The sequence below is a fragment of the Telmatherina bonti genome (assembly GCF_933228915.1).
Source record: "Telmatherina bonti genome assembly, chromosome: 15".
Classification (NCBI taxonomy): Eukaryota; Metazoa; Chordata; class Actinopteri; order Atheriniformes; family Telmatherinidae; genus Telmatherina; species Telmatherina bonti.
The window spans coordinates 11,758,926-11,823,980 of record NC_136613.1 but is presented as its reverse complement, the minus strand read 5'-3'; the positions used below and the strand labels follow the sequence as shown (position 1 = coordinate 11,823,980).

At 38.6% G+C, this 65,055-nt stretch overlaps 3 protein-coding genes across 3 annotated transcripts; 1 reads left to right on the top strand and 2 right to left on the bottom strand.

The window, feature by feature from the left end:
• Positions 1 to 11,187: 11,187 nt before the first annotated feature.
• Positions 11,188 to 41,073, bottom strand: fam124a (family with sequence similarity 124 member A; the record flags this gene model as incomplete). Its single annotated transcript, XM_079254592.1, has 4 exons — positions 11,188 to 12,000; positions 19,873 to 20,639; positions 35,223 to 35,254; positions 41,018 to 41,073. 4 exons carry the CDS (start codon positions 41,071 to 41,073, stop codon positions 11,188 to 11,190), a joined length of 1,668 nt encoding a protein of 555 aa, XP_079110718.1.
• A 2,423-nt stretch (positions 41,074 to 43,496) lies between these two features.
• On the top strand, positions 43,497 to 47,134 carry tsn (translin). The gene is made up of 6 exons (XM_079253918.1): positions 43,497 to 43,632; positions 43,963 to 44,056; positions 44,147 to 44,243; positions 44,820 to 44,935; positions 45,020 to 45,099; positions 45,865 to 47,134. The coding sequence occupies exons 1-6, from the start codon at positions 43,567 to 43,569 to the stop codon at positions 46,093 to 46,095; spliced, it is 684 nt and encodes a 227-aa protein (XP_079110044.1). The 5' UTR covers positions 43,497 to 43,566; the 3' UTR covers positions 46,096 to 47,134.
• A 2,105-nt stretch (positions 47,135 to 49,239) lies between these two features.
• On the bottom strand, positions 49,240 to 62,763 carry arhgef49 (Rho guanine nucleotide exchange factor 49; the record flags this gene model as incomplete). Its single annotated transcript, XM_079254649.1, has 6 exons — positions 49,240 to 50,074; positions 50,373 to 50,518; positions 52,108 to 52,688; positions 53,976 to 54,183; positions 55,515 to 55,716; positions 61,106 to 62,763. 6 exons carry the CDS (start codon positions 62,761 to 62,763, stop codon positions 49,240 to 49,242), a joined length of 3,630 nt encoding a protein of 1,209 aa, XP_079110775.1.
• Positions 62,764 to 65,055: the final 2,292 nt, after the last annotated feature.

The window sequence follows — 65,055 nt, the reverse complement described above, 5'->3', positions numbered from 1 at the left end:
TTTTCCAAATGTCCCCGCTGCACCACACCTGATACAAGTCAACATGTATCAAACAGACATGTGCAGAGCTTGAGTCTCACTCACTTGGAAAACCTGCAGGACACCGGTCCTCAAAGACCAGGATTGGGCATCCCTCCCATAGACTGTGAGTTGAGAACACAAGCAAAGGAGTCTGGAGAGTGTGTGAAATGGTGCATCACTCTGAAGAATCTTCTGTTCATATATTTTTTCTTGTATATTTCTGTTTGTTTAAACAGTCCTTGAAGTCTGTAACTTCTGTGGTTGTTGGAATTGATCAGATGAAAACATTTACAATGAAAATAGTTCCACCATATATCCCCCACAGAAACTGGAGAAATACCAGGGAAGAACTGAAGCTAGGAAGTGTGAAAACAGCAGAAGCACCAGTAGTCACCAGTAGAAGCACTCTGGGCCGTGTCCCCCATGCTGGACAAGTGTCTCCATCGGATACCTGGAGAAACATGAGACATCTCCATCCAGAAGAGCGCAATCCTAGAAACAGCTAAGATTCTGCGTCGGACCCTCAAACTCCTAATACTCTGGTGGAGGACATTTTTCTAGGTAAAAGAACGATGGAAATAAAGGAGATTAATGTACTCCATCTCTCTCATTTTATGTAGGCTACATTACATACATACATACCAACCATACATACCATACATACATACAAAAAAAAAAAAAAAAAAGCTATTCCCACACCCACCCTCTCGTCTATTCCGTTGATCTCAAGCTTGTGATTTCCTCTTAACTCTGTTCAAACTCTTGTTTGTTCTGTTAAAATATTTATTGAACTCAAGAACTGTTAACTATGTTGTTTTTTGCATTGTGGTCTTGGTTTATAATCTTTTTTTTTTTTTTTTTTTTTTTTTGCTGCCTGGTTTCCTGTTTTATTTTCTAGCTTTTTCCCCTTTTGGTTTGCTTTCTGCTTCCTGTTCATTAGTACACCTGGACTGATTTGCTTATTTGCTTGACCTGCTCCTTGTTAGATCTTCTGCATCTGTTTGGACACCTTTTGGCGTCACCAATCCATTGCCAATTAATTGTCATGTTATTTTGTTACCTTGCTTTCATCATATGTCTGGTGATACACCCGTGTCCTCAGTTGATTAGAAGCTTATCTTAGTCGAAATAAACCTGCCCCCTTACTTATCAGCCTTCATGTGGGTCCTCATATTCTGCAAACCCTGAAAAGAACTTAATGTTTTATTATAATTTTAGTGAAGAATCTATTTTAGGTGAAGTAGACATATATGTATGTATATATATGTATGTGTATATATATATATATATATATATATATATATGTATACATATATATATATATATATATATATATATATATATATATATATATATATATATATATATATATATATATATATATATAAGCTGTTATTGAATAATGGCTTAATTCGGCATCCCTAAGGTGAATATATTCTATATAGAAATCAGTGGTCAACAAAACTTTTTTTTCTTATGTATCACAAAGGGAAGACATCAGTTTGTTGTAATTAGTATTCAATATATATTACCTGTATATTTTAAGCTGACCGGGTGCAGCCATGGTCTCTAAGTAAGTCATGTGACATAACCTACATAAATACTGGATCTCAAATGCACATTTTTAAAGTGATGTTTTCCTTTTAAGATGTAGTCAAGAACTTGTATGATTGTTTTGTAAAGGTCACACTGTTACTGTGACATCCACTGAGCTATACAAGTCATTTGGCCTATTGTTGAAATGATCAAAAGACATTTCTGCTTAGATCATCAGCCCTCTGCGTCAGCGTTTCTAATTGGTTTCACTCTGTGGAATGTGGATTCTCTGTCCTGGCATTTCACTGCTCCAACATCTTATGAATAGCAGCATCCCAGTCACCAGGAAACACAGTGAGAGCTGTGAGTTCGGGGCAAAAAGAGGCATTGAGATAAAAACAAATATATTAGTAAAATATAATACTGTAAATCTTTCTTGGGTTCCCTGTAAAGTTTAATAGTTGTAAGCAGAGTTGAACAAAATGATGAAACCGAAATGCTTTCTTGTTGATACCATTTTATTAGAGCTAGCTTACAATAGCTTTGCAAAAAAGCAGTTAAGGCTCATGGGGTATGTAATCAACTTTGCAGGAATTTAATCATAAAACAAAGTAGAGGACAAATATACTCATCAAAGGTACATCAATATGTATCTCACTTAATGGTGATCTATTCTCTACTTGAAGGTTATTACACATTAAATCGCATAATCTACTTGCATATCCTTAAGTAAATTCAATATATTCCTATATTCCCATAAAATAAATGTCCATATTTGTGCCCCTCAAGGCATTTTATAACATAGAAAACATGACAAAACAGAGCTTTTCTTTTTGATCGATGAAGGAATCTCTGTATGTCTCTGTATTTATGCTTTTCAAATTTTTCAACAATACCTCCAATCTACTTCAAATTTTTTTAGGTGGATGATTTGAAACTTCTTTATTCTGTGATAGCTTTACAACATAATCTCATCAAACAATTTGTCATTAGTAGGTAGTCAAGGTTGACACAATTCCAAGATTTTTCGGTTTTCTTCTGTTAAATTAATTACATTTTTGTTGACATTTTTCAAATGACTAATCATATACCATTTCTTGTATAAAAAGAGTTCAAAGACCAAAGTAATAAGCTTATCAGTATGACAGTTATTATGATTTTTTTTGTATAATTTTAATTAATCGGAAATAAGAATCAGCAGTGAAATGTATAACTGGAAGATCAGAGCCATGGTGTAACTGAAATTCAATATAAGGAAAAACACTACATTATTTGTGCTTAAGATCCAAAATGTTTGTGGCACCGCAGGAGAATACAATACAAAATAAAATTCTAAAACATATTCTGTATTTTAATTTTATATTTAATTTCCTCATATGGCCCTTTTTAACACCCAAAACACCAGTAGCAATGGATATGTGCAGAAAATACCCATGTAGATAGAAGTGTTAGTTTACTTCAAATAGTCATAGTCAGGACTCAGTTTGTTTGAGTTTTTTTGTGTAAAGCAGACACTAATCCTAACACTAAACTTCAGCAAAGCAAACTCAGCTTCCCTAGCACAGTTTTCTTCAGACACTTTGAACGATAAAACTTTAAACATTTTGAAATATTGTTAATTGAGAAGGAAGAGTAGTTTCAACAATTCCAACTTATTATTTAGACAAACAAATCTGGAAAGTGTAGCAATAGTTTTTGTTCCTGTCATTTCTGTTCTATTTTTTTCATTTTGTGCAATGAGAATGACTAAAATTAAGTCTTTGGATGTCATTACATTATAAAGTAATTAATGAATTAAAGACTAACTGAGTCTTCCACAAAAGCTGATATTTTTTTAACTTGTGTTGTACATGTTTTACTACATGATCATACAGCATGATTAAATTTTGGGTCAAATATAGCAGCTCCCGTGTTAGCTCTCCACAAATATAATGCTATTCAGACTGAAATTATCAGAGCACAACATAAATAATATCCTTAACAATAAAAGATAAGAAGATTTGTAAGTAGTTAATTGTTTATTTAATCTAAAATCAAACTGCTGTGGAGTGATTTGCCCCTGAACTGTCCCTCCTAATTGAGGCTGTGACAGTCAGCAAAATAAATTGCGGGTATTTTTCCCATGAAGAAGAGAGCATGATTGGTAGCCATCAGGTATTTGGCTGCTTTGTCTAATGGAGGATTCCAGCCATTACTGGACTTGACTAATTAGAGAAGCCATGGCTTGGCTTCATTAAACAGAGTTGCCACATTCTTTAAAGCCCAAAGCTCTAACTCTGAAGGCAGGAATTTGGAATTTTAAGGACTTTGTTTGAGGAGATGAGAAGTCACGGTAACTGACCAAAAACAATTATTTGAAAAGACGCCACCATAAACAGCAGCTTTCATCTTTGTGGGGCCTTTGAAGGAACACAGTGTCGCAGTTCACATTTGTGAAGAAGAAGAAGAAATAATCATTTGTGCTTTCTGTTTCTGATCTCTGGACTCGCTGCAAAGAAGTTTGCCGCTGCACTGCGAGGTCAAAACAGAGGTCAGCTTACTCGATAGTATCTCTCTGCAGTGTGGAGTGGCGCTCATAGGAAGCCTCAGGAGCTCATCACTAAACATTACAATTATTCACATATCTATGCAAGTGATTATAAATGTTGCTTGTAGAGCTTTCTTATTAAACATTATCAACCCAGCTATTATGCAATGCAGCCAGTGCTGCACTACATTTCAGATGCCCTGTCAAGTCAAATCTACGGTCCTTATAAACAAACAGATAATCTGGATGAAAGTATTTAGGGATGCAAACCATGAAAGTAAAAAAATATGAACATTTTTATTGTTATTTCAGCGGATACGATGAGTCATCTACTTATAGGTAAGAGTGGATGCAAATTTGGCTGAACTACTTGTGTAACTCTAACAGGAGCAATTTTAACTTTTAACCTGAATTAACAGTCAGGATTTTTGGTGCAGACAGTGATGGTATCGGCCAGACTGTACCCTGCCTCTCGCCCAATCATTGCCGGGATTGGCTCCAGCTTTTCTTCAACCCTTAACTGGAACAAACAGTGAAGAAAATGGATGGACAGTGATGATTCCCTGATAATTCATTTTAATTATTTTCCCTGAAATCTAGGATTGTCTTCCTCCTTTTTTTGCCATCTTGTAACATCTAATTGCTTTTTTTCAGCAGGGCAAATTTATACGTAAATGTTTGAAATGTTTGAAACAATATCTCCTTCTAAGAGTGTATTTCTGCCTGTATCTGTATTTAGTATTGTAACCAAAGAAGCCGTACAACAATGGTACACACTGATTAGCCTCAACGTTAAAATTTCAAGCAGCTGAAGTACACTGATTTTTTTGTACAATGGTCCCTGTAGTGAGGTGGCAGCAGGTGAACAGTTGGTTCACTGATGTGGAAGTGTTGAAAGCAGGATGAATGGGTAAGCATTTGAACCTGAGCAGCCTTGACAAGGACCTAATTGTAGCGGTGAGACAGATGGGTCAGAGCTTCTTCGAAACAACATGTCTTGTGAAGTGTTCCTGGTTTGTACCTAACAAAAATGGTCCAGAGAAACAAAAGCAGAGAACCACTTGAAGCGGTTTTAGATCTTGGGAACTTTGGGAGAAAAGGATGTCCTTGTGGCTCGGTCCCACAGAGGATCCACTCAATGCCAAACTGTTGATCATGACAGCTTAACTATGATAAGAAGGTGGAAGAACACAAAGGTACATAAAAGACATGTCTGCTGAAACAGATCAGTTGTCCTTGTCCTTTGAAGGATGAATCTAAGCTAAGTGTACAGGCGTAAAAACCTTGACAATGGAGCAATGGAAGACAATCTGACTGACCAAGCAGCCAGGTTTATGTGCATTTACCTGGAAGAAGATGGAAGTCAGAGGGACTAAACAGCAAGCAGAAACAGAGGGATGCTATAAAAATATGCTCTGATGTTAAACTTTCAGTCTTATTATAGACTTGGGCAGTATATTCAACTTTCCTAAACAAAGAGTCAGAGTCAACATGGCTTCTGAATTCCTCAAATCTCCATTTGACCAAACATATGTGTGGTGTTCTGGATAAATAGGTCTGATCCATAGATACTCCCTTTGCAACTGATGTGATTTATATAATTCCCAAAGTAACCCACAGATATCTACCTAATAACGAATCACTAAGTGGGTGATTTAAACATCAAATAACTATCTTTACATTTGCAGGGAGTACCAAACATTGGTGCAGAGTTAGTTTGTAAACCTATTATGTAGAAAAGCACAGCAACACATACATTCACACACAAACCCACACACACCTCCACAACTTGAAGTGTTGGCATAAGAATCTGGACAGACTTGCAATTTGGGACATTTTGAGATGTCAGCTAACAATAGGTTAATTTTTTTACTCATAAAAACATGATTACATTTAGTCAATAATACATCACTGTTAATAATTTATTTAAAAATAGTTAAAGACAGGATTCCCCTGTGCTCTTGTATCTTCTTTTTATTGCTCTGTTTTTTTAACTTTGATATTAATCATTTAAAACACTTTCAGAAAATATTCACTTTCAAGGTCATACATGTGTTTGAAATGGTCTTGTCTTGTGTAAATAATTTGGTTATATAGTTGTATTGCATTGGATTGCATAAGCAAAAAAGAATATACTGTTTTTATAAGACAAACACATCTTCTCATATATGCCATGAGCAACAAATTTATTGATAAAATGATCACGTTACCCCCTTTTTTTTAGCAACCTGAGATTAACTCACAGTATTACTTGCAACTAACCTCAGAAATAATGGCAACAACTTACAGTACAAGTAATCTAAAATTATTTGAAAATCCCTTATGCATATCTGCGCTTATTTAAAATCTATTTGTGGTCCCTTCAGTAATCCGTCAGTGTTGCTGAAATGAACATCAATACTAACGCTGCATGTACATGTGCTTGTTTGTCCAGCAGCTTAAACGAGTGTTTTTCTTCCACAACAAGTATGTTCATTGATGATTGTCTGTGTGACTCTGCGATGCCTCCACTTTTCTCCACACGGCAGCAACTTAATCCCTAACTAGCAGGGACTATTCCCAGGCTCACCGTTTAGACCCCACTGCAAAGTTCCTGCTCCTCCCCCTCCCAACAAGCAACAAAAATCTAAGAAATAAAATAACGACAAAATATGAAAAAGAAACACATGAAAAATACAGACAACCAACCATAGATAAGACAAAAATGAAAAGGCAAATAAACATAAGAAATTTACAAAGCAAAATAAAAGCAATATTAGAAGGTACTAAAAGTTAGCAAAACAATGAAGACATAAAAAAACACAAAGGAAGGAAGAGGACAAATAATAACAAAACAATATGGAATACTGTGAGGAGTGAGCACAGTTTGCTGGGATTGCTTGTTTCATTCTGCTTCACCTCCAATGCCCTACTTCCCCTCAGGCTCCAGGGGCTGATAGGTAGTTCAGGCAGGGAGGGATTAGAGTGCATGCTGGTGTGAAGGGCCGAGCCAGGCTGCAACAACGCCGGTGTCGCCAGAATGATCTGCCAGGTACGCCACAGAGGATTAGAGCCAGTAGTGCTGGCACTGGGAGAAGGCGACGTGAGGGGACGTGTCCCTCGTAGGCATTACCTCACAGGGACCACATGGCTCTGGAGAACCATGGGAAAAATGTTGCTGCTTGGTATTTTGAGCACAAGAAAGTGGAGGCTAATGACACCACATGATATAGAACAGTGGATACATGGAGAAACATCTCAAATGTTTGGGATCAAACATGCATGATGTGGTTTTTGATTGTGTGAGGCTTGTCAGAATCTGCAAAACTATTGCAGTGTCACTCTTTTCAGTTTCTCTCTGTTCTCTTGTAACAAGAGCACCATCTACTGTCACCTGAAACCTCCACCTTGCAAAGTCAGCAGTTCCACTGAGACCAAAGTTAAGAAAAGTGTGTTAGAAATTCAGAAACACATCTAAAACAAGACCAGAGAAAGGTCATTTATTTTTCTGCCAAATCTAAAGAGTATACTAGAGACAAATAAGTGTTTCTGGTGTTCAGGTGTTCTGGACTTAAATTTTATTCAGCTGATCTGAATTTACACCATATGTTTTTGAAGTGTTGGTTCAATAAATCTGTAGATTCACGAGCAATCAAGTAGTTGTTGTAATAATAATAAAAGTAATTATAATAATAATTATTATATATTAATGTTTCCAAATTGCTCATACTAACTAATAAAATTATTCCTTGATCTTTCTTTCTTATGCGTTTGCCAAAGTTTTCCAATTTTATAATCACCAATCAGACAACTTAATAAGACCTCTACAGTTTCATGCAGATTTAAAATCTAGTGTCCCCTTTTAACTAAATATATTTAAGATGTTTATCCATTTCTGAGCTGAGAATTGAAGGATGTTTCAATTATATGTATACAGTATACAGACAAGAAAGAACACTGAGAGAGCAACATCACTGTCTGCAAATCAGAAAAATACCCTTATCAAGTATTCTACTTGAATTCTGCAAAGAGTTCTTTGTAGAAACTCTGCCTTTAAATCATTTAAATGTTCTTTTTGTTTATCCCTTTCTGCCTTTATGTAACACAGTAGTAGATCAAACCTACATCTTTTTATAAAGAAAACTGTTTCTTGTTTTTACTGTTAAATACAAAAACATGGATACTGACTTGATTTGTAACAGTCAATAAAGTTTTCTAACTTTAAAACCTCTTTTATTCACCTCCCAGGTAGCTGCACACACAATGTGTTTGAAAAATAGCCAAAAAATAAAACAAAAAAAAACAAACACTCCAAATAACTTCATAACATAGTGAACATTATTATGGAAATAGTGATGTTATTCAAAAACTTGTTATACTCAGTGAATAATATGAATAATTTATTTGCATCTCAAACTAATATACTTTTAATCAGCCAGATGTTTAGAAATGAATGTTGGAAGAGTTTATTTCATAGTATTAAAGACAGAAAATAAAGAAAAGTTTTTACCAATCAATTTAAGTTCCTTTAAAAAAATAGATTGCCTTAGCCTGAGTCACATTTTTTTTTTTTTTTTTTTTTAAAGTATACAAATATGATTTAAACAGTTTAACAAACCTTGTCAAGGATCATAGATCTCAGCTTTCAGACTGATCTCTTTTCCAGACTTTTCCATGTAGTGTAGCAGAAATACATAATACCACTCTCTGCGCTCATTGGTCAATGATGACATCACCTCTGCAGGACTGCAAGCAGGCTTTGCCATGACAACCAGTGTGCACTATTTTTTGCATGTCCCTCCCCAGATTGTTTGTAGACCACACAGAAAGACTCACACCTGCTTAAGTGTTCAAACTCCACAGTGAAGCTTTACAAGTGAAGCTGAAACAAGAAGTCTGCAGACCTCCCTAGAGGCTGATGAGTTAAATTCCACAGGGTGGCAGCACTGACTCACGCTACCTCTACAAGTGCCAACCAACTTCAGGATGGATTTTTTTTTTTTATACTGTTCATGCTTACATACATCTGAAGTCAAGCTACCTCCTTTTATGGAAGTAAAAATATGGAATGTGACATCTTGAATTTACATTTCATCTTTAAGCTGAAAGTTCAACACAAGATGGCAGCATTGTGCTGCGCTAATAAGTGTTGGAGTTTCTATACGGCTCCTTTCATTTCAGGGTCACAGGTATTCTGACAATATTATTAGTCAATATTGTTTCTCCAATTTAAAATAGTGTTTGAATGAGACCATTTGAAATTTATGATGAGATCCTTGAACTTTCATCAGTCTTACATTTCCACTTGTTGGCTCTGGTATAAAAGTTAAGCAGGGCTGGAAGTCTGGAGATGACGGACTGTGGCTTGGTCAGTATTGTTGGAGGATGTTGCATAAGAATCTAAACACCCAGTAAAGATTGGGTAGCCCTCCATCTGAAGACATCTGCTCCAGTCTAAAGGCAACAGTTGGTACAAGAACAAATGTATTTATGGCCTTGAATGTGTTCGGAATAGGACAATTTGTTCATCGAGGTCATCAATTTATGGCTGTATCAACTTTCAAGTAACACCTCTGAAATTTCATTGGTCACTCATGTGGCCTCCTGAATTCTGATTCGTAGCTTGTTAAATTTGCTGACATGGAAAACTAGGTCAATTTGCATGGAATTGGGATTTGGTGGCTAACCCTAAACTTAAAATCTTAACACCAACAAGAACAGCTGTATTTATTCTAAGTTATATGTAAAGTCTGTTTGTCCTCCGTGAGATGAAGAACTTTCACATTTTGCATAATATTCTTTAAAATCTGTAAACAGTTTTATTTTTGACACTAGAAAAGGATCAAGGCTGTCATTTATGAGTTTTCAGACACCCAAGAATCCCTCTATTTCACACACTACTTCTTACCAAAGCATACAATAATCCTGGTGGACATTACAGTTAGCTGAATGTATTGACTGTCCATCATGTTCTTCTGTCTTATCTTTACCACCCCACTAAAAATTTCCTCAAAACACAGCTGGCTACGAACAAAATTAAAAAGTCACCTTTTCTTGTTTGTAAAGATCAAACCAAGCAGAGACAGAACCCTTAATTCTGTTCCAGTGTCCAGAACAACTTGCATCATACTCAGCAGCCACTTTATTAGATTTGTGAAATACCTCAATTTTTCATTGTATAGTTAAAAAGGTGTTGGAAAAATGTATAACATAGATTTTGAGATGAGATGATAACATCTCACAGGTGCTCCAGATTCGTCATATCCATGATGATCTCCCATTCCACCACATCCCAAAGGTGCTTGGATTGAGCTCTACTGACTGTGATGACCATTGGAGGACAGTGAACTCATTGTCACAATTAGAACCTGAATACTATATTACTACCAGCGCTAAATTGCTGAAGAAACCAGTTTGAGATGATTTGAGTTTTGTGACATTGTGATATTCTGCAAGAGGCAGCCATCAGAAGATGGGTACACTGTGGTCATGTAGGGACTGACATGGTCAGCAAAAATACTGTTGCAGATTGTGGTATTCAAGCAATTCTTAATTGCTACTAAGGAGACCAAAGTGTGCAAAGAGAATATTCAATGCCCATTCACAATTATTTTTGTCCAGACAATAGCCACTAAAAGCATCTTGTTTATGTCTACATACCTAAATGCACCCAGTTGCTGCCATGTGATAACAGAAATGAACACAAATAGCTATTTGTGCTAAAAAGCAATTGAACAGTTGTAGAGAATAAAGTGGCCACTGGTGTAAATATATAGATGGAACCAAATATGTCACATAAATTTCAAACTAACATTGGCGTTTAAATAAACCATTTAAAAAAATCAAAACTCAAAATTGCTGGAATTTCACACTTGAAAGAGAATTCATTTTGTTTTATTGAATAGTGTTTCTGTATAACAGCTGTGATTGATCCATTAAATGCTTATATATCACTTGACATTTACAAGACGTCTATCTACTCAAAAGAAAACGCAACATTCACAAAAAATTACATTGCTCCAGTTTCTGTCCTGCAGTTTTACTGTCAAACACCAGGGGGCAGAGTAGAGCTGTGATAACTAACAGTGTAGTTCATTTCCAGAGCCTTATTGATTAACAAGATATCAAATGTAGAATTCTTGATCTTCTTCTACCTTGTCTGCTTCCTCAGCTGGAACACTAATAATGCTGCAACTGTCTGACTGGTTTATTGAAATGTCACTTGAGGACGGCGCAGCACTCATGCTCAAACTGGTGCTTTGGGTATCTAGTTCCAGCAAGGCAGAGGGAGTACCTTTGATGAACAAGCTGTGTGGAGTTCGGCCCAGTGTGGCTGATTTGTAGGCGTTTTCTGGGATGACAGGAGAGAGTGGGGGTCCTACGTCTTCTGGCGGAGCAGATAATGGTCGTGGAGTTTGAGGCAGGCTTGATTTGATGTATGCAGATACCACCGAAAGGTCCACACTGCTGCCAGGAGTCACCTTGATTCCTGTGTCCACATCTGTCTCCTCTGCTCCAATCAGAGTGTCCACGTTGAGCCGGAATGCCGGGATAAGGGAGGGGCTCCTTTTAAGAGAGTGGCTCCTGTTATGAGGGGCAGAAGGAGGACCAGGAGAGGAGCAGGTAGAATGGGAGCTCCCTGATCCCAGGTTGGGTAACGAGAAGATGGAGCCTGACCGGTTGCCGCTCCACTGGGACCTCCAGTTTTCAGGGTGGTCAGACCACGGTTCCTGCTCTTCCAGTTCCTCGGAGGCCAGAGGGAGAGAGTTGTAGGAGGCCTGGTGGGCTCTGGAACGAGATGTCACCCTCTGATGGTGACGGCGGTTTCTGTGGGAGGCAGTGCCGCGTGTAAAGGTGGATGGAGCGGAAGCAGATTCAGCAGTAGTGGATGATATGTGGCAGGGATCCTGTCTGTGTCTGAAGTATGCACCTTGGACCTGAGCAGACAAGAAAACCAGTGAGAGTATGCTATTAAACAATTAATAGAAAGTGTATAATCTATTTATTTTTTCCCATTTTTTTGTATAAACAGTACATTTCCTATTTTGGGGTTATTAACGGATCTCATTAAAAATCAAGAAATCTTGCAAATGACCAGTTGGAGTACATTTAAAGGTACATATTACTCACAGTGAAAGTTAAGTTTTGCATGTTATTTATACGTAAAGACAAAACTGAATGGCTTTGTGTACAAAGAAAATCTAATAAAATTTTAAATCTACATGCACCAAAAACACAACAGGCCATATTTTTTTGGCAAAACTTTTGGAAAGGTTAAGGAGGAACTTTTAACATTAACAGTGGCTCATTGCCATAAAGGGCTGAAGTGAGGTCTGACAGCATAAGAAATAGCTGAGGCTTGGAACTGATTCATCTTAATGGATTGCAGTTGTTAATATGTTTTATTATTTACATATGTGCTGCGCTCCTCTGTTAAAAAGCCTCCTGATAAAGAACTCTGCAGTCTTACATTAAAAGCATAGTGGACTTGAGCAGAAGCTTTGCAGAGGTCTGCAAATTAATGTTCTGTATCTTCTTTTCCAGATTTTTTTTTAGAAGTTTAGACAAAGCAGGATGAGACTTGGGTTGAAGTTGTTGCAGAAAGGAGAATAAAAGAGCGGAGTAAGCTGTAAAGCTCTGTATGCACTTAAATTTTCAGTTGAATCTCATTGCTCTCGTGTGTGTAAATGAGTAAAAATACTTCTCCTTACACTCCATCTTATTTCGGCTGTCTAATATATTCTACTAACAAAGGCCAACAACATCTACTTCAAGCACCAATGATGCACGGGGCCTCTTAAGTTATTTTGAGACCTTTAAACAAAAGATTTCTCAGACTAACTGATGAAATTACACCATGGTTCAGAGAGCCTGTGTTAGCGTTTCCCAGTATCCATTGTTATTTGAAAAGGATTTTGTGTTTTCTTTCTCACAGAGTCTACATGGGAGGAGATGTTCAGCGCTTCCAATTCTCAAACCAAAATACAGAATAATTTTTCAGAAGATATCTCAAAATGTAACTAAAGTAATGCATACTTCACTGCTTTCTAAGAACCTGTACAAGATTTGGGAAATGATTTTCTTAAGGATCACATTCATGAGTTCACACTCACATTTGCTGTCATGCTTTCATTTCTAAGAGTGAAAACATAAAAGCTCTGACAGACCAGACAGTCATACAGTGCAGCAACTGTTTGTTTCTCAGACCGCTTGAATGGAAGGCAAGAAAAATCTAAAAAAGATGTTCTCATTGTCCCCATGCAAGCTTCAGTTGCAGTGCTCTTGCAGCACTTCAGTCTCAGAAAGTTGTGAGACGGAAATGCTCTCTTTATACTGAGTCTCTGTCTTAGTCAAGTAACTTTATTGTGTCATTTATTACATGTTTAAGCAGCTTGTAGCCGACAGTTAAACTTTAAAGATGGCTAAATATGGAAATTCTTTGCATGATTTCAATCTAAATCAGCTATTTTCAGTTTCCTCCATCAAAACTACAGCTCAGGTGGCACAGTACAGTACATATTGTAATAAACTCTCACCCCAAATGGATTTTAGCATAATACTTGATGCATTTGACATACCTATACACAGAGCAAATAAATCATTTTATCTTCTGCTGCTGCCATCAAGAGTGCATATTACATATATAAAGCTGTGAATAACATTAATGTAAATCTTATCAATGGCTTAAGGACACTATGATACTTGTGAAAGCTGTTAATATGCATTTAGTTGCTGAATTGGGATACAATGTTGTCCTTGTGTTCGGTCTCAGATTGCACGCCTGCGATGGTGTTTTCTGATAAACCAAGATATCCTATCACAGACATCAACTATCCTGAGAGGAACTCCACATTTTCACACAGTAGACATACATAATTAGACCATATGCTTATTTTTCACCTCCTCTTGATGGGACAAGACCTTTTTTCATCAAGCCATATCTACTGCTATCATATATGCCCCGATTTCCTCCTGAGTGGTCCGACAGAACCTGTTTCACACAATCCATCTTTCTTCTTGATCGTTTCCAACTATTCCCACAAGCATCTTTTTGCTTCCATTACCACAGGTGGGCCTGTAACTAGAAGTTTCAGGTGTCCAATGGGCCAACCAGGCTTCAAAGGTCCCCTTTCAGCCTCACAAAACGCTTCACAGGTGATGATCAATATCGTCCATAACCAAAAGTCAGCTTAGTCTTAAAAATCTGTACTCTGCTTTTCTCTGGTTTCATTGCAAAAAGATGATGTGTTTTGGATCATTTCAAAATTAGAATTTATCATGTTTTTGCCGTAAATTTTCATAAGATTGTTAAGATTCAATCTTATTTGAACCATTTCCAGAAATTCAAAAGTTTTCTTTGTCAATAGCGATGGATTTACTTATTTTATGTTCCACATATGTGCTGAGATATGATGTTACAAGGGATAAAAAAGCTGTTAACCTCCATCTGTGATGCTTTCATGCAACACAGTGTTCCTCACGTGACGTACAGAGTGAAAACTGGACAAGTAAGTGGTACAAGGGAACCCCGGGGCTTACGAAAGCCTCCACATGCTCCCAGTTCTCAAGTTGTCTGCTTTATGAATCATACATGCAGCTGGGCAAGCCATCAGCATCACCATGAACCCCATGTGTTTACAAACCCCATTTATGGACCAAAGAGTCTTAAAACACACAGAAAATTTGTGACATACCACAAATCTATGGTCAATTATCCTCCACATAGTGGCAGGTTTGGAAACATAAGACACAACATTTTTTATACCATGTAAAGCAGCTGCAGTAGTATTTATACCGCTGCTCAGTCAGTGCAGATTTTTGTCTTTCTGTTCCTCTCCACTGCACAGCTTCATTTGCTGCTGATAGATTCTCCATACTTCTGGTTTCACGTCGGTTCTTTCATCAGACTTTCCAAACAGACAATGCAGGCAGAAGCAAAAACTTTCCATACAGCGGTCTCAGGACAATTATTACCGAGAGCACTGGGGTGGAGAGCAGTGCACAGGTTTCCATATGCTGAACAACAATAAATATGAAGGCAAAACTTCCCTGAGAACAAGAGAAGAGCTGAGGTTTGATTTAAAATGTGCTCACAGGAAGAGGAAGTAATTCCAGAGAAAATCTGAGGCTGTATTTTCAGCATTCATAAATGTTCTTGGTTATCATGATAAATCCAGCAATGTTCATTCTTCCAACCTGATACTCTGAGTTACGTTGAAATATTCAGTTGATTTAATCATCTAAAGGATTCATTTAACATCTAAAGGTCTGAATGCAAGACAGTGTTGCTTCTTATACACGAAGATTTATAACTAATCACATCCCAACTAGAATGTCTGTCTGAATATTGTGGGTGATAAAAGTGTTAGAAATTCATTCAGTTATCTTCTAATCCATCCCAGCTGCCATCAGGTGAGAGGTAGAGTTCACACTGAACGGCTTGCCAGTCCATCACAGGACAATTTTACAGAATTTCACAGAAATGTTCAGCTCAAGTAACTTTATTCTATTACAGAAAAAAAGACAATGATTCTTTATTTACTCTGACTTTCAGTTAACTGGAGACAGGATAAAGCCAAGCTTCTTTATAGATTTTCTCTTCACTTAAAACTTTTTTCAAGTGAGGCGATTTTTTCCAGATGCACTCAGAAATTAAAGTTTTAACTAGTTTAAGTTGTTAACACTCTTTCTCACAATGATATTTAGGTTTTATGTTGTCCCACTACTGTCCCACTGTGTAAGCGTGCAGAGTGGTGGAGGCACATTTATTGTTTCAACACATTCTATATAGTAGACAGATCAGGACATTAATGTTTTGGTGAAAAATGTATGAATATGTCAGAGATATATGTCTTGAGGGCATCATTGTTCTAAAATGTCTTCTTTTCTTTTTTTGGAATCAACTTTTTTTATTTACTTATTTTGGGAGATTTATTTTGGGTGTTATTTACAAAATAACTTTCCACCCCAAGGAGGTTAGTTGTACCTTGGCACATGTAAGGTCAGGTTCCCTCTACCCTCCCACACTCACCCACCAAGATGGAAACAAGACAAAGTGCAAAATCTAAAATATAGATGCTCACATATGTCAATAGACACATATTATTTTACATAACAAAAACAGAAGAAAAAACAAAGTAAGGAGAAAATAAATAGTCAAATAAATTGGTTGGCGGATAAAAAGGGGGAGGGGGCATTCTTACTTGACATAAATAGACATTGTTCACGATGTCAAGTATAAAAACTTAAAACATGATCTCCCTTTTCAGGACAAAAAGTCTTCTTTTCTTGAATTTGAACAAACTTTTGACCTTCTGTAGTCTAAGGTTTTATGTCAAGTCATTGCTTTTGAAAGGTCTCTTTCAGTATGTGGGTAAAAAACTAACAAAGAAAAAAAACAGAACCTGGTTGAAATTTTGAGTCAGAAAAGTTGTGAAATGCATCTTGTAAACTGTTCTGGAAGTAAAGTCAGCCTGTGATGCTACAGAAGCAACAAGCCTTTACTGACGGAAACACTGTACAAATTTCATTCAACAGTGTTGCAAGTTGAAGCATCTATCTTTGTTATGGGTGTATAAATAGCTGCTGCAATCCAATGCTAATGTTTTGACATGAATAAGACACTTTTAAGTGTCCTCACAAGACTTAATGTGTGTAGAGGAAAGTGGTGAAACCTCTGTGTTTTCCGCTCTCCTTCCCAACGTCTCAAAGTTGGCTCTTTTCTAAACCACCTTTCCCCTCTGTCTTCATTCTTCTCTCTGCTCCACAATCCTCTTCATCCTGTTTATCTTTTTCTCTCCTTCACTTCGTCTTCCCTCCTCTATGACTTTCCTTCGCTCTGAACCATGAAGTGGTTGTATGGCTGCATATTTGGCTCTCCCACACAGGAAAGAAGGAAGCAGTAAGTACTGTCGTGAATTGTCCAGACTGTCATTTCAAACTTAATGATACTCAGAGGAGGCCAAAGAAGGGCAAGTTTATGAGAGTGTTGTTATCCCCAAAGAGGCCACACATCAACTGCACACATTCAACTTTTGCTACAACAATTTCTGTGCATGTTTGGGTGAAAGGATGTGAGCTTCAGTAAGCTAATGTGGCACAACATGGTGTGTCCAGTTTTTTTGTGAGGACGCTACTACAATGCCAGTGAGCAGCCGCACTGGGGGTGCTGGGTAATGAGGCTGCTGACTTTGCGATGCTCAGACCCTTACTGTTGTAAGCATTAGTTATCTCGGGATAAGCCAGGTCAGCCGGATATCTGCCCTCAGTGAGCCAAAACCATTACAGCTGAGGATTAATCCCCAAACTACACAATGCTGCAGAGGAGAGACCACTTGGTTAGGTTTGAATCAATAAACATAATTCTTCATCAGCTCAGTGGCCTTACAGGGGTTGATGGATTACCGTTTCAAAATCTTTAATTCGAATAAAACTAAAAGAATTCAGTCATTTGCTGATCAGTAGGTTGGTAAAAAAAAAAATCAACCTGTAAGTGTTTTTGTAATTGATTTATTATTGATTTTTAGGTTTGAACAAACATATGCAACATACACAACAGTTACTTGCTCCAGTTGCTGAGGTGTGAGATTATTCTGCTGCTTCATTCTGGCAGATTTAACAGCCAACGCAGCCACTTTGGACTATATGGTGTTGTTTAGACTGTAGGAAGCACTTCAAAACATCACTTTAAGTTCTGAAAAGAACATTTTTCATTGATTTTATATAAAACTATGAATAAAACAAAGAAAATGGCAAGTTTGTGGGGAAAAAAAAAAAATAAATAAATATATATATATATATATATATATATATATATTTTATTTTTGTGAGCTAATATTATCAGCTGATCTTGACATCAAAACTATATTCTTTTTAAATAAAAATGTTAATTTTAGAAAAGAGTCTGGAGGTGGCGTCTTCTTGTTTTTTGAGCAAAGTAACTTCAGCTCTGCTGTTTACAACATTGTCAGCAGCACATGTAGCAGAGTTAACTTAAAAATGTGACAAGTTATAAAAGGTCTGTAACCATAATATAAGATAAAAAATAATGTTATGGAAATTATACAAACACACTTAAACACATTTTCTGATATTTAAAGTGAATATACATTATATGCTAAAAGTAATGTTAGTTTATATTTTGATAAAATCTTTTTATTTTACTTTCTAATTATTAATATTTCGATATGTCCAAAAATACATAATTTCTTTTTATAATAATCCGTACTTTGCGTCTATGACCATTACCATATTGTGCACGTTTTCCAGTGGTATCATGGTTAATGAAGATACAGAAGATGTGGAGATGCTGAACAATAATTTCATGTGACAGCTGCAGCAAGATGATCTGGTAAAATTTCTAGTGTTTGTGACCAAACACTTTGAATTATGGACACCTCCTTGTACGTAATTTGTCAACTAAAGGCCAATTATCTCGATTTATATGCAGAAATAAGAGTAAATGTAAAATGTATATATCCTGTATGTTACAATTAGAGTTTGTAATGACTGCCTAGACCTATGTTTATATATTAGAAAGGAAAATGATGCTAACTGATTCCCATAATAAATACATAGATGTATCATATTGTGAAAATGTGTCACATATAGCCCTAAAGACTAATTTTTATCTCATGTTTCCAGCAGATTATGCCATGAAATATTAAGAGAAACTACAGATTAACAGACCAAAAATAAAAAGCAAGCAAACAAACAAAAAAACAAACAAACAAACAAAAAAACTGATAAGATCAGAATACGCACATGACAACCAAAACTGGAATCTCGATGATGCTCTTTACCTTAGAAGACAACAATGATCACTATTCAGTCTATGACCTGATGCTGCTTTGTAAAACTCTGATAAAACACTCAGCAGTCTAAATAAATTCAGATCCTGAGTAAAGTTTGCATATTTGAAGGTCAGATGAAAAAAGAAAAAAGTTATATGTAATGTCTTGCAGCAGCTGCAAGACACTTTTTCCAGTTTGGATTTCTGTTTTTTTTACCATCCATCTGGTCGGATCAAAAACATCAAGCAAACAATATTAGTATATACATAAATGTAAAACTTAAATATTAAAATTGGCAATGTCCATATGGGAACGCTTAACATATCCCAAAAGGACTGATTTCAACCATCGGTGGAGTGAAAATAGCATAAGAGCCAAACCAGCGCATATTGTGGACCGCCTGTCTGCATATTCTTCAAACAGCCATGCAAGGCTTGCTTCAATGACTGATTCAGCAGTTCGTGTTCCTACTGTCTGATATGGTAAATAAAACATTTTTGTTACTTTGTGGAGGAACAGGGCTTCCACAAAGTCCAGGTGGCACTTAAGCATCATGCATATGGTCCTTTGTCATGATGGATTAGCTCATTGTTTCTCTCACTGTTACTCCAATCCCAGTAATGGACTGTAGCCTAATCAGCTTGAACTTTCTAAACTACTTATGTCACACCGCCTGGACACATATCCGTCTGAAACCGAAGCCCACCAAGTAATGTCCTTTTTTTCCCAAGTCTACCTTTGCAAGAGAGTGTATTTGTTCTCAGACAAGCACTTCAGCAGCATGCCTTGCTTTGTAATCAGCATGATGTAAGCATAATAAAAACTTTTATCAGCTTTCACGATGATAAATAATTTGTCATTTAAATATGCTTTAGAAAATGGTGCTTTATTTCCATTATGAAACCTTTAATTTTTCTTCAATTTTTTTTTGTGAATCTGCAACGTTACTGCTTTTAGTTAATGTATCATTATGAATTTGAAATAAACACACACACACACGCACACATAAACCCTTACCTGCAGCAGTATTTTATTGCCATCATAGTCCTCCGTCTGCCAGCGAGCTTCACTGATTGGGCTGCAGGGGTGTGGAAGCAGAGGCACCAGTACCCCAACATCCCTTACTCTCACCTCCATCACTGATGACTCCAGCACTACAGGACTTTGGCCTCGGGGGAGCCTCTTAAACGACAACTGGATCTCCATGTCGGGGTTAGAGTACACCACAAAGAAGCAGAAATCCTCCTTTTTCTGTGCCACTCTTCGTTGAAGCAGGAGCTTGTACAAACGGACCATATCTGCGTAATTTTCATGGCGGCAGTAAATGGTAAACCGCACTATTTCCTTGCCGTAGTGAACCTGCCGCACAGCCCAAAGTGGCGTGCCTGGAGACAAAGTGAAAAAGTCCTGACTGCACGGAGTCATTGGCAGCATACGACGGCCATTGCTGACTTTTTCGGTGTGGTGGTAATACCATGGTGGCCTCTGCAGAGTGCGGTGAAGCATCAGGATCTGCTCTCCACCACCGTACGCCTCCTGAAGAAAGAGAATGACCGCCATAGCCGGCTGACACGCAGCAGATGGGCTGCTGTTTTGATGGCGCTTTGACCGAGGTCGCTGGGCGACGGAGGCCCTCTCGGAGACTCTGAAGAGCTGCAGCTCAGGGTGAACCCACGCCAGGACCGCGTCAGCAGCACGCTGCAGGAACTTCCCCTGGCCAGGATCAGCAATGAGGTGGACACTGACGAGGAATGGATCCTGGAGCTCGCCCATGGATAACTCACCTTCACAAACAAACGAGGAAGAAAAAGAGGAAGAGTTAAGGAACGTGTAAAGAGCAAGGATACAAAAATGGATCAAATGATTTATGGCAATATCTGGCAACACATCATGGTTAAGATTGAATGACTTTCTGGCAATAAAAATATGGTTAGGAATGGTTTAGGAAAATTTACAAAAGGTTCAGGTTGTCCTCAGATGGTGGTCCAGATAAAACATTAAATCTCATGTTGTTCTTATGGCTCCTCTTTGAAGTTTTCCATCCTTTCCTTCGGTCTTTTCCTCTTCCAACAGTCCCCAACTGTCTCAATTTCACTTATCCATATCTAGTTCCATCTTTTTTTTTTCTTTTTTTTTTTTTTTTGTTTACCCCCCCCCTCCCTCTTAGTTTTCCTCCTTTCCACCAGATCCATGTGGAGCAGGGCTCCTCTGTGGAGGCTCATTAGTGCCATTAGGACTCATTACTGAAGCCCAGAGGAATGTTCCAGGCCGCAGCAGGAGCGATGCATTCAGGTGCAGCCTTGCCCTGAACCCTTGACCTGAAAAAAGCTCAGCACCCTGACACAGGTGCTGGCATGTTTCCAAACCAAACTTATCTAAACTGCATTTTTATTCTTGCATGTTAAACATAAACACATGCATGCCATCTTATCTCCACATATGCTCATGCCTTCTTTTTGCAGGATTTTTTTTCCTACGGTCTTTAACTGACTTCTCAGGGGACTTGTCCCCATTTTGTTTGTGCTTTGAGAATGGACACACAGTCTACTTATCCTTGGTAGAGCAGAGTGTTTGAGTGTTGCCAAAACCTCTCCATAAAACAAAGAGGCCAAACAAGGATTGGGTCTGTCTCACGGATCCCACTGGTCTTTCCAAAAGAGCAGTTTCTGTTTGACCGAAAGGGTGACATTTTCTAAAGGTGACGGTTGGGTTACAAAGAAACATTTCTAAAAGATGTCCATTCGAGGTGTAACGGTACAACACGCTTTAAGTATCAGTTTAGTATAAAATTGGGAAAAAAATGATGTGCTGCAGTACAATGTTGTTGCATTGTTGCAGGTTTTCTATGTTTTTATTGTTGTGAAGCACTTTGTGACCGTGTGTCTATGAAAAGCGCTACATAAATAAAGTTTATCTTATCTTACTGTATGTGTTACTAATGATGCCAACAGAATGGTGGATCTGATGTGCTGAGGTTGAGACCTAATGTAACCTTTAGTGTGAAGAAAAAAAACAACAGGATCAAGAAAGATCCAGAACAGGTTTAAGCTGGATGCCATCCTGAAACACACGTACACACAAATTGCAATTGCATCATACCTAACCCTGATTTTAACTTGATCTTACAACACATTTCACACCATTTGTTATTTGTCTCATTGAAATGAGAATTTATTCAGGTTTCAACAGGGCTTTGTTTCCAGATCTGAATCAGTTATTGAAAAAAAAACAGAAAAAGAATGAACACACACACACAGCATGTTAATTAACTTCAGTCCGATCCTATTAGAGTCACTGTCTGTCTCTACCTGACATCAGCTCGCATCAAGGCACCAAACAAAGGGATGATGAGGATCTGTGAGAGTGTTCCCGATGCAACAGATTGTACTATCGCTCAAGCAGCTTGGTTTCTTTAAACCAGCTCCTTCGCAGCTCAAACAATATCTTTTTTCAGGAGTTTGACATGAAACGGACCTTTGCCCAAACTGTCCAATTACTCACTTATTAGACAAATAAAGCAACTGAAGCGAATAGGTGAAATCATCTGCAGTCATGGTTTTGAAATCTTTTGATTGAGCTTTAGCTTTTCCAAACCGACCATTTTCTGACCATTTTAGTCTTCTGTTTTGTTTTAGTCTACTTGTCTAAAGACAGGTCATCAAATCAAAGACAAATGTTGGATTTTCAGGCCACTGACAGTTTTCCACACACACTTTAGATAATTTCTGTCTGGCGTCTTAAGAATCTGTTTGCATCCCAATAACATTAATCTGAGTTTGAAATGCAGGGTTGTAGTTCTGGGCCTAAAAACAAACAAGGCTCTGTGTCACTTCAGCTCATTTATAGCACCAATTCACAACAATAGTTACCTTGAAGCACTTAAATAATACAAAACAATTTAATCCGACTCTAATTCTTACTAATTCTAGATGCAGTGGGCATCTAGGATATACCATGCCTGAAAGGATGAAAATAAATTATTCCAGGTCATTTGGCCAACTTAGACTGGAAATAGTCGAGAGGAGTCACCTAATATTTTGTTTATCCATGGCAGCTGTAACTTCTTAAAGTTATTTTTATTTTCTATTTTTAAAACCCCATGAAGCAAGCATATGAACCTTTTTTTGTGTATTAAGTGAGTTTTATTAAGCTTTTCCTGCTTTCATTTGAATGTTATTTGATTAAGTTTCTTAATGGAAATCAAAACAACTTTAAATCAGGATCTCACACGATTAACAGTTATCTAAAGCTTTGACAATCTGGACAAGGTGTTTGTTTTTCTTGTTTTGTTTTTGTCTCTTTAAAATGATCCACAAAAGAACTGATTAAACTCAGCATTCAGGAAAATCATAATTTCCTTTGCTCTTTCTTTAAGAATCCTACCATTAATATTATTATACTATAAAATCTATAAAATTAACATTTTCAAGAAAAATAGTCTTAAATATAGTAAAATTTGGAGTATGATGGTTAGTTTTATGCGTCTGTTGTGGCTACTGAAGAAGCAAAAAAGAGATTTTTGTTCAGTCATGCCTTCTAAAAGCTCTATTTTGTCAGTATTTAGATAATTAAATTAAATTATTGATAAACACTTTGCAAACGCCAACACTTCCTTGTAGACACTTTGTCGGTGGTTGCTTTAGTGGGTGCTAAACAAATTATGCCATGTCTGGAGGTAAAAAAAAAAATCCTGAAAAATGAAGAAACTAGTTATTTTCAGACTCAACTGACGCAGCTGTGATTAATCAGAGAAATACAGAAGGAGGCAACGTTTTTTGCAGGTTATTCATGTTTAAAATCAGGGTCTAGATTTGCTATTTGTTTCTAATGCAAGTATATGGGATGAGAATCCTGCTTAGAAGAGGCAGGTGTCCCCCCCCGCCCCCTTTTTTTTTTTGTCTGTTTCAGATCATGGCAGGATTTTCATCCCATACAAGCATAAATAAATATAACTCTGTAGTCTGACACTTATGAGTTGCACACTTAATAACTTTAAAATCTGAATTAAATAGTTTATCTTCTTACAATACGATCTAAAAGGACAAAAGAAGACATTAGAGATTAAGTCAATCCAATCATGTAAAGGGAATGAAGTGTTTTGTGTGTAAAGCTCTGGAGGAGTGTGTCTCTAAGCTCTTAATCCACTTGGGTCTCAGAGCTAACATTGATGTTCTGACTTGGCTGCATACAAAGCAAGCACGTGCATCACTGCCATCAGAATACACACCGTAAACATGCTCATGTAAAAGACAGGCTTGTCTCCTTTCATTTTCTGACACTTTTACCTTTGCTCCATGTTAAAGTGTTCCCTGGCAACACATGCTCACACAGCCATACCCGCAGATGACGGCGTGAGATAAAACACCACGCCTTCCAGTGGCCCCTCCACATATGAGAGTGATTAGCAGTGAAAACTCAGCCTCGCCTCAGATTGCGTTTGGATGTGCACAAGTACAGCGGTTGCAGCTTTAGCTAGCTTGGCTCGCAGTCAAAGCAGCTGAAGGGGGGAAATTCAAGATGGGGCCCTCTTTTCTGTCGTCTGCTCAAAGGAAGAAAAATGGATGTAAGTTCCAACACTCATACATCACTTTCACTGACTTGGACCCAGGAAATTAACATGTCAAATCTTTGTTGTAATATAAAGTTTTTAATAAAGTGTCATTTTTTCCTGCTTTCCCCCCCCCCCCCCATTCTTAACAAAAAAATTTGATTATGTCCTGAAATGATTGGATATAATTCACACAGCAACAAATTATTTTGTCAATGTTTTAAATCAACTAATAGGATTTGTAACAAAATGCTTGGAGAATAAATTACAAAGTGAAACTGTAATGATTATCCTTTCCACAGCTAAAACAACAAAAGTGGAAAATAAGTGGAAGGATTGTGATGAACAGAAAAAACTGAACTCAAATTTGCCTTTAAAACTTGTTTTTGTTGCAAAGAAAGAAGAACATCAGCCCCTTTGCTCCTCTCATGTTTGTAAAACTTCTTTCTGCGTCACCTTTTTGTTTTTCCTCAGGTTTTGACCCCTGAACCAGCTCCTACTGGCACACAAGCACAAGAAATGATTAATTGATGCTGTTCTTTTCAATCAGTCCAAGTCATTCCCCAAACAACTTATTCTTAAACAAATCAGATAGTCACTCAGTCTGTTCAATCTTCCAAAGAGCTTGACTAAAAGCTGGACTGAAGTCTGTGAGCACAGAAATTTACCCCCCCCCCCCCAAAAAAAAAGCACGCTTCAGTATTTATTCAGCTTTTCTCTTTCTTTGGAGGCTCCCCCCTTTCATCTTACAACCTTACTTTTTTCAATCTGTTTTAAATTTTTTAAAAATGTTTTATAAAGTGGTCTATACTCTTTCAATCCTGTCTGAACCTAAACCATACATGGCCTGGAACTGTGCATGTGGGAGACTGATGGATAAACCCTCATAACCTAAAGCTATTCAAGTGAGCACTGGCGAGACATTAAAAACTACCATCAATCTTTGTTAATGCAAGATTTTTTTTTTTAAAACCACGGACCGACAGACCGACAGACAGATAGGCAGACAAAAGTTTTCTATAATTAAATTGCTCCTCATATAAAGAGTTAAAGTGAGTGATGTATTGCTGTCATCTGTCACGAGTACTAAAGTTGAAAGCTTCTGTTGAATCTCTATCTCAGCTACTTCTCACACTCCAGAAAGCAAAACTGCAAGTCTTCATTTCTGCTAATAATCACAACACAATTCACAAGCTGACACAACAAGAATCTGCAGAGCTGTTTACTCTGTTGTCAGAGGAACACAACAGAACATGGTCTTATTATTTGCTTTATATGACTGTTAAAGAGCGAGATAAGCAGGTTTGTGAAGGTTTTGGCCAGTATGTAGGAATCCCCAAGTTTCTTTCGCAGAGAGAAAATATTGAAAGGCTTCTGAATGGATGTTAAAACAACCTTGAAGTTTTACAAAAAGATGAAAGCAGTGTGACTAAAATGTGGAGCCATCATTCAATCTGCTGTTAGTATCAGACAGGGGAAACGGATATATTAGACAGGTTAGGCTGTGGCAGAAAGCATCTGGCTTGCTTCCCTCCTTTCCAAACAGGCTGGTGTAGGCAAAGATTAGACGAGGAGGCTTAGTGAAGAAACCAAAGCCTTTCGGATCTAGTCCAAGTTTACAAATGCAATGTGACATTTACTGTCTGAACAGAACTGGGACAAGGCAGCTTGGTGTGAGGGATTTAGTATTTCTTACTCACATTATGAATGCATACCTAACTCTTTTGGGGATGCAGAGTTATTTGTCTACACAATAGATTTAATGTTAAATGTCTTTTGCTGCCTCTTACACCATGCAAAACCACCTTTGCAGCAACAAAAGGAAAGATCTGAGTGTTGAGTGCATATCTTCTGTGTGCAGCAACAGCTACAATAAGTGAAGAAAGTTATTTTAATAAGGCACAAAAAAAAAGCATTTGTAAGTTCGTGATCTGACTAAATTTACTTTTACTTTACTTTTATTAACAGATGAACTGCATGCACAGATTAAACAGCCTGCTTAGAGACTCTCTAACACATGTCTGATTTTGGTTGGCCACAAGATGTCGACTGCAAATCGGAATCTTTGATTCATTGAAGGATTTTTTCCAATTGAAGTTGGAATTCGTCACCACATTAAGGTCTTCATGCGGTCAAAACTTTGGACTGATGCAATATTTAGTTTAGCTGAAAAGACCAGAAACAAGAAGAATACTGGCAGCAGCTGTGTTTTGCAAGAAAGAAAAACAAAGCATATTACTGATGCTCATAGAACTCAAGTTAGCATTGTAATGATTCACCAGGTGATCGGAGCTCGGCAGACTAAATATAAATATAACGTGATCTGACAGGTCTCTGGCTGCTCCAACACTGTGTCTGATAATTATTGCTCCACTTCCATGTGTGGTTAATAAATACACATTTACTCATTGTCATCAGGGAAAAACAACAAGGCTGAGATAGAACTGTTTCAATTAACAAGAAGCTGACGGCAGCACATTTAGCTGGAAGATGGCCTTATTCAAGTCACATTTTGCCAGATGTGCATTTATGAACACTCCAAGTAAACTGCCTTATAGCAGAGTCTGGATCTGCTACTTTCAACCATAGAGAAAGTATCACCAGTGTGGGTATGAAGGAGCTGAATTGTTAGAGGTGATCCTTGGTGAGGTGCAATTCAAAATGACTCCTGAAAAGACTTTGACGTCACTGCAAGAGACTTGCTGTGTAAACGGATATTCTGCACTGTTGTTCCTACACAGAGCAGTGCGTCATTTTCCTGAGTGTCTGAATGCAAGTCTGTGCAGATGAAAGCCAAGCAGGTGGTGAATGCTCAGATCTCTCCGTTACACACACATGAAATGTAATGGAAGGCTGATTATTGAAGCTGACATTGAAAGTTGAGAGTAAAAAACATGAAAACATTCCTTTTTTTTTTTTTTTTTTAAATGATAACTTTGGTTGTGATAGTTATGACAAAAATGTGCCCTTAAAGCTGAATTTAAAATTGTGTCGGGGGTAACAGGGTATATTAAAGTCTGTGTAAGAGAAAACATTGCTTTCTTCAAAGTGTTTTAAAACTCTTGGGGCTACTTCAGTTAGCTGCTTGTGTTTTCTTCAGTGTGTTTCCAGTGTCTAAGAGATTGCTGAGAGCTCTGACAACATTTGGGATACAGAATAAGGATTTACGTCCAATAATGTTACATGTGGTTAAAAAAAAAATTGCCAGCAAAGTTATTGAGAATTATCCAGGAAGTTTGATCCTTTTAAATCAATTCAGCTTTATTTGTATCACGCCAATTCAAAATGTCATCTCAGGGTACTTTGCATACAATCACTTTGAGCCAAAACATTGTCATCTGTATTCATACAAGGAGATTCATAATAAATTATGACCGAGTTAAGGAAATCCAACTGATTGCATTGAATCCTGACTTGGATTCAATCCCCATCCAGAGCATGCACAAGGTGGAGAGCGACAGTAGCACGAGAAAAAACTCCCTTAACAGGAAGGAAAAGCCTCTGGCCAAACCCAGCTAAAGGAGGGAAGCCATCTGCTGATGCTCTTTTACTTCATGTAGCTCAGTTGAATCGGCTCCTTTCATTGCTGATTCCATTAAAAGTTGCATGGCTCGCATCTGTCTCATCTCTTCTTTCAACTTTTATCCCTTTTCCTTCCTCTTTTCTTGGACACTAGCTTTCAAGTAAATCCACATCTGTATGCAATAAATGCATCTACGGTATAGTGATTAGATCTTAAATGACCTCTGTTTACATCTTCTCAGTATGTATGTCAGTGCGTTTACATGTGAGTTTTATTCCCACTTTAATTTAAAGTTAATTTCACTTTAAACTGATGAAAAAAAGACCATGTAAACACTTAATTCTGAATGCAAATTTCTATTCGGAATTAAACTTAATTCCAATGTAAGTGGCTGGTTTGTTCACATTTTAATTCCAAACTATTCCTCTCTCATGTCAACCTTTGTTCCGCTCTAAGTTAATTCTGGTCATTCTGCACATGCTCCTGTCCTGATGACGCGTGTTGTTTTGCCTCCCGTGTTCGGTGGTCTATTTTTCTTCTCCTTCTCAGTTGCTGCAAAAAGTGAAGTAGTATGCTCCTGTTGAGCTGCTACTTCAAATTTGTAATGAAAAATAAAAAATAAAAAAAAGCGGCGAAACCGGTACTCATTATGTAGTTTTTACAAGTTATGACTGAAAAGACGAGAAGCAGGGAGCGAACTTTGTTTATTTCCGGTCTACGTCACGTGCACCCTCTGTCCCAACCCGCCGCTCTAAAGAGGAATTAAGTGAGGACGTGTTTCATGTAAACCTCCATTCAGACTTATTATTTTCATGTAAACTTGTAGGAGAATATGTTAATTCCGAATTATTGAATTCGGAATTGTTAATTCCGAATTAAAAAAACATCATGTAACCGTAGCCAATGTGCTTCTGCTGAGCATCTCTGCTATTACAGCTCCTCTCTGGTCTAAAAATATTGTTTTACTCTAACAGCAAATCGGCTTTGTCTTACATATGCACATGAATGCATAGAACCAAAACAAAAAGAAAAACCCACATTTCAGAAAGGTCATAGGTCATTAAGGCTCAATGGGTGCTCATCTGCTGTGACCAACAGATAATGAAGCTGTATGATTTTGTGTTTGGGGAAATACACCAGACTTGGAATCCTGCTGAAACAAAATCTTTTTATCTTCAGTTGAGTGCTCAAAGATGCTGCATGCAACAGCTAAATTAGTAGGAAAACCAAATCCAATTTTCTTTCCACCAAGTTTTTTATTTTGGCACACAGATCATTTTCAGAATCAATTTCAATAAGTTTAATACGAATTGCTTTTCTAGCAAAGAAACACCTGTTAAGACATTTTTAGCAAAAACTACATCTGAAGGCTGCAGAAAACAAACTGCATCCTTACAAAAACAACTTTTCTGACTCTAAGAGTATATATTAATTAACTTGTTTCACCTTCCTTTAAAAGGATGTCCATTAAAACAACAAAAATCTAACAGATATTAGAGAATAACAATATATTAAGAGATGTATAGTAAGTAAAAATAACTTCAAATGATACTTTAAAACTAAATGTTTGTGGCTGTTGACTACTGTTCTAGCACTGAATAGAAAAACATGTCATGATGTGTTTTGTCTGCATGAGGATGAGGGTTAAATACCTTGTATGTGTAACAAATTCAAAAATAGCTTTACCAAGATACAGATAAGATAAACTTTTTATATAGCGCTTTTTATAGACACAAGGTCACAAAGTGCTTCACAACAATAAAAACATAAAAAACCTGTAATGTCTGGGAAAAAAAACAACAGTATGAATAGACAGCAGTATCACTGAGTCTTTTTGGAGCTAAAATGCTTGCCTGAACAAATGTGTTTTTAAGAGGTTTTAAAAAGTATCTACTGGATCCAGAGAGTGCAGATCCTGGCGAAGCTCATTCCAGGTGCCTTCTGGAAAATTAAGTTGTACAGAAAGTGTTTTCCCTTTTCGAAAATCAAGTTTTGTCACTTTGCTTGATGGCCTAATCACACTAACATACACTACACTAAAATACACACTAAATACACACTACACACTAACATCTACATGTCCCACCATCCTACTGTTCTTCTCATAGAAAATATGCACTGCAAAATGTGTGGTGCTGTAGGATAATTTCATCCATGCTTACAGTTTACAAAAGTTTGGATAAAATTCATACCGTCAGTACAAACCTGTCTGTTCCAGCTTTTTGTTACCCTCACCGACAAATCCGGCTTGGCAGTATGACTCAACATCCAGACTTTTATATCATTTTCAGACATTGCTTGGCGATTTTCATCAGTGTATAATTTAGGTACATATAAATATCAGGAAACCCAAACATTTACAAAGGTGATAAGTCACAGAGCTCTCTGTTGGGACCAACAGCTTTTAATTTAAGATTACTTTCAGTTTTTATACTCTAGGTCCCACAAGTAGTGGCAGAAGCCATATATAATGTTTTGCTGCTTAGGGAAACACAGCTCCATACCCACTATATCCCTTAAACTTAGTTTAACCCATGAGTTCTCTGGTGGGCGTAGAGCAGATGCAGCTTTTTAACTAACTTTCAGATTAGGTTTTGACACTGTCACTCACATGAAATCTACAGCCATGGAATGGACTTTGAGATGCCCAAACATAAAAAAAACCGAATGGAGCTGTTCAAGGGGTCTTATATGACCTTAAGAAGCTACTAGGTCACACTTTAGCAGTAACTTACAAAAGGAAAATTGGCCACGACTGAAAAAGAAATCTCATGTGGAGCCTCTCGAACTTCTCACGGACCTAATTGATTTTAATCTTATCCCTGCTAGTCTTTTTTAGGTAAATAATATGATTTATAAAGTAGTGGAAAATTTTAAATGTTGCTTGCTCTGACAGATACTGTTTCACATTTGTATCTGTAGTTGTCTTGGATTTCAAAACAAACAGCTCACAAAATAAAGGAAAGATTTCATCATGCAGAGATAAAGAAATGCTGCACATTCTAGTAAGATCTCCATTATTTTCACATTGGAAATAGCTGTTTAAGACATATTACATAACTTTTTTTGTCTTAAAACTGTTCGATGACACAGTGACATCTACCATGTGCATTTCTACAGTCGCTGCAAACCAGCAGCGTCGCTAGGCTGAGAAATCGCACTATACGACTTTTACATCCGGGACGCAATGTAACGTTTTGCTTAACGGTATAATAAGGAACTGGCTGTTTTGAACATACAACATCACAGATTCAGCAAAGAAACGCAAGAAGATTAAAAGAGTGAAAGGGACAAAACAAAAATCATCGTAAGATCATCTTTTGCTGGCTGGAGAGAGCTAACAGGTCAGGTAGGATGCTAGTTGGATGGCGAGTTAGCCGTCGACAGGGGGGCGCATGACAGGGAAAATGGAAAAAGGTCTGTGGTGTGTCTTTAAGGATTGTTAAGGAAAAAGTTTATTCACTGCATTATTTTTGATCTTTTTGAGTTGTAAAAGTCACTGTTGGCAAATTTACACCCACTATCTCATGACCTTTTTTTTCCCTAAAAGCACCAAAACGAGCTCCATAATTCAGTTAGTGACACTTTACTTCATTAACACAAGCAAAAGAATTTAGAGCTCCCTACATACCGGCCAAAACCCTCAGTAACATTTGGCTTTAGAGTGCAATGGTCAAGTGTTTTATTGGGATCCGGTCCTACATCAAAAGACTCCACAGTAATTGCAGCTATTTATCAGCTCCTTCTCTAATTAGCAACATGGGACCTAGAAATACACGCTAATCTTCAATGATGATGTTGGACTTATTTATTTATTTGGAGACATACTAATTCCATACTAAGTCCAATTTTCATATGGAAGCTCTGAAACTGGCAGAAATAACTCACTCATTCATTCATTGTCTATACAATTTATTCCAAATCAGAGTTTCAGGAGAGCTGGACCGTTTCCCAGTAATTCGAACGCAAAAGGCAGGGTACACACTGGACAGGTCACCCGTCTATTACAGGGCCAGAAGAAGCAACTCGTGAACAATAATTCATAAGGCTGTTAGCAGGACATGTGCAGCTTAGTCTCAGTCCTGTTTTTTGAGGTTGATATTCTGATCTGATGTAATAATCTAAACTTAATTATTTCAGAAACTCAGGATCATCAGAAACGGTGGTTTATTACCGCCTCTAGGATATACTGTAACGCATTACCATCTCTGTGTTGTTGTACCTTATTGTATGGTTTTGTTTTTTATATACAAATAGCAAAGACTAATGTAAATAAGATACTAATGGCGATGGGAAAGGATTTAATCCACTGGTTTTAACAGATGAATGCATGTTTTTAAACAAAAAAAAAAAAAAAAAAATCACTTAAAGAGCTGTGTTGGTGGTTTAGCATGATAGCAGTGTCTCGAGAGAGAGAGAGAGAGAGAGAGAGAGAGAGAGAGAGAGAGAGAGAAGAGAGAGAGAGAGAGAGAGCTGACATCTGGTCAGAGGTCAAAAGTTAGGGATTCCGACCACATGTATAAACAAGCGAATGCTGTCTACCTAAACCTAAATACACTTCATGGAGCAGAAAGAAAAGGGAAGCCTAAGTTTCATGCTACTCTGAAAAATGAACACATCTGTGCACTCAGACATGCAGAAATGCATACACACATGAACACAAGTAGCCACACACAGCGCTGAAACATCTATGGGTTTTTTTTTTTCACCTAAAAGACCAAAAAGTTTGCTCAGACCGACACATTTGTTTTTATAGTTTTACCAGTGGAAGCAGATTGATACAAATACGCTGTTTGCACCCACAGTTTGATTAACCATGGGCTAACACACACTTTTAGCAGTGTGTTTTAATGCAGGCATATCATGAGACATGGGTCAACTGAGATGAGAGCACACAGAGTTCGCAAACTGCAAACAAAACATTGATTTTGGGAGGCAACAAAAACATCTGAGGCAAATATCGCAAAATCTAAACAATTACAATTACAACTAATGGGTGTGATTAGTGCAAAACTGCTGTTTCTGATGTAATCATATTTTTAAAGTGTGCTTAGTGACTATGGGTACATTTATTTGATCCGTTGCAGCTCATATATCAACACAGCAAGATTTTTTTTGTTTGTTTGTTTTTAATGGTTTTAAAAATGTTTTATCCACATTTTTATGTATATAATGTTTCCAGATAACAACATAATAACATACTTGTGAAAACGTATTGAGGAGAGAGACATAATATGACTGTCAACTACCATCTTTGCTTTTACTTTCCCCCCATATTTCTATGCACAATTCCTTCACCCTTTTCCAGATGATTACCTGGTTAAACATTTCTGCACATTCTAATCAGAAACAGAAAAATGCAGTTTTTATACAAGATGAGGGTTTTTAATCACATTTGGAAATGGTTCTTTTGGCTTTAGTCAGTAAAGAAGTTTAGCAAAACACTGACAAGGTGCAGAATCTGCATGTAAAGTAGTTCTGCAAAGCCTCTGGGAATGTGGCCACACTCTTCTATAGCATATATTTAAAGTTTCTGTGTTTTTGGACAATGTTCCACTGCATTGTTCCTGAACTGACCTCCAGTAATGACAATAGTGGGCAGAAGCTCATCTGATACAACAGTGACTGAGGAAACGCGAAGGGAAAAACCAAACCAGACACTCACTGCTGCATCCCTCTGTGTGTGTGTGTGTGTGTGTGTATGTGTGTGCGCTCCTATTCTTCCTGAACTCTGGGTGTAGTGTGTTTGCAATAATGCTGCTTCCTGTTGACCAGATTAATGGGTTAATATTGGATATAATCCTCCCATTGTGAAAGCCTTGGAGACCTGGCAACCAGACTGAGAACTGGTCATGACCCTTGCAAACACAGATCTTCACAGTCACGTTCTTAAAATGAGAACACCCATTACTCACAACTCAAGTGTTATTTTTCTTCTCCTGTTTATCAGCTTTATCTGTTATAATAATTCTGTGTTTTTTGTGTGTCCAATTTATTTCCTAGACTTGGGAATACAGTCACTCGAATATAAAGAAGGGATTTTTAACAAATGTTAATCTAAATTATGATCCAGACTAACTTGTTTTGGGGATTAAAAACAGGAATTTATAATCACACTAAACCAGAAGAGCCTATGCAACACAAAAAAGTTTTTAAACACTGATTGATATTTACATTTTGGCTTTTTTATTTCTTAATTTTTTGACTCATTTATTTTTTAGGCAATTACAAAACTATCATTACAACAGAAAAGAAGCAAACTGTAGGTGTGCAGAAATGCAAAATGTAAAAAACTGTATCTAATTATGTTCATGTTTACAGTATTTAATAAGTACGGTATGCAACATTGGCATGGAAAGAATAAGTTAAAATACACCAAACAAATTCATGGCAATAATGAAATAAGGTAAAGAAGTGTGTGTTCTTCAGCTTACATCCACTTGTTTTGAATAAGTATCCTCATGTTTAGTAACTTAAAGCTTGTTTCCTCACAATTTAACTAAGAAACTGCCAAATTTTCTTTTTTAAAATGAATATAACTTTAGAAATATGATGCTATTAGTGAATTAAAACACTACAATAAGGCCAAAATTATAGCAATCTTTGTGTTAGATGCGTTTATTTCAGTAATCACATCTAAGTACACCTTAACTTATAGCAGCATTATCTCTCTCTCTCTCTCTCTCTCTCTCTCTCTCTCTCTCTCTCTCTCTCTCTCTCTCTCTCTCTCTCTCTCTCTCTCTCTCTCTCTCTCTCTCTCTCTCTATATAGATATATATAGATATATATATCTATATATATATATGTATAGATATACTTATATATTTAAATAATCCAATTATATAAAAACTAATGAAGAGGGAAAATCTGTCACTTAGTTTTGTTTTTTTAATCACAATTACAACAAAAGTAACTTCCTTATGTAGAACTTTCTGTCCTTCCCAAAGCTTTACATGTTTTAACCAATAATTTTCTCTTACGTTTAGTCATCTCCAAATTAACTGTTTGATTTCTACATTGTGCACAGTATTACAGTTTCACACAGTACCATCACTGTGAATATGTGCTGTGGAAAGCTTGTTATGTACACGCAAAGACTCCTCCCTAAAATCCTCTGTAGGTCTTAAGGACCACTAAACACAAACACCCCCTCCTCCCACGGAGTGGATTTATTTTGTCAGTGTGTATTAGGCAGATAGAGTCCAGGATCTGAGCTGTCTGTATGTATGTGTGTGTGTGTGTTTAATGCATGTGTTACTGTTAGCAATGCTTAATGCCGTGGTTGGTTTTACTTACTGCTTGTTGAGGACAGAGGACTGTAATCAGACCTGCAGAGAAGGTGAAAGAGAATAGAAAAAGAGACAATCAAGAGAGGCAATGTGGGCAGGTGGGGGGGGGGGGGGGGTATGGAAAGGGACAAGAAACAGAGAAAGAGAGACAAAGGTTTATGTTACAGTATGAAGTGCAGTCTACATGATTTACAGGATGACACACTCCTATTTCAAATGAAGTGCTGACATCTGGCTAAACAGTAGAAGAGGTCCAGCTGGAAAGGTCACAAAAATGCACACAGACATTGCACAGCGGTTTCTGTCTGAAAAGGATATAACACTGGCATACTTACTCAAATACTTTTGCTACACTCAATTACTCTTACTTTACAGCAACATTTCTACTTTATGCTACCACATATTTCTACTAAGATCTCGTTACGTATACTCAACAGTATCAATATATGTAAAAATACCAGTTTTTAGCATCTAAACAAGGATGAATTTCTAAACCAACAATTACACAAACTGTAAAGTGCTGCAGTAATAACAAATCAACAATAATACACATTCTTTTGGAATCACTGTGTCTTTATTACAGAGAAGAGGTCTACTGTTACTTAGAGGAAAATGCAGCACATTAATTTGTAGCGACTCATCAAGTCATGTTTACTTTGAAAATTAGGTAACCGAGATGGAAAAAAATGTTAATGACTGAGTCCTGTGTCCTGATGTAATGCTGAACAGAATGTAATTGGAATTTCCACAGACAACAAAAGCAAACATTATGGGAAGTTTAACTGACAGAAAACTAATTTTAAAAAAGATGACACATTGATAAAAATGACAAAGTGTAAGATATATATACATAAAAACTAAATATTAAAGAAAGTAAAGAAATTTATTTTTGGTGCATTATTTCTTTGTTTTAACCATTCTTCTTGGCAATAAATCTAATACTGGTGGAAAGCACATTTATTTAAATGGTTCCACATTTGTAAGGAATGCACTGTTTATACATGCATAAATCAAAAGTTGTACTTTTAGTCATTTCCTTATTGTAATACATCAGGCTGACTCTTCCTTACTGGATCCTGATTCCTCCCCATGTCCACATAAACTGTCATTCAGAGACAGTTTCTGATCTAAGTCTCCCATCTTGTAGGCGGTAGGGGCAGAATTAGATTCCCACTAATCTGATCTCCTAGGATCAGACTAACTCTAACAAGTTATGTAATTATGCAATTTCACATGCACGACAGATACATAGAGTCAAACATAGACCGATTGAGGATCAAACCAGCATCCTACATGTGATAATTCCAGGAACCATCTGTGAAACCTCTGCTCCACAACTATACAACCTGAAAATATTAGTCTCACAGGAATCAGCTGACAACCACAGAACACTGTCCCTCCACACACACACACACACACACACACACACACACACACACACACACACACACACACACACACACACACACACCCTCCCTGTGACTCCATATCTATACTAATAAGGCCTCTGGAGCTGCAGGAAACAGGAGAAGAGAGTCTGTTTCCTGGAGCAGGAGGTTATCAATCTAACTAATGGGAATTAGTGGTGCAGAGAAGGGACTCATTGAGAGTGACGAGAGAAGTGGAGGTGAGGCCAGAAAGGTAAGACGGGGTGCTGCGGGGGAGGGAAATATAGGCTGACAGAGTGGAGACAAAAAAAATAAAAGAAACAAATACAGAAAGATTATAAACAACTGGAAAGTTCCAGCAAAAGGAAGGACACCATAAAGATCATAAACCTGTCCCTGCATGCACAAAGGAAATTAACAAAACTTGGGGGAAAAAAAAAAAGGGGGGGGGGGGGGGAAGAATGTTCTTCTGAAGGTTTATAACTCTTCAGAGTTGAGTTGGGATTGAGGTAGTGTGTGCAGTTTTGGGTCCATTTGATGGCTCCCTTGGGTGTGAGTATTTGGCAGGACTTCTCCAGCAGTGTCTCGTCTGCCGTTCTCAGTCTGGAAGCTGCCTTGCTTCATCTCAGTCCAAAGACAATAAACACAAAGTGAAGCGCAGACAGGCAGCTTGTCTAAATGGCTTGTTTGACTGATGGAAGATGAACAGATTCAGGTGACTATTGTCTGATAAAGGTGGGGAAGCAGGGAGTGAGCGATGAGAAGAAGTGGGACAATGGGAAAAAAAACAAAGATGAAGAAACTAAGGTGTAAGTTGGTTTTTTATAAATGAATATATTTTTGTATAAAGTAATACATCTTGCCTATGAATGTTTGAAACAATGACTCGTTGGCATTTTATGCACCTTCACATCTGCAGACCTCATCTTTGTCTCTTCCATCTCCACATAAACACAACGGTATCCTTAAAATACTTCCACTTGGATTAATTTGTAACCAGACTATTTCAGAACAAGCTGAAGACACATCACTGATGTGTTACTATCAAGGTAAAACCAACTAAATGTTTTCTTCTTTCATACTTTACTTTCTGGGTTTTGCTCCTGACTGCGAGGACAGCTCACCTGACAGTTTGAGATATACTACTTAGATTGAAAAGAGGTCAATTTCCAAAATCCCATTTGAGAAGCTAAGTCGTGTTAGGCATTTAATGGACCATTGCGCAGCCATCAGCAACTATAAGGTGTCACATTAGAGCAGCAAAATATCAGGCTGAATCAAAAAGAGCCAAACCTGAGGCTGGAGTTGGACGACTTTCACATGCATGGCCAATCGAGTTTTCATTAGCTGATAGAAAACTGGATAAATGAACATATCAGTTCTAATTATCCTGCAGTTATTATTAAGAGTACTTTATTACCGTTTCACTGCCAGTGACATGAGCGCTTCCATTTCAGTCTAAATTATCATGAAGATCTGCAAAGTTCTGTAGACCCAGTGAGCATCATGTGTAAAGTAAGCAGACTGGTGATGATCTGATTATCAACGTAACAGACCTCTGCTGTCTTTTGAATCCAATATTAACATTAGAATGCTCTGAATATATAGACTTCAGGAACTACATGTGCACCTTAATTGCATTTTTTCCCTCTAAACTACAATGCATGATTTTCACTGGTATCCAACATGTTCTCTCTGCTGTCAGACTCAACATGACTTCTTTCAGGGTTATTATTATTACTAGCAGGCGACTGGCTCATCTACTAAGGCAACAGAGCACTTGCTATATTGTCTTACAACACAGGATTTTGTCAAATATTTAATCTTCAAATACCATTTGTAAAATATTCTGTGACTGATGATGTGACACCTCTCCTAGCAACACTGATAACATGACATATCTTCAGCAGCCAGTCCTGTCTTTGTCTTCTTTTGTGTTTTTCAACCTGAGCCTTTTGGATGTCCCTGCAAGTGAACACTGGCTCGTGTTTTCCTTTCAAAACACTGTTAAATCTCACCTTGTGAATGTGAATATCGGACCTTAGAAAGTCAGATGCTTTTATTGGCTACCTTTATGCGAGAAGGGTAATCTGGTAATGCAAACCTGATAAGTGTGCAGGCACATATTTAGGAAGTAAAATATACCTATTGAGCATATTAGGGGCATGATGACAATCAAAGTAGTCTTTTCTCCTAAACAGAATACCTGCCAAAGACTAAAGTGACCCAGCAAGATTGCTCTGAAACTCTATTAGCTACTCTGACAGGTGAAACCGAGCAGAAGCCTTTCGAGCAACTCGTAGAGCTTTCTATCTCAGGAAAAGCAGAGCAGTGCAGACTCTGATCTTACCCCTCATGCGACACAAAACATTGTTTAATCAAAAGAGGAAACCTGGAAATGAGCTTGTTCCACATCGCATGACAAGGACACAGAATCTGCTCTCTTTGGTCAGTATATCATTACACTAAAATATGCTTTATTAACATAGCAAACAGTTATATCAGTTGATTAAATTAGTATATAGAGGGGATCTCTTGGGCTAGTGTCCTGCAGGTTTCAGATTAACTTAAATGTGGTGTGTTTCAGCATAGAAGCATTTAAAACTTGTAGGATGGTAGCCTAAGAGGACCAGAGTTGATTTTTTTTTTAAATTGATATAGTGTGTAACACTTTTAAAAGAAAAAAAAAAATCACAATTGACTGCACAAATTTAGCACAAATCACAATCCAGCAGTCTCTGATAGCAAATGTACATTGAAACATACTCAATAACAGATGCTGTGGGATTAATGCACTGATTGGCTAATTCAAATCACTGTGATGACGTGATATCAAGATAATATTGCAATATTATCTAGAGATTTACTGTGTAAGCAGAGGATGGGGTGTTTGACAGGTTTCATCAGAGGCAGTCTGAAACAGAGGATAGTGGGAGTGGGAGTTGAACAAGATGTGGGGTGAAGGAGAGAAGTAGGAGTGTGTGTGTGTCCCTCCACACAGATTCAAAGGTTCTTTCACACATGTTATGAAGTTTGGTTCCAGTTCATGGCTAATGACACAGCCTCATCCCAGGTGGCTTGGACAAGAACAGCACTGATACACCAAATGTTATGAGCAAATAAAGTTTTTTTTTCACATGTTTAGTCCTTGTGTTTCTCTGCACTATTGGTTTTGTTTGTCTGCTTTGAATCTTTTCTTTTTGGAGTTCATATCTTAAAATGATTGGGTAAAAAAAAAAAAACTTATTTTAGCACTATTTAGCAGAAAAGGTTGTAAGTGATAAATAAAATTTCTATGCAGCAAAAGATCTAAAGTTGCAATTTAGTGCTGAAAAGTATAACAATGAATGGAAATTAAGGACTAGGATACTGACACAATTAGTTCCACAGGTTTTATCAGTGCAGTCTGTGAAAAAATGCAATGTTATGATGTTAAGTACTCGCAATAATACCATTTGAACTGATTCCATTTTTGATAATGGACTGAAGAGAATAATTAGTACTTATTATAATGTGATTCTTAAATTGCTTTTAACCCTTTAGCAGGTCATTGCTTTTCTGAAATCTCCAAAAGGAATTTAAGGATAGGGTAACCTTTAAGAAAAATCTATAATCCAACTCCAATCATACATTCTACTATATGTAAATATTTCTCCCACCATAGTGTAGAAATAAATCTCAGTGTCAAAACAAATGTGCTTATGTTGTCTGATGTTGCAGGCTGAGTTTGTGGCCATTCTCCTCACTGGAAACACAATTATTATTAGCAAAGCAGCTGTGCGGAGCTTTCTACAACAAACACATGTGTAAATAATCTGTACTGACACCAAAAAGTGAAACTATCATACAGACATGCAGGAAGTCCTTCACTACTACAGTACAACACAACATCCAACATTGACGTACCACTGGCGAAACCCAGGCACATCTTTGTTTACTGGCTGAAATAGAGTGAACAAGAGTCATTTAACTGTTTGCTATCAAAACATCCTTGAGTTACTATATTAGTTTTATATACATAAATATTTTTTTAAAAAAAACAAAAAACAGTTGATTAAGAATTATGATTGAATGACACATTGAGGAAATCCAAGTGCATTATGATAAGAGTCTGGAGTAGTACAACTCTGGGATAAGTCTCTCTTGCTGTATAATTTTAAACAACATAAATTTACATAAGATTTATTGCTAAATTCGTACATGGGTATGTCCATTGCTTTTCTGTGAAAGCCTTAATGCAACACATTAGATTTGGACTCGTTTTAAGACTTGCAAATGATAATCTATGTTTCCAATACAATAAAAAGATAATGGGTAAAATGAGCAAGGGGCTGACGGAGAATGAAAGTAAGCAACCATATCGGTCATTTTTGAGCCCCTTAATTAACTTAAATGTCATTTCTGCTTCACTTACCCTCCAGTCTCAGCTCCTGAATCCACGCAGTCATCGTCTGCAAAGATTTTCTCCATCTCAAACTGTCGCCTGCCAAACATTTAACTGCATCGTTTCCAAGCTCTAATATTACCAATAAAACAAGGCATTAAAACCCAGCAACACAAACTTCGAGGTCGAGCAGAATCTGAATTCAGCGGGCTCTGTGAATCCCCAACTGAGCTGCGGAGTTTTAACAAGCTGAAGCAACAGGCGACTGACGATTGACACGATGCCTTCCATGACTGTCGGAAATCTGACTACCCGCCCGGCCAATCACAGCGAATGAGTTTTGCAGTGGAATGTGAACTGCGTCGCAATACTTTTTAGACAGTGTTTTATTAAACTGGATTATTCATAAGTATTTCTGTTTTCTCTTAAACTATATATCTATCACTGCAGTTGTATAAAGACTGAATTAGTTTAAAAAACAAAACATAACATAACAATAACAAGTAGACAAGAAATGGTCACACGGATAACCTGACTCCAATTGATTGCTAAATGGACCAAGGTACGTTTTATCAGCCTGTTTCCTGGATGGCAGCAGCAGAAACAAAAATAAAAGAATAATGGTTTAAAATAACAAAAGACTCCAAAGTTACGACAAAAGAAAACTCATCGACCAAAAAGCAAGATAACGTCACGTCAATGAAATACATATATAACTGTCATTTCCATAAATTTCCATAGATTTACCATAAATAAATAAATAAATAAGATAGAGAAAAATAAATGACACGAACGCTCTTATGCATGGCATAATTTCAGCGTGTTGGGTTAGGAAATGAAAGGGAATGCATGGATGGTGATTTTTCCGAGCAGAACTTGAGGGTAACATGAAGCAGAGTACTGCTGTGGCTCCATCAGCAGATGGAATGAGGTAATGCAACATGTCTGCCCATCAGACTAAACACTGGCTTTTAGTGTAATCAAATTTCTGCACTGCAGACAATGAGGTTTCTGTTTGTACAATGAACCACATACCAGCTGGAAGACCTGCAGCTTGACTTCCTGTTTGCTGACCTGCATCGAAGCAATTCAGAGAAACGTTATGTAATTTATACAACTGGAAATCTGCTTTATATGTTGTAAAATGAACGTGAGAACAAGATGATCCACTTGAAGTGGCGTGTTTATATTACGTTAGTAAGTAAAAAGCTGCCTTGAGGATTGCGTATGTTAATTATTTGAACAGAGTAAAAATGGCTTTCTGACATAAAATTCATACAGAAATACATGTTGTCTGGACTATTAAAGAGCTGAAATACGTAGTGTAAAAACTGGGGCCTCTATGAAACCCGGCATTTAGAAAGTTCATTATTATGATTTTATTTTACTACTAACATCCAACAGGTACTACTACATATAAAAAACCAAAACGTTTGGTATACTTGCAATGAAAAAACAAATTTTTCTTTGTTAAATTGGAAAAAATTAAAGATAAATAAGTAAATTAACAATACAAACAAACAAAAAATAATAAAACATAATCAATAGATTTAATATTTTCAGTAATTCCTTTATGGGATCATTTTTAAGCAAACTCCTCAAAAACATTTCTCATCCTTTTTTACAGAACGTATGTGTAACTTTATTAGCCCTTTCCTAAGTTTGTAGTAGGTGGAACAAAGCAGAGCCATTTACTTAAAAAAATGTTTTGAAGTACGTTGTTTGCTTTTAATATCAATCACGTGAAACTCTTTTACTTTTATTTTTTTTTTTTTTTTTAATTCTTTATTCTTGTCAATACAGTGGTATAACAAACATACAGTTGTGCTCATATTTATTCATACCCTTTCATTAAAGAAGGAAAAAACAGCTGCCTGTAAAATAAGCTGAAATTGACTAAAGTAATAATAAATAAAGAAAAAATTATGAAAATCATTACATTATTTTCTAATTCTACTTTGTTTTTTTTCCCTTTCTTCAACTCAACTAAATGAAAAACAGTGCCTTATATTACTAAATTATATATTTGCAAATTTGTAGTTATTATTCCTTTTTTAAGTCTCCAGTTATTTGAGTGACAGTTGTAAATTCAACCTTTTCTTTAATGAAAGGGTATGAATACATATGAGCACAACTGTAATAAACAGCATTAACACGACATATAATGTAAACATTTGACTGAGGCTAGGGGTTGTATATATAACATGGAGATTACAAATATTTGGAAGCTTATAATTTATAAGAATATATTAAATTTAGAGCAGAGAGACACTGCTCTCAAGGCTTTACAGAGTGCCAATACATTGTTTTACCCCTTTGAAGAAGCAAATGTATGAGGGTATAATTTCAGTAACTTTGCATTTATGGATATAAAATGTGATGAACAGCAGGATGAGATTGCACAAAAAAAGTTTTACTCATTTTTTCAGCAGGAAATGCGGGATGACGTTAAAGCCATGACATCATCTCCACGCGCCTGCAGCAGGACGCACAAGGGACGGTTCGCGTGTTGCGGTGTCGTGTTAGCTGCAGACAGTTTCTTCATCGATACTGAGCGGGTAGTTTGTCTCAGATCAGAAATGTCTGTCACCGAGATGTTCAGCTACATCCAGGGGTTCTTGAGTGCAGACCAGGACGTGAGAGAGGTATGAACGAGCAGCCACACACCCTGCAGAGCTGCTAACATTAGCTAGCAGCTAACCAGAGCTGAATTGTTGCTTCTTTAAAACATTTATTTTTAAAAATGTCCTGTAACTTCATTACAGATGTCCAGTTTACTGGATGCAGCGACTCTTTTAATTTTTTTCAGGTTAATGATAAAGCACATTAAGCTTGCTACATTTTAAAGAGGGAGTTTTTTTTTATTTAAAAGAACAAATAAAGACTGATTAAACAATGACATGATTTTGAATGGAGCTTTAGCACGTGGTATAAATAAGTTACTAAATATTTGTCAATTGGTTTTGTTTTTCCAGGATATCCGTAAGGTTGTCCAGGTTTTGGAGCAGACTGCCAGAGAAATATTGACAGTACTTCAAAGTGTCCACCAACCTTCTGGATTCAAAGAAAGTGAGATTTCTATGCATTTTTCTTTGTCTTGTAGGATATCTTTTTTTCCTTTCTTTTTTTAAACTCTAAACAGCAAATTTTTTCTTTCAGTTCCCAGTAAATGTGCAAAAGCAAGGGAATTGTTTTGCACAGTCAGGTCACAAATGGCAGAACTCAAGACTAAATTTCCTTCGGAGCAGTATTACAGGTGAGACCATTTTCCTAAGTAACTGCAGTTTGCTGCTCGTAGTGATCAAGGGCTGTTGTGGTTGGAATCTGCAAAAAAACAAACAAACACATGCATCTTTGGTGGTTTTTCTTTAAACGTTAAATATATTTAGATTTTTGTGCAAAAAATTCCTAGGAGCTGTATTACTTTACTTTTAATTTTTGTTAGCTTAGTTGTTATTAAAAATGATGGTATCTGAAGAGTAATTCTGTTTAAGTCACTCAGCTTTATTTTTGTTGTGCCAATTCACAGTTATGTCATCTTGTGGGACTCAAGACATAATTTAATATGAGCCATTGTGATTCAATTTAGACAAATCCACATCAGCCCAAATTGCTGTTCAAACAAGTCTGTAACATATAGTTACAAGTATAGTACAAGTAATTCCATACTTAAGTGAAACTATGAGCATTCTTCAATTAACTGAATTAAGAAATCAAATTTGAGAAAATATTTCTCCTTACAATCTTTCTTTCTTTATGATTTATGTTTTACAACTCAGACTCCTCTAACAAACACAGTTGTTTCTGTTCTTATTGCGTTGATCCCCTCCAGGTTCCATGAGCATTGGCGCTTTGTCTTGCAGCGTTTGGCTTTCTTAGCAGCCTTTGTCGTCTACCTGGAAAGTGAAGCTCTGGTGACCCGGGAAGAGATGGCTCAGATACTTGGAAGTAGGTACAAGTTGACGTGAAAGCTCTAACTTGTACTGAGGAAAGCTTCCTAACTCCCCCTCCTCTGTTCCCTTATCTTGGCAGTTGAGGTTGTTAGAGAGAAAGGCTTTCATCTGGATGTAGAGGACTACCTGGCAGGCGTGCTGATCATGGCAAGTGAACTGGTAAGTATTCTCTGATTGCTGTACTGTTAAATTATCAATAGCCTATAAATGAATTCTTAATAGTGTGATTTGTTTTTGCCTGTTTAAAAATAAATTCACAACTAAAATAACCGTTGTGATAAAGAAATTACTTATTCAGGTGAGGATTAATGATCACAAAAAAGGCAAAATACCACAAGATAATGGACAGACCAACCGCTCATTGAGGAGCTTCTACTTTTATACCCTGGATGCCCTCTGACCCAGTAAAGCCATCATTTGTATATCGCAAATCTTCACCAACAGATTGCTGACTGACTACACCCACTCACTGGAACTTACAGTTGGTTTGTTTTATTAAACAGTGGCGGCCTGCCATGGCTGAGTCAGTGCATTTTAATGGATGCTGTTGACAGCTGGTAAATAAATTATCCCTCCATTAGCTTCTTTATCCCGCAGCATTACTACGGGCTGAAATTATCCCAGCTGACATTAGGTAATGTGCAGAAAATAAGATTTCAGTATTTGGTGTTGATGACACATCTTGCACTTGGACATATTTATTGTCTAGGTGCATATTTACATGTATAGATATCACATTTTCTCATGTCCTTGTCCCTTTCTACAGGTTCAAAAAACTTGAATGCAAACAGATATTAGTCAGATTCATGGGAACTTTAACCAAGAATGCCTGTTTTGTGCTCATATATTATTTTTTAAGTAAAGCACATTTTTGCATAAACTGTTGAGTGAGTGTTGAATTTGTGCTGCTATTTGCTCTTCCAGTCACGGTTGGCAGTGAACAGTGTCACAGCAGGAGACTACAGCCGGCCGCTCCGCATCTCAAACTTCATCAACGAGCTGGACTCCGGCTTCCGTCTGCTCAACCTGAAGAATGATCCACTACGAAAGCGCTACGATGGCCTCAAGTATGACGTCAAGAAGATCGAGGAGGTGGTCTATGACTTGTCGATCCGCGGCCTGGCCAAGGAAGCCGAGTCCGGCGGGGAGAAGTAGAGCTTGGAGAATGGGAATGGCCGTGGGAGCAGGAGAGGGGGCTTGGCAGCCACCTCCAGCTGGGACTTCTCAAGGCTGCTGCAGATCGTAGACCTTACCCCACCTGGGAGGCAGGACCCGGAGATCTGCCTGAGGCCGCAGTAGCCGGGGACAGAGTATGAGTGTGTTTGTGTTTGTGTGTGTGTGTGTGTGTGTGTGTGTGTGTGCGCGCGCGTGCGTGCGTGCGTGCATGCAAGAGAGGTCCTGTAGATGAATGGCAGTCTGTGAGCAGGGTTGCAAAGATGAGGTCTGTTGACATCCTCGTTCAGAGGTTTAACATGAGAGGTTTGGTTTGTTATTGGTATTTTGAACGTGTGTCCTAGTTTTCATCTGACCCCTGTGATGTTTATTGAGCTGGTTTTAAGGCTGTTCAGTCATGTTCTTATTATTGAATAACAGTACGTTCAAGTTTTTGTTTTTTTATTAAGGTGGTCAAAGATATAAGTGTTAAAGGCTCGCTTTTTTCTTTAGTTGTATTTTTTTCCTTTGCAAAAACATCAGACATGTCTGTGCTGATGATTTACTCTGTGATTTGATTCTCGGTGGTTTGTTGCAGGACTGAGCCATTGTTTAAAAAGGTATGTAAATCCAAAACAGGGATCTGGGAGCCTATAAATGACATACTTTACTAACAGTTACTTTACTCTCCAGTAAAAGCATTTTCATTCAATTTTAAACATTTTCCAAATATATTGCATAGAAATCAGAAAAGAGCCTTAATTTTGGATTTTGATGATGACAAATGAGGCTTAAAGTGAAGTGGAGCCTAAGAAATAATAGTTGTGGACTTCACAACAACAGAAAGACACTTAATTGTACAATCCCTGATGTTAGGAACACTTACAAACTTGTGCCAATTAATCTGTTGAACTTGTTCAGTATTTTGGGTGTAGCAATGAAGCTTTTTCTGAAAATCGCTGAGTGGATGCAAAACAATGTAATTTACTGCATGTTTTTTTTTTTTTTTTTTACTCGTATACTTTTCACCTGTCTGAAGTGGAGCTGGGCTGTTTTCATAAAAAAGTTTCTTCACAATCGTTCATGTTGTGCTTCTGTTTTCTGGTCTGAGGTGAATTGTACTTGTAGATTATGTATTCCTACCTCTAGAAATGACACTGGCTTCAGCGCTAGATGGTAATGTACACACACACACAAAGAAAAGAATCAAAGCTGTGTTTAAAATCTTTTAATAGAATTCATAATATATTACACTGGGGAAATAATACATCAGGTCTTTTAAATGCAAACGAGGAAAAGAAAAGGAAAAAAGATGCAACTCAGCAGGTTTTGCTTCTTTTATATTTTGAAATGGTTTAATCTGAAACTGCATCTTCTAGCAGTGTATGAGCATCACTGTGGAGTTCAATAGCTCTGTCCTCCAAAACACAGTGATTTAATTCCTCTGGTGCTACTTTATAACAACTGCAATGTTTTAGATAATGTTTTTAGTCAATGTGCTGGAGCTTTACGTGGCCAAGTTCCCTCATGAATTATGAATGAACGTGACTGAATAACATGTTATACCAGTAGTTCTGCCAAAGTCTTTTCCAGAACTAAATTATAAAGTGCATCAAACAAAGTAAAGCCGCCTTATATAAAAAACATACCATCAGTGGTTAAAAAAAAAATCCCACGAAAATAAAGGGATCAGTCATAGGAGTAATTATATTGCCTATAAATTGGTCTCAGTCAAGTGCAGACACAGGGCAGACTGGTCTGGTAGAAGTTAATGCTACTGTGACAGCAATATTTGTCAGGTTTTTTTTTTAATCTTAACAGTAATAAAGTACCAAGGCACAACATCTCATTGCTAAGTCACATAACACAGTTATTACTAACCTGTCAACATGATTTGGATGCATTTTTGAGGCTACTTCTTCAAGTTAACAGGTTTTTTTCAACTTTTACAGCAACATGAGTCTTAATATTGAACTGTTAGTTGCACAAAACGAGAGGATTCTGTCTTTGGGGTTTTCAAGAGGACATTTTTAAGTGTTTTCATGTACTTGTTAAAATAGAGATTGCTGCCGCATCATTAAAACAAATATTCATCTGGCTATGCCCCATCAAGATTAGTTCTGTGCAACGTCATGATTCCCTAAACGCAACATTAAAAAAACTGAAATTAATACAATGAGGCAGCTCAGTGGTTGAGGTGACCTATTTGACATGTTTTAAAAAAATGACCATACTTTACAAATTGTTTTCATGGCACCAAGATAATCTCAGTTTCAATTACCAAAACAGAGACTTCCTTAAGGTGCTGAAAGGAAGCTTTAATTGTTTAAACCAATAAACATGATCAAGACTCCAGTTAAATCTGCAACAAAGCTGAAGGAAAGCAGGACGGACACAAAAACACTTAAGGAAATTTCTGGGAAATTTAATGCATATAAAGTAGCTACTTCTTGTTAAACCGGAAGAGATTATTGCTGTTCCTTGAATTCTTTTTTTTTTCTTTTTCTAATTTAAACACAGTGACACTGGAGGTCTGTTCGGCCTGTTGGAGATGCTCTGCTCAGCTGCATATCGGGCAGTGACCGTTGCTATGGTGCCAACATACACTAGTGGGCAGCACACAAACAGGAAAGGGCAGTGACAACAAACAAACCACTGAACAAAAAACCTTAAAACGTTTGCACCTTCTTTTACCAGGAACTAAAGACTTTAATCCCCATAAATATATATGTTAAAAAGAAAAAAGTGAAATTACAATTTTTCTTTTTGCAGTCAGTCATGTTCAGTCATGCTTTCTTATCACACACACCTCAGGTACAGAAAACACTGTTTCCTAAAGAGCAAACAGTCTTTACAATCAAGGCTGGCTAGCACAGCCCAACTTTTTTTTGGTAGTCCAAGAATCTGGTATTTTGTTTATCTGTTTTCTTATTTAACTGCTTAAAATTAAAACTACATACATAGTTTTATGGCGCACTGACAGCTTTTTAAGAAAAAAGTGCTTTGTTTTTCTCACAAGACTGTGAGACAGATTCTGTTTGTGTTTTCTGAATACATCGGACCAGTGGTATTACTCAATGATTTGGCTGATTTCTGCGGTAGGATTTGGGTTATTTACAGTGTAACAAAGATTTGTGAAGGCTAGTCTCAGGAACGTGTCTGGTTTGTGTTGATCATGATGTTAGGCAAAGCGTTACGCCGTTTCCTCCAGGTGCCCAAGTCTCGAGCATATCTCTTAATCTGATGGAACCACTGTTGGGTACGGGATTTATCCGATGCACGGAAAACAAATGACTCCCGCCGGATATCGAGCACCTCGAAAGTGTCCTCACAGTCTGGATCTGTGGACACCACGCAGTTTCCCAGACGGATGGGTTCTCTCAGCACTGTGAACTTCCCACTGCTCTTGTCCTTGATGAGAACCAGCACTCCATCTCGAATGCTCTCTCCAACCACTTCTCCCTGATCCCCCCTAGCGCCAAGATCAGTGCCTTGACAGGAGGCCTCGCCGACTCGTTGTGTCCTCACCATCAGCAGACTTTGCACGTTTTGGAACTTGAGGGCCTTGCTGCCCTTTTTCACCCACTGACCATCTGCTGGCTGGGACAGCTGGAGCGGTCCTTCCATGACGAATCGTGTGTTTTCTCTCGACCAACCCACCGTCTTCATTGACACCTCTCGCATCTCAATGTTGATGACCTCCCGGTTCTTGCGGCTATCTCTGCGGAATGAGCGCAGAGACCAGGTAACACCGTTGCCCTCCTGTTTGGTCTTCATATTAATGTGTTCCAGATGGGATTCCACCCGACTCTTGGCCTCACGGAGACGTGCGTAGTCGGGGTGACATTCGGGGGTAACCTTAATAATGCGGCTTAATAAAAGTGGGTATTTAGTCACACGCTGGAGGGGCGCCATGAGGAAAGAGCGCAGGTTCATGCGACGCAGTGCAGTGTTGTCATTCTGGGAAACATCCAGGAAGATTCTGGAAAAAAAAAAATGAAGAGAGATTTGTAACAGCTTGTACAACTTTGTACATTTCTAAAAACTTGATTACAGAGAATCATGGAACTGCCTGACTCAAGGCTCAGGCTCCGTATAAAAATATGAATCCTTGCAAGTCGACTCTCAAAATAGACCTTCCTTTGAATAAGTGATAACTCGCTGTCTTTTCCATTAAGAATTACACAGAGCAGCCGTGGCAGGAACAAGAGAAAGCTCACAGAGCAACTTTTCCATCATACAGGCAAACAGGAAGTGGTATATTTGGGTTTGATGGGTACCTGAGCAGTTCTTTCTCCTTCTCTAGTGTGTTGAGCATGTTGACTGAAGTGGACTGCTGCAAGCAATAGGTCTGGAAAGCAGGCAGCATGTTGACAAACTCCAGAAAGATCTCTCCTATGTAAACTGTCAGCAGGTCATCATCGCCCTGAAATCACATTACACAAGATGTCTCAGAGCAGTGATGTTATAAGGAACATTGCACCTTTAAGAAGAATATGGATAATCTGAACAAAAGTGGCAAACCAGCGCCCCTCTGCAGATGTTCTGCGGATGAGAGCATCATGTAGATGCAGCCTAATAATGATGGCAGCTATAGATGTGACTTCCACTGACACCTGTTAGGCAGCACTCAAGCAGACATGCGCTGCAGCTTGACATTGAGCAGACGTAACATATGGAGCTGAAGCCACAATCAGTCATAATCAGACATGACATTTCGAGTGTTGGCAGCTGTGATCCCACTGTAAAATCTGAACTATTGTGAACTTTCCATCTCAAGCTGCATCAGCAAGTTAAGAGATCCAGAATCGAATGTAGCTACACGAGACATCAGCCCATTACAAATGAATGTGGGTTTTGCAAGACTAAAAACGCTGACTCTCATTGGTTCTGACTGATCGGCCTCTAAGTAATGGGCATTTGTTAAATGCATTCTAAGCACAATGTGGGGCCAAAGCTGGTTCTTCACTTTTACTGGCTGGTATGACAGAAGACCCAGTGATAGTTTTAAAAAAGTATAATAAGGCAATTAAGTCATTCTTTCTCAATCCAGTGTTGATATAAAGGTAAACAACCAATAAAGAAATAATCAAGAAAACACAAATTTCCTTACTCTTTGCAGAAAGTTTATATGGCAAAAGGCACAGAAACTCTGTTAGTTTATCTTAAGTTTTTGTTAAATAAATGAATTAATTCATTTGGATGACATAAAAGAACCAATAAGGACAGATTCAGTGATCCCCTCTGATTTCACTACTTTGATGCTTGGCAAATATGGAATCAGATTTGTTTCAGAATCTCCAAACAAAACTTTTTTTGTCACTCCAAAACTCACCAGCCAATCAGAATGCGCCCCTGAAAGAGCCCGCCCATGAAAGGTTTGTGTCAGAAATTAAACCAAACAATCGTGAATCAAAACCAAAGACTGAAGCGCAACCAAAATAGCAAGAGAGAAAGAGGAAGAGGAAACTACAAACAAACTACTCAATTTAACCAAATGAAAGCCTAATAGTTTTCATGATGATTGATAATTTGTGATTTTGAGATCATTTTAAACTTTCTTAAGTTTAAGAAAGTTTTGGTTTTAATTGATGTTTTTTGCTTGAGTTTTAAAAAGTTTTGCTTGGATATTCTGAAACAAATCTGATTCCATAGAGCAAATAGTTAACATATAAAACATATTATACTTGATACATACAGCTTTTGAGACGATTAATTCTGAAACTGCCATGTTAATTAAATGGACTGCAAGTGAGAAGTTATCATACGTAAAATTTCTTTATTAAGTAATATAAAAACTATTCTTCGGCATCATGAACTGGAATTGAGAATATTTTTACTACAACTACACCAAAGGCAGCTCAGTCACAGGAAACTCCTTTATGACAGGGACAATGAGGGGGATATTAGGAAGAAGCTGCTACAAGTTGATAGATAAAATCCACATACAGTGTAGGACTAAAATGTTGAAAGACAGCTGGTTTTCTATGTGTTTGTGAGAGATGAGTAGTTCACCTGGTCAAAAGCCTGATCAATGCTGTCCTGCAGGTGTTCAGTGAAGCGGTCGTTGACATCGATAAGCTCCTGAACATTACTGAACACCACGGCAAGCTGCTCAGCTGTCAGCAGCCCAGCACTCTGCATGGGGCCATAAAACTCCTCTTTAATTATCCGCAGGTCCTCCCCATAGCTTGACTCTGTGTTCAGAAACTCCAGGATGGCTTCCTTGCGCTCAGTACGCAGCTTGGAGCAGCGTTCGCACATTCGCTCTCCTCGCTCTTTAGAGGCCCCATCCCTCAGACCACAGTCTGGACACGGTCTCTGGGCTTCCCAGGCTCTGAGAGAGGCGGACGGTCTCTTCCAGGTGCGGGACAGGCCTGGACCGATTCCGCTGTCCACTCGTTCCACCTCAGCTCCTCGGGTTCTGCGGTGACGGCGGGGCTCGCTGTCCTCCTCCTCCCGCTCATCGCTGAGGCCCACTACCCCACTGTCTGCACTCAGGCTGCTGATGGTGCTCCAGCGATGCTGCCCAGAGCGAGTCACTCCCAGAATCAGCTGCCGCTCCTCACCAGGGGGCTCAGAGCGGCCACGTAGTGCTGCTGGTGCTGAAAAAATGGAGAAAGAAAGGATTAAATTCATCAAACCAAGATATTAATAGATTTTCTGTCTAGTTTTTGTTTTTCACTCTGTGAAAAATCCGCAGCGCTAATGGAGATCCATTTAATTTGGACAACTTATTACTGGTCATGACAAGACGAAGAAGCTATCACCGATATCATCTTTCTCCAACAATTAGATCCTCAGCCCTTGAGTCTAACCTTTGCACACACATGGCAGGTCAACTCCGCTGTGTGCACACTCAAACTGTGTCCTGCAAGCATCCGCCACCAAATAAAATACATGAAATAGGCAAATAACTGGATGTTGATATCCACTGCTGCTGAATGCATACATTTAAGAACCTTTGCATTTCCAAGAAAGCAGCAGTGTCATATTAGCAAATAACTGATATTTTGTGACCAGCAGGGAAGAAGATGGGAAGCATTAGGAGTAAATGTGAGCATTTGGTGGGGGAGGTGAGGCCTGGGTGCAAAGGCCATAATATTCAGATGAGCAAACACTAAGTTGCATAAGAGATGTTAAAAACAGATCAAATGCAAGTTGTAAGAGCCTTAATCTCTTTTGAACGGGGCAGACTGTAAAATACCAGGCTTAGCTGGAAGCTTATTCACAACTGTGTGTGTGGGGGGGGGGGGGATTTACCTTCCTTCATGGGGTAAAGGAGGTCAAAGATCACAAAGCTTGAAAATAAGTCTATGTTTTAAACACATTTTCTAGTGTAAATTCCACTGCAGCATCTGATCAAGACGAGAATGTGGAGATTCAGCTTGGAAACCTTCATGTGTTCTGAATGTTTAATTACAGTCACCAAAGATTGTCTGGTTTTTTTTCCTGAGGATTTGAAAAGAAAAGGGCTTTGACAGAGTTAACCATATTAAATCCAGTTTAGTGGTCAGGGGCTGTAATATTCTGGTGGAGATGAGGGTCCAATCTAAATCTCTATCTAAAGCCAAATCACCTAACCCACATGGACTTCAATACTGTCACAGCAATAGTGCCCACGTGTGTGGGTTCATAAGAACTGAAATAAAAGCAGGGATGGAAATAAAATTATTACAGCGAACATTTTCTAATAACAAAGGACCCTATTAAATAAGCACTTTTTGTTTATACATGATACGCTTAAAGTTTTGGCTCTGAAGAATTCTCAACATCCTAGATGTGTTGGTGACGTCAGAGGTATCTTCGGGAGAAGGCTTTAATAAAAATCCTCTTTCCAAACCAGACGCTGTTTCTTCAGTTTCATGTGAAAAACTTACCACTGTCTCTGTCTCGGTCGCGGTCTCGACGGTGGCTGTGCAGTCGAGCGGCAGCAGCGATCTTCATCTCCAGCTGTTTGCGCTTGGAGGCGTCCGCTGGCATGGGGTCACTGTAGTGGGGCCGGAGGCGGCACTCACGCTGCGCTCTCACCGTCTCAGCCGGCTCATAAGCTGCGTCCGAGCTGGAGCGCCTGCAGCCCAGGCTGGTGTGCTGTCAGTTGGACATGCATGCGTGTCAATCAAACGCTCACATCACTATAGCAACAGGTGAAACGAGGTAAAGCTCTATGGAGAGAACAGGTGAGGATGATGTTACAGAAATCCCAGCTTATACATATCTTTATGTGTCTGCTAGAAGCGTTTTCAGTGTGCAGTGTCACCATTTTCACTGTGATGACATCATTACATAACAGATGTAAGTTTTTTCTCTCTGATCCCAGCATGTAGACCTGACAGGAATCTAAATTTCACACTCAGATGCAGCATTAATCCTTTGCCAAGTCTTGTACAGCAAGTCTCCGCATCTAAAAGTCTTCTCTTGAAATCACACAGCCTTGAAGATAGAAAAAACAAAAAAAAGCTTCCAACTGACAACTTAAAGCATCTCCTGGGATGTTTCTTCTTGAGGTGAGGCGAGGAATTCCCTAAACACTGCAGCATCCTGTACAGACAAACACTCCCTCGCGTGGGTTTATCAAGCCCCTGAGAGTTGACCTGAGGTGGAAAGTTCAACATCGTTCATTGCTTGAGCACGTGGCTCCTCACCGCAGCCTCTAACTATCCATATGAGACTGATGATATTGGCTTTACATCAACAACTTCCTCCCTTAACATTGACAGGTCACTGACAATGAACAGATGCACATAACAGAAAACCGCACTGAGATTTTCATTCCTTTATATCAGACATCACACACAGCTTGCAGCAATCAGGCAGAATGAATAAGAATAATTAATATTCTACTGAAGATCAGAGGCAGACTGCGCTGCGAATTCAGTGCCGAAAATTAAGAAAGGCTCGAGGAAAACACCTCCACATCTGTGCTCTACAATACCTCCAGCCATGCAGCATGGAAACAAGCGACTCTGGAAGTCCGGCTCTTCGGTTCTGCAGGTGCAGAGAGTTGCCCGATGCTAGCTGCAACTGAGCCTGGTGTCAGGTTGCAGTCAACCAGCACGCATAGAGCGGGAATGAGTTACCAACTGCACCCGCTGGCAGAGGGTGGTGGTGGGGGGGGGGGGGGGGGGGGGGGGGGGGGGACTTAATCCTCTTTTTCGTGCATCCTCAGACATAGAAGCTGTTGCTGGAAGACATACCGCATAGCATGCTTGTTCTTATCTCAACAAATACCTCTGCATGAGGATGTGTGGAAGGATGTGGATGTGTGTGTCGCAGTCCCCTTGCTTGTCCCAGTCATCCTTGAATACCAATAGATTTACACGTTTCTGAATGGCGCGAAGCAACGGTGACAAGCGGAGATGTCAGAAACCCACAGACGACACTAAAAACATCAAAGAAAAAGGCAGAAAAAGAATCCTTACGCATTCTCCTGCTTCCTCTGATCCTCCTCCTCCTTCTCCTGCAGGCGCCTCGTTGCCAGCCTCGGCTCTGCAGGCCGTTGCCGACGTTGCCATGGCAACGGCGGAGGGCTGACAGTCGGTCGAGGAGGCGGTGATGTCACAGCCTCCGTCCCGGTCACCTGACAGTCTGACGGGGGCCTCAGCTGAGATCTCTGCACTGCAGCTGGTCGGGAAAGGAGGAGACAGAGGTAGGGGGTTAGAGAGACGGATGGGGAATGGGAGGGAGCAAATGGGGAAGACAGGGGGTAGAAGAGAAAGCAAGTGCGGGGATGGAAGAAACAAGAAAATAAGAACAGGAAGGATTGAGAGAATAAATGAAGGAATAAGAAGGGGTTGAAAGGAAAGAGGAAGAAAAACAGAAAACATGGTGAACGCCAGGGAGAAGAGTTGGAATTATCATTCAGACAGAGCTCTCCTCAGTGAACAGCATCCCTGTCATTCATTTCTCCTCATCCTCCCCTTTTCAGCTCACATGCTCCTCTGCTTCCTGCTGTGTTTTCTATTCCCAACACCCACCCTCCCTTTCTTCCAAAATCTTCCATCTCACCCCCCAAAACGCCTAAATCAATGGCTCTCCTCTCTTCCTGCCGCCACCCCTCATCTCATCCTCAGGGGGACAGCAATTAGACACATCAGTGGACATTAACACCTGAACCCCTGGACCACAAGGGGCAATTCCTGCACGCAGCCACACAAACACACAGACACACACCACACCTTTCCTTCATTCCTTTGTCTGGTGTCTGGACATCCATTCTTGCAACCATCATATACTCCTACACATTCCAGAAAATCTGCAGTTGCACTGAAATGACATTTCCAGTTTCCATATGTCTGCGAGCATAACTACATGCCTGTAGGGACTCACATATGTAACTGTAACAACAGACAAGTGATCAGCATAACTGAGGATTATCAAAGAAAAAAGAAAGCTTTGCCCATAAACTGTGACATGTCGGTATTTCAGCCAGTTGTGGACTCCTGATGCATTTTATACGACAATTCTCCATCCACTCCTCTTTCTATTGATTTACTTTGATCATGTTTCTGTGGGTACAACATGATGCAGATGTTTTAATATCCCTTCCTTTTTTACAAGCTGTGTTATCTTTACCAGATTCTTAGTAACTTTGAGTGTGAAGCATTGTCTATAAGTTTGTCGGTTTAATTGCTGGAAAAATGTTTGACTAAAATCAGCCAATGTCTCATAAATCAAAAAGATGGTGCTAAAATTTTTCATTTATATTATACACGGCTTAGTCCAGTTCAGGGTCATGGGAAAGCTGGAGCCAATCCCAGCAATTGGCAGGTGAGAGTGAGGGTACACCCTGGACAAGTCTTTTCCTTGAAGGGATAAAAACCTCTCTTTTCACATTCAACTTAGCTAGTTAAAGTCTGTGTTCATGAAATACTGATTTCTGCAGCTTTAAAATAATGCACACATCTGTGATGTTATTATTAACATGAACACCCAACAAGTTTGTAGTTAAGTGTTTCATATCGCTGCAAGTGGGGATGGAAGAACAAGACTAAAGTGATATGACTCAGAAAGATGTTGTTTGTCAACAAATTTAAGGTGTTTGTGGTTTTAAAAAGCTTAGCAACTTTCGCGGACCCAGGGGTCACAACCCATAATGGAGTTTCAGTAACGTCTGTCTCTTAGAAAAAGAGACAAGCTGTAAATTCTTGAAATATTGACTTTCATCTTCAAGTGGTGTGAGTAACAAGAGTGGGGGGATGGTCGGTCACATGTTCTTTTTTTCAGTCGAGGCTAAACATGCATTTGAGATGAGGGGTGATATTGACTCCTGAGATGGAACGCTATGCTGAATGTAATCTCCTCACCTCTCTCCCCCCTCATGTTTCATGTCCTGCTCATGGTATATCATCAAGGTTTTGTCTGCATCTGTTAAATGTTTAACGTATTTCTTTCTACAACTCAATTTTTTCTTTTAAACATTTCCAATCCATGAAGCAAACGCAACCTATGACTCAGTAAAACAATGACTTTGCCGTCATATAACCTGTTCACATTGCCACTTTGTGCCTTTCTGCATCACTTAGGGCTTATTATTCTGCTGGTTCTCACATAAATTCCATTTTCTTTCAGAACACCTTTTTTTGTTCTGGGCGTGGCAGCTGCGTCAATTTCATTGCATTTTGCATTAAACAACATTCCATCCAGCAAAGTGCAGCTAGCCTGCACTTTTAGGAAAGAAAACCAACATACCAAAAAAAAAGAAAAGGAAAAAGAGACATCTAAATGTCCAGATCACACCCACATAGCAAAAGGTCAATATGAGAAACACATTTCGAAGCTGCAGCTCTAAAACTTCCTATTGGTTTCTTCTTGGACAAAGTGTCATTAAAAAAAGGCATCTATCTCACATACAGTATTAACTGTCACACCCTGGATGATGCATGGGGAGCAATAACCTGTAGCTTAATTCATCAGGAAACTGCTGGATGTGATAGATCACGGCTCAACACGGTAAGATGTGACAATCAAATTAGCCTAGCTGTCATTTTTACTGATGCATGCATCGCTTAAATGAATTCAATATATTTCTCTTTCAGCGGCTGCATCTAATAGAGATAAATAAATGAAAAGCGTATGCGCATAAATACACACCTGCTGCACCTTTACTGCAGTGTACAATTATCTCAGTGAAATTGCTTTGGTGTTTCACTCCATTTTAAGTTTTTAAAATCCCTCCCGGGCATAGTAATGAGCATATTACTGAAGCACTGCAGCTAGAGGAGAAATACCCTCAGGATTCAGAATAATGCTGCATGATATGCTTTAAACAAAGGAACTTATTGGTGGAAGCCAAACTCCTCAGGGTGCAGAGATCACACAGAATGGTGTCATGTTTAATTAATAAATCCTTAAGTATTAAAACATTCACAAAGCCTGAGGTTGATTTCAGATCTCAAGAGACTGCACTGTGGTTATTTCTGAACATAAAAGATGAATCCACTTGAGATAAACAGTGGGCTGCTGGATGTCAGTGGGTGATGTATCGGCTGATTAGCAGATTGAGAAACAATAACATATGTCAATGAGTCTTGTCAGAAAATTCAGCATGTTTATTCATCGTCCTCTATGGGCGATGTCCCCATGATGACATTTAAGGTTATTTCTGCAGAGGCGTCCCTGCTTTCTTAAGCCCCTCTTTTTCATACAGGAATATTATCAGGTCAGTACTTTCTATCATGATGAAACAGCAGCAACTAAAGAAATTGTCACTGTTACTGTTGTTGTTTAAAATTGATCAAATTGTCAGCATGCTAACAGCCCGTAACATAGAGCAGCAGGATCTGTGTAATCTCTCTATCTAATTAATTAGATGTAATCTAATGTAATTAGAGGCAAATCATGATATCACAAAGTATGACTTTAGCTATTTTTTTCATTGTTTGACTGACTTTATAGATGGATTATTAAAGTAACCTTTACCTGCAACCCTAGATTGCAACACTTTTGCTGCCTTTATGCGAACATCTATCATTCCTTGTAGCAGCGCAGACAAAGAAGCGACAGTCAGTGGAGAGTCCTGACAGGCGAGTAAAGATACCAGCTATCTGCCATCTATCAAAGCCTCAAGCCTGTAGGGGAGGTGGAGTTTATATTCTTGAACTAGCCAAGCCAGGCCACTCCTTTGCGTCCATGGTCTAACATTTACATTTCATCGAGGCCTACAAGGCAGAACAGTGCAACACATCCTTGTCTTGTTCGTCCTTGAGCAGAACGAATCTGAGAAGACTGAAGCTTGAATTTATTCAGCCAACAGCTGACACAGACAGAGAGAGGCGAAACAGTAGGTCTGCAGGGAGGGTGCCAGTCCTCCAGTCTGTCAGGCCTCACGCCAGCCTCCCGCCCACAGTCTAGCCTGCAAGAGCCAACCCTGTTAGCGCCGACAGCTGTTATCACAATAACTGAGATAAATCGATATCACAACAGCACACGTGGGCTTAAACAGATGGATGAATGTTGTGGCATACAAGACAAACAAACATGGAAGCGTGTGTACACTTCAGTGATTAACTCATACACACTTCTGCTGCTATAACAGCTACACAGCTCAGATCAAGAGTACCATGAGCCCACTAAAAAGATCAAGTTGGTTTTGAAAACAATATTTCTGGCAGTAAAGCCAGAGTGCTTTTTTATGTACGATGTAGCAAAGGGGGTTACAGAGATTTATATAAAATATTATTCTAACGTATTTTAGCTTATTTCCCAGGAGCTGGTTTGTAACTAAATGTTGAGCTAACCACATGGGACCCTGACAACTTGGATCTTTACAGCACTGGGAGAAGTCTTCAGATTCTCTTGCAAATGATGAAGTTATAGCAAAAAGTGCTGTGTCATGTTAATTTTTTTTTAAACAGCCCTGTGTTGATAGGACTGGTAAAGTTAATTGACAAAAATATCAAAAGAAAACATTTAAATGTCCTAATATACAGAACATTTGAACCCATTAATATTTGACCCAAGAAATAATAGGTAGATAAATATATATTTTTTTTCCATTTTTAGTCTTATAAATAGTTGCATATACCTATTAATGTCTAATTTTGAGTTTTTACCATAAAAATATGCAAAAATTGTCATTAGGCATCAACAGCTTAATATGCAGCAATATTCATTTTATGTAATATTTTAACTTTTAAAGATATAATGAATATTGTTTCAGATAATGCTATAATACAAACTTTGCAAAGAAAAAAGGAAACAAAAACGGCTTTAAATAAATTATCTGCTTGTTTGGTGCAGGTGTAAATAAACTGTATTGTTTATAATAACAATTAAAATATGATAGTATTCAATATTAGTTACTACAGTTTTAATGAAACAATAAAATACATTTTAACCTATTAGCTCCTGTAAGCACGGTCAGTTAGCGTATACATATAATATGACCTTTATGGTTTACATGGTGGGTGACCGTGTCATAATGTTTTGTTGACAAATACAAACTACAAGATCAGTATCAATCATGAAATATAAGGTCAGCAATTGATGAAGACTGAGAAAATCTTTACAGTCACAGTAAATTAAAATATTTATCTTACACGCTAACATTGAGTGTAAATTATCTCTTTTTTAATTTTTTTGCAGTCTCTAAATAACATTACAATGGATAACTCTGACATAGATTTACCTAAAATTATAATGTAGTTTTTATAGTAATGGACAAACATACCCATATATACTGCAAATATTACTTTATTTAATATGTGCATTGATTCTTCTCATGTATAACATGCATTGATTATTTCATGTTCATTGACTTAATAAAGTGTCACACAACAAATATATGTTTCACTGCCTGTATAGAAGTGGCTGTGGGGACATGCCTACTTTATATCTTACTTATAGTCAGACAGGGAACATGTACTACCCCTAAAGTTGAACAACACAAATGTTCAAGTAAGTTTTTTTAAAGAAATTATACATTTTCAAAAACCTTATTTTAGCAAACAGCTCTCTTTAGATTTACTAACATAATGGATGTGAACACTTGCGACACCTCTTCCCAACTAACCTCTTTTTGATGAGGTCCAGTGCCGATCCAATGAGCCCATCCTTCATCTTATAGATCTTGGCTCCATAGCTAGACAGGTCCGTCCCCTCCAAAAGGAGTGCCGGGCAGCAGCTGGAGGGATGCTCCCAGTTCTTTTTGCCAGGTGGGAGAGGAACCGACCCAGCTGGTTCCAGACTACTCCTCCGACGCCTGCCACTCCCATCACCTCCTATAACAGTAGCTTTGTCCTGGGCCAAGCTGACCTGGGGCTGCAGGGGTGAACGTGGGGACGGGCCTGTGCGGATTGGAGAGTATGTGCTGGTGACAGATTTGGTGGATGAAGTAGCTTCTGCAGTGCAGTGACTGGTTGCAGTGATGAAAGCAGGTTGGTCTGAGGAGGTGATGATCTGCAGGCCTTCATTACTTCTGGGAGTCCTTTCACTCGTATTCTTGACACTCAGCAGCTCTCTCTTTTCTCCACTAGAACCCAACTGAGGGTCAGACTGATCAGAAGGGAGCGTTTTGCTGTCTGAAGTTCTTTTATCCTGCGGCACGTCTTGTTTTACAGATGCTACACAACCTGCTGTGGACTCAGAGCTCTGCTTCCCTTCCTTCTGCCTCATCCTCTTGAACTCCTCAAATGTAGGGATATGTATACGTCCCACTGGAGGTCTCCGACGCTCACATGCAGAATCTGTCCCAGCCTCACTGCCTGCAATGTTGTCTGTTGTGTAGGATGCCTGAACTGGTTTTGGGCTGGATGGAGAGCTGTGGACAGCTAAGTTGGGGCTACTGTTCTGCCGCCGGAGTTCCAAACGCCTCAATACCTCTTGCTTGATCTCCTCTGGAGATGTGCGCAGTGTGCACTGGGGCCTAGACCCAGCACTTGTTGAACTACCTTGACGCCCACCTTCCTGTTCAACAGGTGTGACATTTGGAGCCACCTGAGGACGCAATGGGAGTGGCCTGAGAGGCTCAACAGATGACTTTGCAATCTGGAGGCGGAGTTTCTCCCTTAAGCCCTTCCTTGCATCCCATTCGTCAACACCACCTGGAAACAACAGCTGAGGGAAGAGAGGCAGGTCTTTTCTGGGCAGCCCATGTCGAGGGTAAAATGCCAAACTCTCTGGATTGGGTACCAACCCATGGGCCCCCAGTACAGATCCATCTGGAGGTCCATCATACCAGTGGCTAGAGGAAGTATAGCGTAAAATAAACTCACTATCTACGCTCCTGCAAGGAGCATCACTGAATGTGCAAAAGCCAGAATCTCCCATCGAGCTCCAGTTCAAGTTCTCCATACTCCTGTATGGTCTACTGCTGTTGTTTCCAGTATGGATGTAGGAGCCCGGGGCCAGCCCCTGTCCTGGCTCCATCCCAAGAGGACCCTGCCTGCTGGAGCAATACCTGAGTCCCAAGTTGGTGAGTAGTGTGCTGCTGTTGCACCTGCCTATGAGAGGGTAGGGAGGTCCCGGCAGGCCCGGGTAATGATGGACGCTGGGCCTGTGTCGTGGGAAGGAAGATAAGGGGTCCGGAGACAGAGGGAGGTTAGCAATGCAGGGCTCCATGTCTATGACAAGGTTGAAGGGAGAGTTGCAGCCAGCAGGAGAGCCAGCAGAGAGTGCGGCAGAGGAAGTTGAAGGGTAGTCACATGGTGGAGGAGGCCTCACGTCTGGCATGGCTTTTGGCAGAGTGAGAGGTCCTCAGACACGCAGTCGGCAGAGACTAAAATCTGCAGCCTGCAGGAGCAAAGACAGATAAAGACAGATGTTTTATAAAACCGAAATAAATGATTACACTCAAAATGGTAACTATGAATACATGCGGTTGTCTAATCAGACTGCTTAATGACCTGTTTTGAAACCTCACCACACATCTTTTTTTCAGTTTCTGTGCATGGCTTTGACCACGTGATCTGCTTGAGTTTAAGAGCCACAGGGAGGACTAAAAAGTCAACACAAATAGAAATAATGGGTAACCACGGCTCTGGACACAGAGCTGAAGCATAGTTCCTTCACCAAAATAATCACATTCATTTTATATATACGATGCCCTGTCTACCCCTGCAGGCTTTTTCCTTCTCTGCAGAAAAAAAAAAAAAATAATAGAAGGATTATTGCTCTTCTTGTCAGGCTATTAAAACGAGAGATTGAGAGACAAATACAAAGAGACAGACAGTGCAGGACAGTGAAGAAACGGGAGCGAGCTGGTAAAGGAGACAAAGATGAGACAGAGTAAGAGGAAAAGAATGTGACGTTAAGAGAAAGCTGTAAGCTGAAGGGACAGTAATGAAGATAACTGCTCAGCTGTTTGCTGGCGGCCAGCTTTGCTCTTTCCCTCTGACTAATCAGACAGTAGTTTCAGATTAGTCGGGAGCGGAGAGAGCAAGCAAGATGGTACTGGGTGTGCCGAGGCCCTTTCTCTCTTTCTATAATGAGAACAAATCTCATGATGACTGCTCTCCCCAAATGTCCGTCATCTATACCTCATATTCTGTCCGTATAAATCAGAAGCGCAGGGTTATGGCTGTGATTACGACTGTGATTATGAAACAGGGATTCGGAGAGCTCATCCCTGATGTATTATGTGAATAAAAAAACTCAAATCATCTGCAGACTCCAATGATCCCTAATGCCAAAGCACGAACAAGCTGCCACGCGCATCTGCAGCTTCGCACTAATGGATGAATTGCCATTCCTTACATGACTGGAAGAACACAATGCTGCGATGAGAGTTAATCAGTGGGCGGCTCCTCTTATATTTCATTTGTGGGCTGCAGATGAATTGACACATCCTAATAAACAAAAGCCAAGGGCCCGAAAAAGTTGATCTGTAAGTCCAAGATCTAAAAATAAGGTTTTTATCATTTTTTGAAGGTTTTATTTACATTTTAGATCAATGTTTCTTAATCTTGCATATTTTAGTTCCTACCAACTGCAGTGCACCTGATGCAGAATAACATAACTGCTTGCCAAGTTATATGAAAACCTGATAATGAACCATTGATTTGAGTCAGGTGTGTTAAAGTAGGGTTACCTATAACACATGCAGGGCAGTGGCCCTGAGGACCAGGATTAAGAAACACTGTTTTAGATGACTATTGCTTTAAAAGGAGGCAAAGAAAAAAAAACAGCCAAAGCTTGGTTTCTTGGTTAAAAGGCAGCATGGATGATGGGTCTGGCTGGATTTAACAGATTTAATATACTTCATATTTCTATTGAATGGGGTGATAGATGCTGCCGAACTGAATTGTGGGCATGTGACTCTTTTATTCTGTGATTGCGCGAGTTTGAAAATTGAGAAATTGTGTTTTTAACAGATCGCCAAACAAACTGAATAACTACAGATGTCTTTAATCCCATGATTGTTAATTTAACACTAAATATTAGGCTTCTGCAACATTAAGACTTAATGTGCTACATCAGTGTGAATGTTAGGGATTTCTTTGGGCTCTGCTAAATGCTGATAAAGATCTTCTCTGCAGGTCACGGATAGTTGGAACCCTCAGTGACTGTCACACATTTGTTCTTGTAGCCTTTGCAATCAAGATTTTATCTCCATACATTTATTCTATTTGTTAAAATGTGCACATATAGTTCGGAAAGGAGAAAATCCACATACTGGAGGAATTTGTTTTTTAATAGAGTTTGTCTGAATAATAACAGGAAGCATGTTGCTCAGCTCGACCATACATCGTCCCTCTTTATGCCTTTCTCTAGTTGAATTAAAGCCAATATAAATGCTTTCTGGAGGTATGCTCTCTCTGCTCCCTCTGTCACTGACGCTCTCTGAGGAATTATTCATCTCCAGAAACAAGGTAGTAAATCAGCCACAGGGGTTGATTTTTTTTCCAGATATTGGGTCAAAATGCATTTAAAAGGAAAGCATTGAAATTTTAAACAAAAGGAAAAAAAAGAACCTTTTATGACTGAATTAATTGTCACAGGACCTCATTATTTATAACCCCAACA

Coding starts and splice junctions, on each gene's coding strand:
- tsn (XM_079253918.1), top strand. CDS start 43,567: ATGTCTGTCACCGAGATGTTCAGCTACATCCAGGGGTTCTTGAGTGCA. Junction 43,633..43,962: donor CAGACCAGGACGTGAGAGAG/GTATGAACGAGC, acceptor TTGTTTTTCCAG/GATATCCGTAAGGTTGTCCA. Junction 44,057..44,146: donor ACCTTCTGGATTCAAAGAAA/GTGAGATTTCTA, acceptor TTTTTCTTTCAG/TTCCCAGTAAATGTGCAAAA.